The 72,089-nt window shown below is 41.0% G+C and overlaps 1 protein-coding gene, 1 non-coding gene and 1 pseudogene across 3 annotated transcripts; 1 reads left to right on the forward strand and 2 right to left on the reverse strand.

The window, feature by feature from the left end:
• Positions 1-1,952: 1,952 nt before the first annotated feature.
• Positions 1,953-2,381, reverse strand: LOC114235986 (non-histone chromosomal protein HMG-14-like; annotated as a pseudogene).
• A 20,260-nt stretch (positions 2,382-22,641) lies between these two features.
• GINS3 (GINS complex subunit 3) lies at positions 22,642-32,321 on the reverse strand. Of its 2 annotated transcripts, XM_007167515.2 has the most exons (3): positions 31,980-32,321; positions 24,676-24,909; positions 22,642-24,307 (listed from the first exon to the last, which is right to left on the reverse strand). In XM_007167515.2, exons 1-3 carry the CDS (start codon positions 32,163-32,165, stop codon positions 24,077-24,079), a joined length of 651 nt encoding a protein of 216 aa, XP_007167577.1. In that variant the 5' UTR covers positions 32,166-32,321; the 3' UTR covers positions 22,642-24,076. The 2 variants fall into 2 exon arrangements, with proteins under 2 accessions (XP_007167577.1, XP_057390358.1); XM_057534375.1 differs by lacking the exon at positions 24,676-24,909.
• Positions 32,322-40,095: 7,774 nt separating this feature from the next.
• Positions 40,096-40,197, forward strand: LOC114236034 (U6 spliceosomal RNA). The gene has a single exon (XR_003622076.1). It is a non-coding gene; the product is annotated as a U6 spliceosomal RNA (small nuclear RNA).
• Positions 40,198-72,089: the final 31,892 nt, after the last annotated feature.

Below are 72,089 nucleotides of genomic sequence, written 5' to 3' on the forward strand. Positions count from 1 at the left end.
AACACGATGATCCAAAACCTATGGGATGCAGCAAAAGCAGTTCTAAGAGGGAAGTTTATAGCTATACAAGCCTACCTCAAGAAACAAGAAAAATCTCAAATAATCTAACGTTACACCTAAAGGAACCAGAGAAAGAAGAACAAACAAAACCCAAAGTTAGCAGAAGGAAAGAAATCATAAAGATCAGAGCAGAAATAAATGGAATAGAGACAAAGAAAACAATAGCAAAGATCAATAAAACTAAAAGCTGGTTCTTTGAGAAGATAAACAAAATTGATAAACCATTAGCCAGACTCATCAAGAAAAAGAGGGAGAGGACTCAAATCAATAAAATTAGAAATGAAAAAGGAGAAGTTACAACAGACACCGCAGAAATACAAAGCATCCTAAGAGACTACTACAAGCAACTCTATGCCAATAAAATGGACAACCTGGAAGAAATGGACAAATTCTTAGAAAGGTATAACCTTCCAAGACTGAACCAGGAAGAAACAGAAAATATGAACAGACCAATCACAAGTAATGAAATTGAAACTGTGATTTAAAATCTTCCAACAAACAAAAGTCCAGGACCAGATGGCTTCACAGGTGAATTCTATCAAACATTTAGAGAAGAGCTAACACCCATCCTTCTCAGACTCTTCCAAAAAATTGCAGAGGAAGGAAAATTCCCAAACTCGTTCTATGAGGCCACCATCACCCTGATACCAAAACCAGACAAAGATACTACAAAAAAAGAAAATTACGGACCAATATCACTGATGAATATAGATGCAAAAATCCTCAACAAAATACTAGCAAACAGAACAACACATTAAAAGGATCATACACCATGATCAAGTGGGATTTATCCCATTTATGCAAGGATTCTTCAATATACGTAAATCAATCAATGTGATACACCATATTAACAAATTGAAGAAGAAAAACCATATGATCATCTCAATAGGTGCAGAAAAAGCTTTTGACAAAATTCAACACCCATTTATGATAAAAACTCTCCAGAAAGTGGGCATAGAGGGAACCTACTTCAACATAATAAAGGCCATATACGACCAAAAAAAAAAAAAAAAAAAAATTCAGTCCCTGCTTTGAGCTGGGCTCTTTGGTGAAGTTTTCCCCTATAAATCACATCTTAGGGATTTTTTTTCCATAATTGAGATTTTACTGATTGTTTTGAGGATCAGTACACACACATTTAAATTTGTACACAATTCTCAACATACATACCAAAAATCTAAAAAGTCATGCAGTTGTGATTCTTTTCTGAACAGTTATTCCAGGGACTTTCCAGCTTAAAATTTGGAGGCAAATTTTCCTTCACAGGATATCAAGTACCAATATCTTCAAATATTGATATGCTGTTACATCGTAAGTCCCACTAATTCACAGTTTAATATCATATACGCTACATACTCAAATTGTCAGTCGTTCACAACACATTAACAGTTATGAGAAGAACTGGACTACCACGACCAAAGATGTTACAGAGTGCACAAAATTCTGCCCAGGAGAGCCAAGATCAAGGGGTGAGTGGTTTGCTTTAGGAAACAATTCTACCAAAAACAACATGGGAAGAGAAGTAATGTAAAGTGTTTAAGACATAAATGCACAACTGACTCCAAACTGCCATTTAGTACGCTTTGTACTATAGGATATAAAAGCTACCCTCCATCCGTTGAATGTTAAGCTGACACCCAAGACAAAGCCTCCCATGTTCAATATCCCATTATTTTCTGGTTGTACCAACAAATAAGCAACAAGCAAATGATTTCACCTCTTACAAAAAAGCATTTACACTTAAAAAATGGGATGAGGTGGGATTCCCTCCTTTTTATAAATGTTTCTAGAGCTACTAAAAAACTTGCATTTACGAAATAGTTGATAAAAATATTCCTCTGGATTGAACAAGAAGGGAGACAGGGACCACTGATAGGACTGGATGTGTGATATTAATCAGACTTGGCTTCTTTCTCTCCTGCTTCATCAGAAGCTGGGTTCTCCTCGTTTTTAGTTTCTCCATCTTCTGCAGCTAAGTCTTCTTTAGTCTCTTGGTTTGCCACTTCAGCCAGTTTTCCCTTTGCTCCCCTTTTCCCTTTTGTTTGCACTTTTTTGTCTGAAGATTTATCCTTTCCTGCCGCCTTTTTTTGGCTTCGTTTCCACTTTTGCAGGAGCGGGTTTAGCGGACACCCTCGCGCATCTCCTCTTGGGCTCCTCCTTCGCCGCCCCCTCGGCGGAGCTGACCTTCCTCTTGGGCATCGCGGCGGCGGGGCGGGCGCGTGCCGGGTGCCTGCGGGCCGCGGCGCGCCGAGAGCCTTCGCGAAGCCGGGCTGCCGGGCCGCTGCCGCTCCTCCCGCCGCCCGAGCTGGGGGGACCCGCGGCGGGGGGCAGGGGTGGGGAGAACCGGATGGAACCGGATTGGGAGTCCGCCGCCACATCTTAGGCATGTAAAGCCCTGAAGCTGAGCCAGTTTTGACATGGTGGCTTTTACCTACTCTATTTATAATGTCTGTTAGCTTCCTCCCAGGTTAAGGGGCCAAATCTACCTGCTCTTCCTATTCTCCGAAAGCACAAGGAATTGAAATGGCAACAAACAACTAGTCTAGCTTGATGATGGAGATGCTAATATTTCACTTTAGACAACATTAAGTTTAGAAAGGATTGACCCCAAGGTCAAAAACAAACCAATGACACAAGAACAGGACAGAAGAGATGGGACTGCGGTAGATTTAGGTGTTGAGTTCATTTCTAGCTTAATGAGCAGAGCTTAATGCGAAATTCCCAGACACGCTGATCAAATCGAACAAAATGCTTACTCTGTACCAGTGGGCAGGGTCTAGAGCAGTGGGTCATTCTGGGATTGACATTTTGAGAGGAACATGGGCACATTGGGAATTGTCAGGAGGGCAGTGACCAGGATGGATACCATGTCTATATGAGAGACAATAAATGAATTGAGAAAATGAGTTTATACTTTGAACTAGAAATTTCTAGGTCTCCTGCTGAATTAGTTTCCTACTGCTGCTGTAACAAATTACTATGAACTAGGTGGTTTCGAAGAACATAGACTGAAAGGATTCTGGAAAGACAGTGGTACGGGAAGCATCAGGAATCTGTCTCCCCCCCCGCCCCCCAGACAACAACTGTACTGCCAGAATCTGTCTCATGTAAGTATTTGGAACTCTGGAGTCTATTGAAGGATTGCCACTTCCAGGGAAAGGCTTGGACAGGTAAACTGTGCTTCATTTTGGTCAGTTTCAGCTCTGAGCATAGCAGTTACCCATCCCCCATTCCCATGGTGGGCAGCTGTTTGCATACAGCTTGTGGGAGCCAGGTTGGGCAAAAGAGGACCCTGTGCTCCAAATGCTGGAGACCTATGCTCTGATTGCCCATTGCTGCTTCTGATTAGATTGTTGCTGCCCCTCCACCTCTAGCTGAAGTGACTTCCAGGGGACTTAAAGGGTGGGTGCCCTTTACTGTCCTCTTCATTTTTCTCTTTTTCCTCCTTTTTAGAGCCAAACATTAAAGACAAGGATACTGTATTAGGGTTCTCCAGAGAAAGAGAACCAATATGATATATGTAGATTGATATCTCTATATAGATCTCTCTCTCTCTCTCTATGTATAACTATATGAAATTTATTATAGGAGTCAGCTCATGTTACAGAGGCTGAGAAGTCACATGATCTGCAGTCTGGAGAATCAGGAAGGCCATGGGCATAATTCAGTAAAATGCTGAAGGCCTGTGAACCAGGCGGGTGAGGGGCTGCTAGTGCAAGAAACAGGAGCTCTGGTATCTCTGAGGGCAGCAGAAGGTGGACCTCCCAGCTTAAAAAGAGGGAGATAATTTGCCCTTCCTCTGCCTTTTTGTTCTATTCAGACCCTTGATGCATGGGATGAGGCCTGCCCACATTGGTGAAGGCAGATCTTTTTCACTCAGTGTATTGATTTTCTTCTAATCTCTTTGCTAATCTCTTCTGAAAACACCCTCACAAACGTACCCAGAAATAATTTTTTTACCAGCTATCTAGGCATTCCTTAGCCCAGGCAAACTGACACAAAATTAACCATCAGACATGCAAAACAACTGCATATATGGGGGAAGTTAGCAAGTGATCGTGCATGTCCAAGGAAAGGCTCTGAAAAGACCCAAGACTTTAAACTATACCTCAGCTGATCCTTGGCACATAGATAGCCTACAGCAATGGGAAACAAACAAACAAACAAAAAAACGCTATTTAACAAAGCAGTAACAAAAAACAGCAAACTCTGGGTAACAGGGAGAATCTGGTCTCCATAATTACCACATTATTAAATACAAATATTCAAATTTTTTCCAAAAAAATCATAAGGCATACAAAGAAACAGAAAAGTATGGCCCATTCAAAGAAAAAAAAAAAAAAAAAACCAACAGGAACTATCCCTGAAAAAGACTTGATGGCAGATACAGAAGACAAAACAACTGTTTTAAAACAACTGTCTTAAAGATGCTCAAAGAACTAAAGGAAGATTTGGAAGAAGTCAGGAAAATGTATGAACAAAAATGGAAACATCAATCATGAGACAGAAAACCTAAAAAGAAGCCAAAAAGAAATTCTGGAGCTGAAAAGTATGGTAATTGAAATGAAAAATTAACTAGAGGGATTCAAAGGCAAATTTGAACAGGCATAAGAATCAGTGAACTCAAAGATAGGACAATGGAAATAATCAAGACTGAGAAACTGAAAGAAGAAAGATTCAACTAGAAGCCATATGAAGAAACAAAGATCCCAATAAAGGTACATAAGCAATTATAAAAGCTAACATTAGTGTAACAATGGCTTATAATTCCACTTTGTTTTCTAAATGACTTGAGACTAATGCATTAAAAATCATTATTAGTTTACATTATTCTGGGGCACACAATGTATAAAGGTGTAATTCTGTGATAACAACAGCGAGGGGTGGGGATGGAGCTGTAAAGGAGCAGAGTTCTTGTATATTATTGAAGTTAAGCTGGTATAAATTCAAATGAGAGTGTTATAACTTTAGTATGTTAAATGTAATCCCCATGGTACCCACAAAGAAAATAGCTACAGAATATAAACAAAAAGGAATGAGAAAGGAATTTAAACATTTCACCACCAAAAAAAAAAGTCAACTAAACACTAAGGAAGACAGTACTGTAATGCAGGGAGTGAAAAACAAAGCTGTAAAATGTATAGAAAACAAATAAGGTGACAGAAGTCTCTCCTTCCCAGTAATTACTCTTTTAAATGTAAATGGATTAAACTCCCCAAAAGACAGACTGGCAAAATGGTTAAAAATCACAGTCCAACTATATGCTATCCACAGGAGACTCACTTTAGATCAAAAGGCACAAATAGATCAAAAGTGAAAGAATTGAAAAATATTCCATGCAAACAGTAACCGAAAGAGAGCAGGGGTGGCTGTACTAACACTGGACAAAACAGATTTTAAATCAAAAAGTTTACAAGAGACAAAGTAGGACATTATATATTAATAGAAATTTGATATATCCTCTTGCTGTAACATTATAAACACTTACATTTCTAATGACATACAACTGAATAAATAAAGCAAAAATTGACAGAATTGAAGAGAGAAATAATGGATAGAGCAAGCAGACAGAAGCAAGGAAATAGATACAACAAACCAACTATATGAAACAGACACTGCACACTCTACCCACCACCAAAAGCATACACATTCTTCTTATGTGCACGGGGATATTTTCCAGGTTAGACCATATGTTAGGCCACAAAAATTAAGTGTCAATAGATTTGAAAAGATAACTATCATATTTTCTCTGACCACAATGAGATAAAGTGAGAAATCAGTGACAGTAGGCAAACTGGAAAATCCACAAATATACTGAAATTTAACAACACACTCTTAAACAACCAATGGATCAAAGAATAAATCACAAGGTGAATTAGAAACTCCTTAGTTTTAATGAAAACAAAAATGCAACATACCAAAACTATAATGCAGCAAAAGCAGTCCTAAGGGGGAAATGTACAGCTATAAACACATTAAAAAAACCAGATCTCAAATTAAGAACATAACTTTACAAGTTAAGGAACTTGAAAAAGAACAAACTAAACCCAAAGCTAGCAGAAGGAAGGAAATAAAGATTAGAGAATAGGGGACTTCCCTGGTGGCGCAGTGGTTAAGAATCTGACTGCCAACGCAGGAGACACTGGTTTGAGCCCTGGTCTGGGAAGATCCCACATGCCGTGGAGCAACTAAGCCCGTGCGCCACAACTACTGAGCCTGCGCTCTAGAGCCCGCGAGCCACAACTGCTGAACCAGCATGCCACAACTACTGAAGCCCGCATGCCTAGTGCCTGTGCTCCAGAACAACAGAAGCCACCGCGATGAGAAGCCCATGCGCTGCAACGAAGAGTAGCCCCCGCTCACCGCAACTAGAGAAAGCCTGAGCGCAGCAACGAAGACCCAACGCAGCCAAAAATAAAATAAATTAAAAAAAAAAACAACTGGTACAGCTGCTGTTGAAAACAGTATGAAGGTTCCTTAAAAATTTTAAGATAGAATTACCATATGATCCAGGAATTCCACTTCTGGATATATACCCAAAAGAGCTGAGAGCAGGATCTTAAAGAGGTATTAGTACTCCAATGCTTATAGCAGCATTATTGACAATGGCTAAAACGTACAAGTAACCCAAGTGGTCACTGATAGATGAATGGGTAAACAAAATTTTCTGGTTTAAAATAGTTAGCTTTTTTGTTTTTTGTTTTTTACAACACAGCAAAAAAGAATCTACAACTATCAAAATCTGCAAAACTTCTGTAGAAAGGAGCTACCTTTTTTGAACTGTTTAATTAAAGCTTCTCTAGGATTTTACACACCCATTTTTGGTCATCAAGAGCACGGAATTTCTCACACCTGTTTGTGTCTCTACTGGCTTTAGACCCTGACATATTTACACACTTCAGTATTCTACATCTAATCAAATCAGCTTTCCTTTAGCCCATTTATATTTTTAAATAGAAAAGTGAAACTAAAACAGATTTAATTTCCTTCTGAAATCTGTTATGTAAATGTTTTGTTGAATTTAAACATCACAAGTTTGATAAAATTGTCAACAAGGTCTCTCACCCACCCCACAGCCTGTGGAAAATCTTAATTACAGCAGATTCAAATACATCGCTACATTGTCAGCTGTTTTTTCTGCTTCGAATCAGCTACCTTGATGTTCTAATACTGTTTTAACCACCTCTTAGCGTCTCAGCTAAGAATGCCTGTCTCAGTTCTGCCTAGAAATCCACCACCATAAAATGGAGTATTATTCAGCCTTAAAAAAGAAGGAACTTCTGACATATGCTACAACATGGATGAATCTTAAGAACATTATATTAAGTGAAATATGCCAGCCACAAAAAGACGAATACCATGTGATTCCACTATATGAGACATTTAGAGTAGTCCAAATCATAGAGACAGAAAGTAGAAGGTTGGTTGCTGGGGCAGAGGGGAGGGGGAAATGGCGAGTTATTGTTTAATAGGTCCAGAATTTCTGTTTTACAAGATGAAAAGAGTTATGGAGATGGATGGTGTTGATGAAACATTATGCAGGTATTTAATGCCACTGAACGGTATACTTAAAAATGGTTAAGACAGTAAATTTTATCACTATAAAATTTTTATCACTATAAAAAAATTGGAAAAAAACCCCAAAATTGATTATCTTACAGTTCTGGAGGTCAGAAGTCCAAAATGGGCCGGCAGGGCTGCATTCCTTCTGGAGGCTCTAGAGGAGAGTCAATTTCTTTGCCTTTTCCAGCTTCTGGAGGCTGTCCGCGTTCTTTGGCTTATAGCACCTTCCAGCAATGGCGTCACCCCAACCTCTGCTCTGTCAGCACAGCTCCTGCTTCCCCCCGGCTTCCTCCGAACATCTCCCAACCCGACTGTGAGTCTCCTGCCTCCTTCTTATAAGGTGCCTTATATTGGACACACCTGATAATCCAGGAGACTCCATCTCAAGAGCCTCAGCTTAATCACACCTGCAAGTGCTTTTGCCATGGAAGGAAACAAATTCACAGGTTCTGAGAGCTAGGATGTGAGCATCTTTGGGAAGCCATTATTCTGTTTACCACAGTTGCCTAGAGAAATACTCATGTGAGCGTGGGAGGAGGTAGGCACAAGGGCTTCAATACTGAAAGCAGGGGGAAGCCCACGTCTGACAATAGGGTTGTGGTTGAACAACCGTGCAGACATTCTATAGAATACTGGGCAGCCATAGAAAGAATGAGCTGGAGACATGGAGGGCTGTCCATGGTGCACTTTTAAACGAGAAAGACAAATTTCAGGAATTCTTAATTCATTTGTTCAACAAATAGTTTCAGTGTCTATCATGTTCCTGAAGCTGGAAGTACAGAAGTGAATTAAACAAGAGTTTATACTCTCTTTCTGTATAAAAACTGTATGCAGAAATAGGTGTGTACAGGGAAAAAAGGGTCTAAGCTGGAAAATAAATACTGATATGTTAACACTGGGTATCTTGGGAGAGGAAGAGCAGGAAGTAAAAGCGGTGAAGATTTGCCCTTCTTCTTTGGATGTTTTTATATAGTTTTATCTTTTTCAACAAGCATTTAAACTTGCTTATTGAAGCTTGCTAAAAAATTAAAATAAACTGAGGTACAGTTATCAGGAGAAGTTATCTATTATGTCTAACCCCACCTCATGATGACAAAACTGTACCATCTGCAAAACAGAAAGAAGGGAGGGAAGGAAGGGAGAGAGTGGAGACAAAGAAACATCCAGCTGATTGGTGTTAACTTGGAGCAGGCAAGGCTTGCGGGGCACTTAGCCAGCAAGTGAAGCAAAGTGTCCCTCCCTCCCCGGCGGGAACTGGCAGCTCCTCCGGGTACGATTCTTTATAACCTCTCCTGTGGCACTGGCCATGTGCCTAGTGTACACAGTAGGCGATCAGTGACATATTGTCGGCCAGCTGAGTCACCGACGGGAGCGCCTGTAAGGGTGTAGATGACACCCACACAGGAGGAGCAAGCGTCCTGTCAGGGCTCAGCTTTGACCCCATATGGCAACACCCGCACCCACCAGCCTCACTTCCACACCCATTCGTCTCCCCTCATTTCTAACCATTTCAGCTCAAAGTCTGGTCCTTCCCAAGCCCCCACAACTCCCTGGTTTATTTGAAGCAGAGGTTCTGCAGTTGGAGGAAGTGGGTAGAAATTCCAGGTCACTTATCTCCGCCATGGTGTCCCCAAGATGAACTTGTGGTTTGCTACTTCTTTGCCCTGAACTGCAACCTCTGAGCTGGCCTTTCTACCCCCTGCATGCGTCTCTGGGGCTGATGCTTTGTGGCCGCGGGGTGCAGGGAAGACAGGAGGGGGTGAGGCGTGGGGCCCAGGGGCCCTCGACCCCAGGCAATGTCATCTCAGACTTGTAGACCTAAGTTCCCTTGATAAACATCATCTCAGAATCACACACCTGGCAAACAGGCTGTCCCGGGAACACGGCCCAGGAACAAACAAAACAAGCTTGTGTCTTTTCATTTTGTTCTTGGTTCTTACTGTTCTAGGAAGAAAAAAGAAAAAAAGACTGGACTTGAGTATGTGAGACATTCACATGTTTTACTCAGAAAACAAAGAACCTCTGATTTTCTTGGAGAAACGTTGAGAGCTGCCTTTTCCTTTTAGTGCCCTTAAGCACAGACTGAAACAAGGAAGACATAATTTCAGTTCATTCCAACTGTCCCCTTGAACACCTACTTCATCCTTCCTAGACTGATCGTTGGACAGAATTAAAACTGCTCCCAAAGTGTAGTTTGATTCAGCCTGCGGGCCCTCCGTGAAGTGTCCCTGCCCTCTTCCGGCTCTGTCCTCCTCTCCTCCTGGATCCCCCTCAGGCACTCCCTGCACGTTCCTGCCCCCAAGCCCTTCGTACCTGTCCCCTCGGCCTGGAACATGGTCCTCCCGTTTCCCTCCCTCCTTCAGGTCCCTTCAGAACTGCAACCGCCACCCCATCCCAGCCCTCCCACCCCCAGCCCTGCTTCATTTCTCTCCACAGCACTTGTCACCTTCTAATAGGTCACTTTGTTATTTTGTTTACACTCTACCCCTTTTCTGATGTAAACTCCACCAAGGCGTGGATTTTCATCCATCTGTTCACCACTGGAAACTCAGTCCTAGATAATGACTGAATCTGAATCTTTATAGAGGAGTTTTGCATTATGTATCCAAAATCTTATAAATACACAGCTATTCCACATCTAGGAATTTATCCCCGGGAAGTCATCACAGAAGTGTGCAAAAATAGACTTAGAAATGTTACAAAAGCCAAACACTGGAAATAATAAGAGCTGACATTTAATTAGCACTTACCGTGTGCCAGACCCTGTTTTAAACATTTTATGCACATGAACGCTTTAAACTCCCGACCACCCTATAACCCACCTATCATTGTCTGGATTTTACAAGTGAGGGAACAGGCAGAGGGACTGAAGAGCATGCAGTCGAGCCAGGATTTGATGGGGTGTGTCTGACTCGAGTCCATATTCTTAACACCCTATGGGTTACATGAGCTGTGCTCCAGCCACCCCGAGGCATTCAACGCAACCATTTAAAATGATGCTGTAGACAATGAATTTTTTCTGGTGGGGGAAGAAGGGACATGAACCCCTGAAATTATATGTAAATTGTGTGATCATACACATTGCTGGGAAGGAGACAGCTTTATCAGATTCTCTGAGACATTCAAGAACCAGCGTTGTAGAATAATTCTTCTACGTAAGTAGTTCAGGTGAACGTATCCTGCACATGGGTTATCAACTGTTTAGCACAGTCTTTAAAAAATTTCTTTTTAGTTTCCCTCCTTCTACACAAGCTTTCCTCATCTTGTGCCTAAACCACATTAACAACCTAGAATGTCACCACAGAAGACGCTTTAATGACTTGAAAAGATCTTTGTGAGATACAGTAAAAAGCTCAAATAACTAAATTATGTTAATAGCTGTTATTCCTGGGTGATGGAATTATGAGTGTGTTAAAATTTCTTCTCTGGTCTTATTTGTATTCTGTACATGTTTTGCAAGAACATGAATTACTTTTTGTAACCAAAGGAATTTTTTTTTTAAGAAAATGGCACACTTGGGGAAGATAATTTGGAAGATGCTATGAAAATTTTAAGTGTACCTGCCCTTTGATCCAGAAATTCCATTTCCAGGAATCTGCTGGACAGAAATTCTTGCCTGTGAGCCCGAATATAAGTCCAGCGACATTCATGGAAGCATTGTGAAAATTAGTAAACAGCCCAAACCCTCAGAGAAGGTGAGTAAATAAAATAAACAAAATAAAATATTCAATAAAATATAATACCACCATATTAGAAAAACTGTGCAGCTGTTAAAAAAAGAAAACACGGTAGCTAGATCTCTGACTCTCCTACAAGATGTATTATTTGGTAAAAACAGATGTATAATAAGGTCCAACATACATAAAGGACGAGCGTAACAGTATAAAGGCCTTGAAAGGGGTCTGGAAGGAAGCCGCCTGTTTGTTGATGATGGTTACTTGCAGGGAGGCGCTGGGAGCTGGGCAGGGGAGGTCATGGTGAAGGGGACTTCATGTTCTGTTCTGGATTGTCTGAATTTTTTTTTTTTTCTTTTTCTTTTATTTATTTATTTATTTATGGCTGTGTTGGGTCTTCGTTTCTGTGCGAGGGCTTTCTCTAGTTGCGGCAAGTGGGGGCCACTCTCCATCGCGGTGCGCGGGCCTCTCACTGTCGCGGCCTCTCTTGTTGCGGAGCACAGGCTCCAGACGCGCAGGCTCAGTAATTGTGGCTCACGGGCCCAGTTGCTCCGCGGCACGTGGGATCTTCCCAGACCAGGGCTCAAACCCATGTCCCCTGCATTGGCAGGCAGATTCTCAACCACTGCGCCACCAGGGAATCCCCTGAATCTTTTACATATTATTTATATAACCAAATACAACACACACAGTTAAACTATGAAAGAGTCCTAAGATTAAAAAAGCCTCCAAACTCCGAAGTGCTTTCCTCCCACCATGGGGCTGCTCAGGGGCTCCACGCCAAGCTGCCAGGAAGTCTCCAGAAGGACCACGATCCTGGTTACTGTCAGGATTAGAAACAGGCTCAGTCACCGGGCAGGGGCAGGTGGTTATGTAAACGGGAGCGCAGACCTACTGCACATTCTTATGCCCTAAGCACGAGCAGCAATCATGAGGATCTTGGAGCAGTGTGGAAATTAAGTGACAAAAGCCAACTGGGGAACTACACACAGCGCGCCCAGGGTAAAGGCGGAGGGGCCACATTGTTAGCCAGGTGGGATTATATCATCTTGGCCAAACCTGTTTCTCCCTGGGGCTTTCTCATTGCGGTTCCGAGGCTACAAACCTGCACGTCGTCTGGACCTGCACTTCTCTCCCTCCCCCACATTCAGTCGTCACCGCGTCCTCTGCTCCCTTCACTTCTTTCATCCCCTCCCTGGTCCAGGCAGCTCCGTCTGTCCCTGCATGATCGCAGCAGCCTCCCAAGAGGTCTCCCTGTTCCCAAAGGCCATCACTCCCGGACCTGTCTGTTCCTAGTCTGTTCCCGCACAGCAGCCAGAAAGGTCTCCGAGCTTTTAAAAAGATAACTGGGCTCGGTTGCTTCTCTGTTTCCTTGTCGCTTTTATAATAATACCTTTGCCCTGATCTCCAAGCGCCTGTAGGATCTGGCCCTCACCAGCAGCTACAAACACTTCTCGCTTCCTTCTCTTCCACTGTGTCCCAGCCGCCCTGGCGTTTCTGTGCTGTTTCCTGCCCAGGGCCTCTGCTCTCGCTGCCTCTGTGAGCCTGGCTACTCCTTACACCCCCAGCCCTCTCACAGTTTCTCCATCACATTAGTCTGCATACCTGCTTCCTGGGCCTATGCTTGATTCCCAATCTCCCCCACTAGCCAGCACTATTCTAGGGCTTACCGTGGGTGTGGCGCGGCTCTAAGCACTTTACAGACCACCCATTCAGTGCTTTCAAGACCCTACAACACTAGTACAATCATGACACCCATTTTATAGATGAGGAAAGTGAGGCGCAGAGGTACCCAACTTGCCCCCAAGCTGGGCAACTCTAAAGTGGCCAACGTGGGCTTCGAACCCAGGTGGCTTCAGCCCAGGGCCTGAGCCCTTCATTACTAAATGATCCTGCCTAAAACCACTAATGAGATAAAAACCGGCACCCTATTTACTTTTTGAAGATTGGAACTGGCTGGAGGAGCAGCCAATGAACTTCACTGGCCACACTGGTACCAGACACGCCACGCCCAAGCTTTTAATGCCTGTGGTGATTTGAGGACATGATTTGACCTGTCTTTTCCTGGATAGAACAGGCCATAGATGAAAGAGTTCTCCAACTGCTTTTTGTGGACTTTCAAATTATTGACTCCAGGAGCCCATTTCCCTTATGTAATTCTCAACAGGGTCTCACTGCATAAAGGGGGCCAGCCCTAACACCTGTGGAACTGCAACTCTGGCAGCGCCCCTGGCTGCAAAAAAAGAGTGGACTCAATGCCCATTTGGGTTCTATTTTCATTAAAACCCCATTAACTTGCTCTCTCAGAGCAATTAAAGTGTCCAGGCCTGAGGCTCTGCAGCGCTGTAGGAGGCGCTTTTTAAAAGTGAGCGTTCTGTTCTGTTCTGTTCTGATCACAGGTGGAGAACTTTCTTTTCAAAAGGACCCCCGGGGGTTGATGTCTCAGGCTCATTTCCAGCCCCAAGGTGGGTTTTCTTAACAGATAATTTGGCAACATCCTCTGCAGCTGGTTTTGAGTTAGCTGAGGTTGAAGATAATGTAATTTCCCTTCTACTTGGTGTTTTTTTCCTTTGTTTTTTGTTTGTTTGTTTGTTTTTGGCCTGATTTTTGTAACTCAAAACCAGTTTAAAGTCTTCCAATGAATGTTCATTCCTTCCACATCTTGTAAAAGTCTAAGCACTGCCCCAGGGCACACGGAGGCCAAGTGCGAAGTTTCACTTGGCAGAGCTGTAGAGATGCATTTGTCTCTTTTTTTTTTTAACATGTTTATTGGAGTATAATTGCTTTACAATGTTGTGTTAGTTTCTGCTGTATAACAAAATGAATCAGCTATACGTATACATATATCCCCATATCCCCTCCCTCTTGTCTCCCTCCCACCCTCCCTATCCCACCCCTCTGGGTGGTCACAAAGCACCGAGCTGATCTCCCTGTGCTATGCGGCTGCTTCCCACGAGCTATCTATTTTACATTTGGTCGTGTCTATATGTCCATGCCACTCTCTCACTTTCTGTCTCTACTCTTGCACCTTGAAATCAGCCAAACCCACGTGAGCCGGGCCCTGTCCTTCTTCCGTGCCCGGGTGGGGTGGGTGCGACCCGCTGGCCGCGGTGTGCCCCCATCACAGGACTCTGCATTTTAACACTGGGGCACATTATGGAGCTGGGCAGCTTGCAACTCAACCATTCAGTACATGAAGCATCTACTGGGTGCAGGCTTGGCTCTTTGTGCTCTGGGGGATGCAGTAGGTCTGGGGTGGGGCCTGAGAACCCGCATTTCTAACAAATTCACAAGTGGTGCTTATGCTGTTGGTCTGGGGACCACACTTTGAGAATCACTGCTATAAGATTTTGCTTAAATGTCACTCCCCTGGAGGCCCTCCCTTCCAGCCCCTCCGCCAACCTTGGGATGGCGCTTCGGCCATAGGCTCTCAGGCAATTTGTATGGCTTCTTGCTTGTGATGGTCTGGCCCCTGCTTCCTTCCCCCACTTCACTATCTGTCACTCTCATCCTTGCCCTCCATGCTCCTGTCACCCAGGCCTGCTTTCCCTTCCTCAGAATAGGCCAAGCCACAGACCCCACTTCTGCCTGCCCCAGGACCTTGGCACTTGCTACCCTCACTGTCTGGAATGTTCTTCTCTGGGCTCTTCACCTGGCCAACTCCATATCCTAACTTAAGAGTGGCCTTCTATGAACCCAGTTTAAAGAAGGTCCCCTGAGGTGTTCCCCTTCACACGCCCTTTAATTCATATCACAGATCTTGTGTTAATCAGATCTAACCCCCCTTGAGAATGTAAACTCCACAAGGGCAGGCAGGAGTGACCATTCCACTCCCCACTGTAGACCCCGTGCCCAGCGCTGGCACAGGGTAGAGCATCACTGGAGAAGTGAAGGAATGGGATAAGTTTCTGCTCTCAGTGAAATCCACTTTGGAAGAGGCCGGAAAACCTGCCAGCCTTGCCCTGTGGGCTCTTCTTTCTGCAGACCTCCCTGCCATTAGGCCAACCATCAGCCACTCGGCACTTTGTTTTGAGCGAGGGGGTGGGGTGGGGATGGAGGGAGGCAGGGGAGGTTTGGGAACAGCCAAAGTTGCAGCTTAGACACATAATCAAATCCAGAGGGCTGCACTGTGTTCTGCCAATTGAGATACCAGATTAAGCAGGCCAAGGGCCCCTGGGGCAAGATGCCATGCAAAATAACTTTTCAAAAATAGCAACTTGTATCTCAGGAATGAGCATGAATTGTCAATGACATGAGCAGTGTTTTGAAACAGAAAGAGGAGTCCTATTTATATTGCAGATAACAGTTACGCGATATAGGCATAACTTGGGCCAATTTTCCCAAAGGAGATGTTTAGGAGTGATGGTGTGGTGATGCCTGGAGAAGCTGTGTTGGAAGGACCAAAGCTGAAGAGAAAGACGCCTAGTGGTGTGGTGGGAAGAGGATGCCCATGGCTCCTGGCTGGGCTCTGCAGCTTTCTGGACAGTACAGTGGAGCAGCTAAGATCCCTTCAGGATCAGCTGGATCAGGGTTCCAACCCTGGGCTCAACGCTTGTTGCTGTGTGACCTTGGGCAGTTGCTTAACCTCACTGAGCCCGTCTCTGTCTCTGGAAAATGAGGGGAAACAGTAATTTCTCTCTCAGGGTTGTAAAGAATAAACCAAAAAAAAAAAAAAGAATAAATGAAATAACAAGATAATGTGTATAAAGTGGGTATCGCAGTGCCTGGCACAGAGTAAGCACTCAATAAATAATAGATATCATTAGCTACAACACTTAAACAATTTTAATTGTGATAAAAAAATAACCTAAAACTTACCATCTTAACCACTTTTAATGTACAGTTCAACAATGTTATATATAGTCACATTGTTGTGCAACAGATCTCTAGAACTTTCTCATCTTACAAAACTGAAACTCTTACATTTAGGTTTTTAACCCATTTTGAGTTAATTTTTGTATATGGTGTTAGGTAAGGGTCCAACTTCATTCTTCTATAGTAATACTTTTATATTGAAAAATTCCTCTTACCTATTTGTGCCTATTTTCTCTTTTACTGAAAAAAAGGTAGGGACGTCCTTGGTGGTCCAGTAGCTAAGGCTCCTCACTCCCAATGAAGGGGGCCAGGGTTCTATCCCTGGTCAGGGAACTAGATCCCACGTGCCACAACTCAGTGCAGCCAAATAAATAAATAAATAAATATTTAAAGAAAAAAAAGGTAGGTTAAGAACTTTTCTAGGCTTCCCTGGTGGCGCAGTGGTTGAGAATCTGCCTGCTAATGCAGGGGACACAGCTTCGAGCCCTGGTCTAGGAAGATCCCACGTGCCGCGGAGCAACTAGGCCCGTGTGCCACAACTACTGAGCCTGCGCGTCTGGAGCCTGTGCTCCGCAACAAGAGAGGCCGCGACAGTGAGAGGCCAGCGCACCGCAATGAAGAGTGGCCCCCGCTTGCCGCAACTAGAGGAAGCCCTCGCACAGAAACGAAGACCCAACACAGCCAAATAAATAAATAAATAAATAAATAATAATTAAAGTTGCTAATAATTTTTTTTAAAAAAAAAGAACTTTTCTATTCATCAAAAGATACTACAAAGAAAATTAAAAGACAAGCCACAAACTGGGAGATTTTTTACAACACAGATAACTGATAAAGGATTAGTATCCAGAATATTCCTATAGGTCAGTAAGAAAAAGACAAATGTCCTCATAGAAAAATGAGCAAGACACAAAAAGGAATTTCACAGAAGAGGAAGCATGAATGGCCAATGAACATATAATAAAATATTCAGCCTCATTAGTGCTCAGGAAAATGCAAATCTACATCACTATGAGGTGCTATTTTATACCCATTAACTGGGCAAAAATTAAGAAATCTAATAATGAGGACTCATACCGAGCAGATGGGAGAGTAAATCGGCACATTTTGGCAGCATCTTGTGCAGTTGAGCACTCACAGACCCTACAAGCCAGCAATTTAACTTTTACGTGAAACTTACCCAAGAGCAACTCTTAAATAAATGATTCAGATGTGAGGACGAATGTGCATAGTGACAATGTCTGTAACAGAAAAAAGGACTGGAAACGAACCAAATGTCCAGTAATAAGAGGATGCTTATAGAAATCGTGGCATGTTCCCAGAATCGAGTAACATTCAGCAGTAAAAATGAACTGCAAAAACATGGTTGAAAGTTAAAACGTAAAATTGAGTGCAAGAAGCATGTGGGTGGCAGGGTATTATTTTGACAGAGTTCAAAACCAAATCAAAATAATATTCATTAGATATATAAAACAAGGGATAATAAACATAAAACCCAGGACTGTGGTAACTCTGGGGGCGGGTGCAGCAGGAAACCATGCAAAAGGAACCAGAAGCATTGATTATATTCTAGAACTGAAGTGAGTGGAAGCTCCTGGGTATTCTTGTTATTACAGCACTTCATAATCTAAAGTTATGTTACTGGCATTCTTTTACATGTACTAAATATAACATGATAAAGAGTTATTTTACCAGCCTGTAAAACAGTTAATTCTTACGGGCCCCTTCAGCTCTAAGCTATTGGGTAGCAGCTACCAATTTAGGGAGATTTGATAAGAAACTCTCCATTCTTCTACCATCTGTTTATTTTGGGAAGAATTTGGAAGGGGCAGGCGTGGCACTTCCTTTGAGGCCTCCAAAACAAATTCTGGGCACAAAACCCAGAGTAGAGGCTGGAGGTTTGTGAGAAGAGGCACAAAGAATGATCCTGTGGATGGGAGGGAGCGAGCTGGGTGAACTGTGGCTGACCCGGCTCCCAGGCCATCCTCAAACTGGGAAAACTGTTTGGCTTGCACCTTCCTACACTGTGGCCCAAATCTGACAGGGAATGAGTGGGCCATCAGGCAGACACCTACCATCCATTACACTTCTAGAAGGCAACAGGTGTGGAATCACTGAACAAAGGGGTCCCACAGAGAATATTACTAAGAAGTCACCCCTACACTATTTCTCTGTCTTCAGCTTCCCTTGGTTAAAGGCCATCTTGGTGGCCTGAAGACATAAGCTCTTTCCTGAGAGATTTATTTCACAATGTGGGTCCCCAAGGGAACTTGCCACATGGTGTGGATGACATCGAAGGAGGTGGGTATGCTTGAGCCTTAATTAAGCAAGGCAATTCGTCCACCTCCGTGTAACTCAGCTAAACGCTATTCTCTCGACAGATGCGTCTACAATAAGCCAAGACATTTTTTTCCTATGGTTTCTTTATTTTACTTGCAGCAGCAGAAAAGCCTTTTTAAAACACAATGGTCTATGGATATAACAGTCTTTCCAAATGGAGTGAGGTTTTTCAATTTTTATTGATTTCTTTTAAAAATGCCTTAAAAAGTAGAGAGCTTGATTATCCCTGCTGACTACACATGAACATGATGTATCGTGTTATATGGTGAGCTCTCCCTAAAAATCTTTAAAACGATCTAGAAATTCAGCCAGTAGAATCCTCTGAAATGTTGTTGATCGAGGGCTGAGCTGGCTCAAAACCTGAGAAAACACTGCCTGCACTGCTCAGTGACAGGACGAGAAGCACTTTACTTAGTTGTTATCTGGTCTCTTGGATGAAGAAATGCGTGAACATAAAATGCTAAATTAGAAAATGACAGTGTCTTTTGAAAAGTTTTTTAAATGTTTTGCTCTTGAACCTAAGAGATAGCCAAGCGCCAAGGCCTCTTGTTCCCATTAAGATAAAGCCACTCTCCCGGAACGACCGTTTGTCATCTCTCCCTCCAGTGACCCCGCCAACGGCGGCTTTTAACACTGGTTTCTGTCTTTCTTCAAGCACCAAAATGCCTCCTCACCACACCTGAATCTATTCATTGCCCCTGAATCTATACTTTTTAGCTCCTCATCTGCTTTCTGCATCCAAAGAAACCGTCTTCAGGGAAGAATTTTAGTTGCCAAAAGGGAGCCATGCAAATCATGTGAGAAGGCATGCAAATCATGTGAGAATCCAAGAAACTTCTCTCTCAAGGGTGATACAGGAGCAGAGACTGTCATAAAGATACAAACCTCTGGGCTTTTTTCTTTTTTTTTAATTGGCCATAGGTGGGAGATGTTTGCAAGGATTAGCTGGTTCCCTGTGCTCCCTTTACGCATTCTGAAACAGTAGCAGTTCCCAGGCACTATTTTCAGAGCTCCGCTGACATTTGGTAATAATGTTAGGGTAGAAAGCCGTGCTCATTTTAAACTCATTTAGATACAAAGAAAATTAGCTAGTATGCGCCAGAAGTGAAAGGGGAGAATATCAAGTTACTGCCGTCAGACAGACAAAGGAGAAGTTTTAAGTAAAATGAAAGAGGCCTTTTCCCATCAGATGCAAGTACTGGGGAAAAAGTGAAAATTTCAGGTGAAAAGCAAATACTCTGTCCCTTCTTAACTAGCTCACCAGCAGCTTGCTCCTGTGCAAGCCCTACTAGGCCCCTAGTTGGCCCCAGTTATGCAGCCCAATGCAACGACGCCTTTCTAATAAGCCTACCTTCTGAAATGAATATAGGGAAGAATCTAATGCTGTTTTGCTTCCCAAAATTGCTCTAAAAAATTATTGCTCCCTAAATGCAACATAGAACTTTGGATTGGATTCTAGAACAGTAAAAGGACATTGGTGAAATCTGACTAAAGCCTGTGGCTTAGTCAGTAATACTTGATAAACGTACCATGATTACATAAGACGTTAGGGAAAGCTGGGTGAAGGATATAGGGGAACTCTCTGTACTATCTTTACAACTATTCTACAAATCTGAAATTATTTCCAAATAAAAAAGTGTAACGAAATGATGCCCCTTGAGTTGACTTCACTCTGATCTCTGACAGATAGGAGGCCTCTGGCTTCTGGGCGTGGCCTTCTCCCTTTAGACCAGGGGTCCCCAACCCCTGGGCAGACTGGTACCGGTCCTGTTAGGAACCGGGCTGCACAGCAGGAGGTGAGCGGCGGGCAAGTGAGCGAAGCTTCACCTGTATTTACAGCTGCTCCCCATCACTCGCATTACCGCCTGAGACCCTACCCCGACCCTGTCCGTCGAAAAACTGTCTGCCACGAAACCGCTCCTTGGTGCCAAAAAGGTTGGGGACCGCTGCTTTAGACCACAACGCAGGCAAGAGGAGAGCACATCCAGGAAGGAGAATGCTTCTCTCGTGTCCTAGAGGAAGGCTGCTTGGAAAGCAAGCCGCGTCTGACTATGTCTGATTGTACCGTGTCTCCTTTGATTAGCGAGGCAGAAAGGCACAAGCCTGGAGAAATCAACAAAACGATCTCAAACAAAAGCATGCTAGGCCTGTCACATGTGTTAATCATTTGCTCTCGGAAGAGGGTAACTTTGTATTTTCTCAGACTTGCCCTTGATTCACTATACATTTTATTCACTACTCATTAATGACGGGAGATTTATTGTTCATTCAAAATGCCACTATCAAGAGTTAGCAAGAGAATTCCAAATTTTAGGCACTTTTCTTTAGGTTCAGGGCATTTAGTTGTCTTTTAAAAATTGTTTCTATGTGTAATCAATATTAAGATTTTCAGCTTACCTATATTAGATAAGGACTGTTGAAATTAAGGTTCTTGGAGTAATTCTTATAGTTTAAGCAACTATCCTGTATTTTGTGCCACAAGTTACTTCAAGTATACATTTTTCTCTTGAACACAAAGATACCTACTTTCAGAAATGTACGTACGGCCTCTGCAATTATTTTCTTTTGCCAAGATCAGTGTAAAATATTATATTTTCACTTAAACACCATTGTTCCAGATGGCGTAAAGATGAAGAGCTCTCCAGGAATTTCTTGAAGGATGGTGGAACAGAAAGACTAAGAGCAGGACTTGACTTCTGTAGGAACTTGAGTGAGCTGCTCAATATTTCTGCATTCCAATTTCACTACATCAGACACAGTAGTCCAGAAACTTCTCAGGTCCAGTGGTGCTCAGAGATTAACAAGAAGCTCTATAAAATGTTCAGAAATCTCTTAGGCAGAGGTGAAATTTTTGTTTAAAATAAGGAACAAATTACTTCTGCTATGGAAGCTGTAAGAAAATTCAATACCAAACCACTGGGGTAAAGATGGACTTTTTAACAAATGGTGCTGGTATGGCAGAGTGGCCTTTTTCTGACAAGGGAGGGTTTTAAGCAGAGAAGTAATAAGATCTGATTTATTTTTGAACAAGACCACTGTGGCTGCTCTGGTGAGAAGAGTCTGAAGGCGGGGAAGGGTGAACGAATGCAGGGAAGGAGTTGGGAGGTGACCTCAACCATCCCGGACAGGAGTGGAGGTGGGGAAGAGGCGGGCAGGTTCTGCCAATGACTTGAAGGTTGACCCAAAAGATGTAAGAGAAAGACGGCCAAGGAGGACTCCTACGTTTCTGTCCTGAGCAGTAGGGAAGGATGTAGTTGTCAAAAAACAGAGATGAGAAAGATGATAGGAGAAGACTGTGAGAATAAGATTAGGGCCTCAGTTTCAGCCATGTGGGGTCAGATGTTGAAGTGGAATGTCAAGCAGGTGGTTGGCCGCAAGTCTGGAGTTGAAGGGAGGTCTGGCTGGAGATGGAATTTGGGAGTCATCAACGTATAGATGGTGGTATTTAAAACTTGACACTGGAGGGAGTCAGAATGGCTAGAAGAGATCCGAGGACTGACCACGGAGCCATCCAAAACGCAGAGGTCAGGAGAGCGGGAAGAAATGACCTGGGAAACCAAAGCCTTGGCCCTTCCTCTCGGCAGCCCCACTTGTACCCCAGGGAAAAAGCCTGAAGACAGTGAGGTCTTTTGTATGTACTTAAGACCAGAGTTACCTGGGAACAGAGCCTTTAAGGGGAAAGAGCACACATTCCCCCTTGTTTTTAAGAGTGATTTGGTATCTGAGCCAATTTGTTGACTTATTTTGAAAAATTCACCTCTTTGAAGGGACCAAGAGACTGATTTGGGGGAAGGTTGCTGGGGAGAGGGTTAGTAACTGACAGCCTAGAAGGCAAATCTGTAATTGGAGATGGGCTTCGGAAGCTCCCTGTAATATAATTTATTCAAAATTTAAAATGGAATAAATTCTACACGTGCGTACCCACATATTCTTGGTATGTGCCTCTGAGCCAAATTTTTTTTTAATAAGAAAAAAAAAACGGCAGCAGCCTTAGGATTGACTTTAAAAACAAAGCTGTCTGTGAATCCAAAAGTTAAAAAATATGCTTTTCTCACTGACTATGAATCATCTCTGGGCCCCGGGCTATATGTAAGTGCTGTGACAGCAATGGAAGTCCCTCTTTCCGAGGACACGGCTCATCCCTATGGAGAATGTCCCCCATATTTATGAGTATTGTGCAAACAAAAGAGCAGTTGCTAAAACATGGATTTATTGGGGCATTATTGTCAAATACGATCAAAGACAAAATTCTGATAGCTTTGCCTGATCATCTGTAGTACTCGAGTTACAGAAATAGTACTTGTACAGAATGTATTCATGTGCAAAGTGGATCATTTATTTAGCACCAAAATAAAATTATAAAAACATCAGCTCCATCTTAAAACAGGCATTTAAAAAATATTTCTGACACTCTAAGTTTGCATCAAGACATCTGCACAATCCGGAGACCCAAATCCCACTGTAATTTCCAGCGACAAAGGCAATTTTCACTAGTTGTGGGAAGTTGGAAGGGGAGCCATGGTGTGAAGATAACTGCCCTTCGAAAAGTCCAGTGGGTCCCAGGGATGCTGTTTCCTACTCTGCCTGAGGTTTCCTCCTTGATCTCCAGGGAAAGAGTTTTGTGGTTGCTTAAACAGAGTCTCAGTAACTGGTCAGGAATCTGTTATATAATAATATTGCAAAACTTATTGAAGAGAAAAAAACCACGACCGAGGTCTCTTGCCCACTCACATCTGCCATGCTAAGCTTCTCAAACAGGGCTCTTCATAACCAGCAACCTGAAGCCCTGATTTCAATGTAATAAGGGCTGGTTAACACCCTTTAACAACTATTTTGCGATTCCAAACGACTCCCTGACAGCTTTCCTAGGGAGAGCATGGAATAACTGTGCGGGGGCTCTAAAGATCCAGAGGCAAAAACAAGCTCAGTTTAACCATTTCCCGCCTAGGCTGACTGTAGAGTTATGTGAAGTCCAGTTCATGAAGCCCTCCTCACAGAAGAGGAAAGCAATGTCTTCTCTTTAGTAAAAGCCTTGCCACTCACTGGGCTTTCCCTTTTCTTTCCTTATTCTTGGCGACTGTTTTTTGAAACTGGGTAACTCCCCACAGGCAGGTGGCAGGAGATATTTACAAGTAGAGCCAGCATCCTGGGGGTACTGTCCTTTGCGCAACCATGAGGAAGATGAAGCAATTAAGCTCAAGAGGACATTTTGTGAACAGGCTAGGAAGGCCCATTTGTACCCGTCCTTTGGAGCTAGTGAAACTGGATATCTAAGGCTGTCCAAACTCCCAGGCACGAGGAGTCCCAGTTCCAACTCTATTGCGATATAGGTATTCATGATCCTTATTTATGAAGGACTTTGGTTTCTCCTTGGCTGTGGGTTCCTGGGCTAAGTAGGTCTGGTCTGTGGGTCAGCAGGTGGGATAGTCCTGGAAGGCTTACAGGGCCAGGGACATCCTCCAGCATGTTGTTTCTCCACCAGATGGCAGCACTCCCGACACTGCTGCAGGGAATAAGTCACAAGATGGGACATGATTCTGGCCCTATACAAGGTCAACTAGGCTCCTATCAAGGACACACAGAGGGATAAGTCTACAGAAAGCAATTCTGTGTTCTTCTGGCCTTCAGTCTTCCATGTCAGTGAATTTTCTCTTCGTGTAGTTCTGAACCAGGTTGGAAGCTGTGATCTGAGACGCCTGCCCCTTCTCCCAACACTGAAAGTCATTCAGTCCTTTCTGCCCTGTTTGAAACAAGCCTCTCTCCATCTCATCTAGCCTGGCTACCAGCGCCGAAGTGTCTTCGTTGTAAGCATTCTGGGAGGAGTCCATGATGCGGCGGAAACGTCCAACAAACGTCTGAAGAAGCGAGAGAGAGAAATCAGATACATTTTAATCCCTGAACATTTAAATGGCATGAAAGGCAAGAATCTGGTTGAGGACTTAGAGGAGGTCTGCGTCTCCTCTGCCACCTGTAATCAAGTATCTTATTTCCAGGACTTCCTGTTGGTCCCAACTCTTAGCAAGCAAATATGAAGAGCGACAGACAAGCCATATTTACGTGTATATATAATCAGCAAACACAGTCTAATTGTAGGCCGACCCGGAATAACAAGAAACTGATTGTATAAATCATACACTCCCCGGGTAAGAGTAACATCTGGTGGCTGCCACGGCTGGCTCCTGAGACATGTGCAATGCCATAGGTTTTCACATCAATAACTTGCCTGCAGGAGAGACCGGGAGATGTCTGTGTTCTCTGGACTGTCAAAATGCAGGAGTTGGGAGCCAAACCCGTAGAAATGTGGCCCCATTTTGTGGAGGTCCACCACGTTGGCATCTGCACTGAACACGGTCCTCCAACCCTCCTGGTAGATCTTGGGAAGTTCCACAGAAAGGATCCGGCGCTTGTTGTCAAAAAGTCCTTTTGCCAGCCACAAGGGGAGTTCAAGCTTTGAGCCCTGTATCGCACAGGATTGTAGGTTTTAAAAACAAGTAACATGGGGCTTCCCTGGTGGCGCAGTGGTTGAGAATCTGCCTGCCAATGCAGGGGACATGGGTTCGAGCCCTGGTCTGGGAAGATCCCACATGCCACGGAGCAACTAGGCCCGTGAGCCACAAATGCTGAGCCTGCGCGTCTGGAGCGTGTGCTCCGCAACAAGAGAGGCCGCGATAGCGAGAGGCCCGCGCACCGCGATGAAGAGTGGCCCCCACTTGCTGCAACTAGAGAAAGCCCTCACACAGAAACGAAGACTCAACGCAACCAAAAATAAAAATAAATAAATTTTAAAAAACCCAAAAAACCAAAAACAAAAAAACAAGTAACATAGTAGGAAATGTGTGTGACAAAAAGGAAATGCACATGGCCTGAGGGAATATCAATACCGCCTGTTCTCTTTAGGGGAATGACTGTCAAATACAGAAGATGTAGTTGTGACTTGAAGAAATGAACTGTGTGGGCTGAAGTTTTATGTCATGATGGAATGGAGAGAGAAAAAGGATTTATATACCAAAAACAAAGTCGAGAACAAAAATGTGGCACAAAGGGAAAGTTTTCTAACTAACATAAATAAAAACTGTCCAATTGCAGACACTTCAGAGGTATAGTAAACATTTCTACTTTCTTTGAAGATTCAACATCTATTCCACATATGCACTGACTGAGTACCTACTATGTGCCAAGCACCTCTTTGGGTGCTGGGGAATATAAAGAAAAATAGGGTCAGCCTGAGCTCAGGCTACAGCCCCTCCCCAGCCCACTAGGCAGCTTTAAAGATGACAGAAAAGGTAAATGTCTCTATTTTTTAAAGCCTTAACAGAATTAGTAAATAGCTGAGGTGGCCACGATGCAAGCAGTTTCTGCAGCCCAAGCTGCAGAAACACTAAAATGAACATAGACAAGAATAGCACATGCAAGGGCCTGTTTTTACCTCAGAGGTCTGCAAAAAAGTAACATTTATTCTCCTAAAAACAAGCAGTTAAAAATTTGCAGAAGCTACAAATTGAAGCAATCAGCTCTACATAAAACAGCTAGAAATTTAGCTAGCATTTTAATATCCCAATGAGAATCTGAAAAACGTTCTCCATTAAGATCATATGGACTCCACTTTTTTTAAAAAAACACTTTATCCCTGTGCCTCATTTATTTTGTAATTAAGTTTGTACCTTTCAATCTCCCTCACCTATTTCACTCCTCCTGCTCCTCCCACCCCTCTAACAACCATCTACTGGTTTGTTCTCTGTATCTGTGAGGCTGTTTCCATTTTGTTATGTTCGTTCACTTGTTTTGTTTTTTAGACTCCACATATAAGTAAAATCATACAGTATTTGTCTTTCTCTGAGTTTTTCTTAGAGGTTTTCTTTTTATATATACAAGACACATTAATCTGTTAAACTTGAAGACACAGTACAAAAAAAAAACTTCAACTAACTCATCTGACAGTGCTGTTCTTACTCATGATGCCATTTTTTGTTGGTGTTGTTTTGTTTCCTAATAATAAAGCAGGAGACTTAGGGCTGTTGGGCTGATATATATTTGGGGGTCCCCCCTCCCCACCTCACCCACACACCACCAGGGTGAACAGGAGGAGGAGAAGGGAGGGCAGGGCCCACAGCAAAGTTTCATAATCTTGAATGCAAGAAGTTGAGAGAAACATCCAAAAAAAAAAAGGCAAGCGTAACTGGGTTAAGGAGGCAACAAAGGCACAAACTCTCACAGAGGAGAATTGCTGTTAAAGGTGGGGGTGGCTTTGAAGGGTGGGTGAGCAGAGCTTTTGGTAAACCTCACAGGACTGGGGAGAAAAATATTTGGTTCAAAGCTGCCCAAGCAGCCAGGACATGAGGGGTCAAGATCCAAGAAAGAAGAGAGAAAAGTAAAGTCCAATATTTGGCACTAAATATCAACAGTAATTAGGCACTGACTTTAAAATAAATAAAAAATCAAATGGAAATTCCAGAGCTGAAAAATGCAATAACTGACCTTAAGAACTCACTAGATTAAGTCAAATTTAACAGGTTTACCAGATATAACATAGACGAAGTGAGGATCATGAATTGGAAAAAATATCAGTAGAAAATAACCAGACTAAATCATGGAGAGAAAATACAGAAAAGAGCCTAAGAGGCATATGGAATATGGTTAAAAAAAAAAAAAAAAAGTCTAACATACATGTAATTTGAATCCCAGAAGGGGAGAAGGGATAGATTGAGGCAAAAGAAATATCTGGAGATAATGGCCACGAATTTTCCAAAATTAAAAGTAATATAAAATCACAGATTAAAGGAACATTATGAATACCAAGAAGAATAAATATTAATAAGACCTCAACGAGGCACATCTTACTCAAATTGCTGAAAAACAAAGACACAGACAAAAGCAGCTGTTAGTGGAGGTGAGGAATATATTGCCTTTAAAGAAGAAACAATAAGAGTTAAAGCTGACTACAAAGTGCTGACAGAAAATAACTGCTTACTGAAATTCTATATCGAGTGAAAATATCCTTTAAAAGCAAAGGTGAGGGGCTTCCCTGGTGGCGCAGTGGTTGAGAATCTGCCTGCCAATGCAGGGGACACGGGTTCGAGCCCTGGTCTGGGAAGATCCCACATGCCGCGGAGCAACTGGGCCCGTGAGCCACAACTACTGAGCCTGCGCATCTGGAGCCTGTGCTCCGCAACAAGAGAGGCCGCGATAGTGAAGAGGCCCGCGCACCGCGATGAAGAGTGGCCCCCGCTTGCCGCAGCTGGAGAAAGCCCTCGCACAGAGGCGAAGACCCAACACAGCCAAAAAGAAATATAAAAATAAAATAAATAAATAAAAGATTACTATATTAAAAAAAAAAAAAAGCAAAGGTGAAATAAAGGCATTTCCAGACAGAAAGTGTGCACTAAAAAGTTAACACAGCAGCCTGAGACTGCTCTCCTTAGAAAGGCCTGCTTGTAAAGATGACCCTTGGTTGGTATCTGGAAATTTGCGTTTCAGGAGAGTTCCCACCATTCCTGGAACTGAGAAGAGTGCCTCAATGCGCCTACACAGTTTGTGCAAACAATGTGGCTTATGCTGAACCCCTGCTTTCCTTCTTGGAGTCTGGAATCTTGGTATGCGAGTAGGTAGAGAGTGCCTATGTAAACTGCCCCCAGTAAAAACTTGGGTACTGAGTCTCTAATGAGCTTCCCTGGTAGCCAATATTTCACACATGTTGTCACAGTTCATTATTGGAATTAAGTGTGTCCTGCATGACTCCACTGGGACCGGACTCTTGGAAACCTGTGTCTAGTTTCCTGCAAACTTCATCTCATGCACCCTTTCCCTTTGCTGATTTTGCTCTTATCCTTTTACTGTATTAAAATTTAAACATAAGCATGACTATCTGATGAGTCCTGTGGGTCCTCTTAGTGAATCATCGAACCCAGCGTTGGTCTTTAGGACCCCTTGTACAGACAGAAATGGAGAATCTATCACTAGAAGACCCAGAGTAAAGAAATCAAGAAGGGAGAATGAAAATGACCCCAGCAAGAAATATGGAAATGTAGGAAGGAAAAAAAAGAGTAATAGAAAGAGTAAATAAGTGTGTAAATATAAAAATAACAATAAATGACAATAATGTTTTATAGCATTTAAAACGAGTCAAATTAAAATACATGACAACAATAACATAAAAGAAAGGAGGGAGAAAATGGAGTTAAAATGTTCTTAGATTCTAGCATGATTGTGAAGTGGTGAAAGTAGTAATTCATATAACATTCTTGGTAGTCAAAAATGATTGTGTAATATTTAAGGTAGCCACTAAAATAACAGAAAAATAAATAATAAAAAGGAAAATGGATAACAAAAATTTGATTAATACCCAAGAAGTCAAAAAAGAAAAAGGAAACAAAAACAGATGGAACACAAAGAAAATAGTAGGAAGGTAAAAATAAACACAAATAAATCAATAATTAAATAAATGTAAATACATTAAATATACCAATTAAAAAATTGTCAAACCAAACAAAAAAACCCCAACTATATGCCACTTAAAAGAGTCATACCGTAAATATAAATATAAAGACATATAAAGGTTGAAAATAGAAGGATGGAAAAAAGTTATGCAAACAGTAATCAAAAGAAAGACACATTATTAGAGATAAAGAGGGACATGTGACAATAATAAAAAGGTCATTAAACCCACAAGAAGAATATAAATACTATCTAAATTAACAGGGATAAAAAGAGCAACTGACAAACCTATAATCATTGTGGGAGATACTAACATATCTATTTAGATAAATGAGAAGTAGCAAACACAAAAAAATCTGTAAGAATATAGACGATCTCAACAAAACAAATAACAAACTTGACCTAATTTACAGATATAAATTATGTATTGCAGACCATGACTTCACAATATAGAGCTTTTCAAGCATATATAGAAGGGTTAAATTGATTTTATGCTGGGGTTTAAAGCAAGCGTTAACTTTCAAAAAACTGAAATCATTCAGATTGTGTTCTCTGCCACTGTGGAACTAAGCCAGAAATCAAAACCCAAAAGTGTACATAGTAAAATCCCCAAATGTTTGGACCTAAGCACCAGTCTTATAAATAATCCATGAGTCAAAGAAGAATTCACAATGGAAATCAGAAAATCAAATTAAAACTTGTGAGATCTAGTTAAAGCTAGAGGAAATGCACAGCTAAAAATGTAAAAAGGAAAGTTGAAAAATCAATGACCTAGGTACCCATCTCAAAATGTGACTGGGTGGAAGAGAGCAAAGAAAATCAAGTCTGAAGAAAGTAGAAGGAAAGAACCAGTTAAGATAAGAATTTAACGACCTAAAAATAAAAGTACAAATGAGAAAGGTGACAGAGCCATTACTTAGTTCTTTGAAAAGACTAACACAAGTGATAAACTCCTAGTAAGACTAATTAAGAAAGAGATCATAATTTCTCGATATCAAGAATAAAAATCAGGGGACTTCCCTGGTGGCACAGTGGTTAAGAATCCGCCTGCCAATGCAGGGGACACGGGGTCGAGTCCTGGTCCGGTAAGATCCCACATGCCATGAAGCAACTAAGCCCGTGCACCACAACTACTGAGCCTGCACACCACAACTACTGAACCCTGCGCACCTAGAGCCTGCGCTCCTCAACAAGAGAAGCCACCGCAATAAGAAGCTCACGCACTGCAATGAAGAGTAGCCTCCACTCACCACAACTAGAGAAAGCTGGCGCGCAGCAACAAAGACCCAACACAGCCAAAATAAATAAATAAATTTATTTAAAAAAAAAAAAGAATAAAAATCAGGACACAGCTATAATTGTAAAGATGTTTAAAAGATAGTAAAAGGATATTTGAACAACATTATAACACTGTATTTGAAAATTTAGATGAAATAGTCAAATTCCTAGGGGAAAAAACAAGGTACCAAGAGTAAAACAAGAAAAGAAAATCTGATAGTCCTGTGTCTATGAATGAAATTAAATGTCATTAAAGACCTTCCTACACAAATCTCCCATGCAGAAGAATCCCAAATAATTTATGCAGACACTGTGCCCCCAAAGAAGTGCAGCACAACTCACCGCTCCGTAAGTATGGCTGCACATAGTGACTTCCTTCCAGAGAGAACAGTTTGGAAAGGTGGAAAAAAAGAGTAACTTTACAGAGAAGAATCCTGACAAACCCCACCTCGATCAAGTGATCAAGGTATCTATCAACATGATAAGTCATGCTGATGGCATGTACCCTTGATACAATGTGGTAAAAACGGCACTTTTACCTCTGTGGTCTTCCTCCTCAAAACACAGTCTAATCATAAGAAAACCATCAGACAAATACCAAATGAGGAACATTCTCAACAAAGTACCTGGCCAGCACTCCACAAAATTCATGGTCATTAAAAACAAGGAAAGTCTGATAAACTGTCAAAGCCAAGAGGAGCCTAAGGACACATGATTACTCAATGCAATTTGGTGTCCTGGATGGGATCCTGGAACAGAAAAAGGACATTAAGTAAAAACGAAGGAAATATGAATAAAATATGGACGATACCTCTGTATATCACTGTGTAAGAGAACTAAATCCTTAACTACTATAATGGAAAGTCAATAAATAATGTCTAAATTTTTTTTAAAATCAAGATAAATTTAAGAACATTATTTAGAAATACGGAGGTGAATTTTGAAGAAACTATGAAAAAGTAGACAGACCATGTGGAAATGGAAAGGGGCATGAGGGAAGCAAGGCAGGGCCTGCTACTTTTTGTTATAAATCTTTCGGTACCATTTGACTTTTTAAACTCTGCATATGCCTTACTTTGATAAAAATTAACTCAAAACAGACCAAACAAAAGCACCCTTCTAAACAAAACTTAGGTTAAATAGGAAATCAAAAATAACCATTACAAGCCATGTTCCTGGGACAAACTCGAATTTGAAGTCCTGCAGTCCTAGATTCGAATCCCAGCTCACCACTTACAATGAGACCCTGGCCCAAACTTTCTGGGCTTCAATTTCCTTATATGTAACAACACCTAACTATAGGGTTGTTGAAGGACTAAAGGGGTAATAGATGGAAAAGTATACTCCCCCCACCCCATCCATGCCGGCACTAAAGCCCTCAGGAAATGGTTGCTGATACCGTCTTCATTACGCAGGAATGAATCTAGCAATTTGCGGTTCCCAGACATCATCTACTCTATACAACCCAAAACTGTTGTGTTCTAAGGCAAAAGTGATCAGAACCCTGGTCCTCAAGTATTCCGTAGGCGCCAATCCTTAAGCATCAACACACGTAGGGGTGAAAAGACACTGCTGAATATGGATAGTTTCAAAAATGAAATCCGTGTTGCAGGGAGCCTGACGACCCAGTATAAATTTAGTTTCCGTAGGGGTGGCGAAGGCTAGGTCGGCAGGGGACCAGCGGACAAGACTCCTTCACGCACGGCCCTGCCTCCCCATAAAACTACAGGTCCCAGAGGGCAGCGCGCCCGGCGACGCGACGCCCCAAGCCCGCAAGGCCTATCGGGAGTTATAGTCTTTCCGGGCCGGATCGCTTACCTGAGGGATCGCGTTGTCAGTCTCGGCCCCTCCGCTCCGGTCTAGGAAGAAAGTGCCGAGGCGCGGCATAGGGATCTCTGTGCGCACCGGGAGCTTCTCGTGGGACATCAGGATGTCGTCCAAGGAAAGAAAGTTCTCCTCAGGCCCCAGCGCACCCGACTCCACCCGGAAATAAGCCTCGGACATCGCGGCGGCTTGAGCTTCTCCGTTTCCACTCTTGTGATTCGGGAGAGTCAGGGATGTAAAAGAAAGAGGAGGCGGCTGAGGCTGGTCAGGATTGTGAGGGTTGAGGATGTCGCTGCGGCCACCAGCCTGGATTCAAACGCTTTTACCGCGCCCGGGGACGGGCCAGGCAGGAGCAGTCGATCCAGGCGGGTCTGCCCAGGCAGAAGCAATCGACAAAGTCTGCGGATTTGGTTCAGCGCTACCCAGGGGAGGGGGAGCAGTAGGTGGATCCGCCCGAAGATTTTGTGCAGCTCTGTAGCCCAGTGTGAGAGCTTTAAAAAGCAGCTGGAAATGCCTTTGAAACTGCAAGATGCATTTGCTCTGGATTGTCTTTATGTGGTCCTTTAAACGTTTATATGAAATTGAAAACACTTTGCAACACGTTTGGGGGCTTAAAAAAAGATATCATTGCGCCCTCTCTCCCAGGCTTGATCCGTTCTGACCTGTTTACTACAGTTTGTCAATCTCTGTGAATATCTGTTCATCTTGGTACTTGAAAGAAACATTCAAAACAAAACAAAACTCTCGCACTAGCTCCAGATACTTATTATGGACTATTTGTAGTATTCTGGAGGAGGTGTAGAGTGGCAGGAAGGGTGGAGCACGAGCACACATGGCTTGCAAAGGTCCTGAGTCTACTTCAGGGCCTCCCAGTTCACCTTAACATCAAGTGGCAATCTCCTTTTGTGGCTTTTATTTTAAATCCTTAAAAGAGGAAATCTGATCGGCCCCGTTCGTCTCTTTGAGGCAGGCACATTGGTCATAGGTGGCCAGCCACTCTGTAGATTGGGTGCCTGTGTCAGTGCCACAGGGACAGGGAAGGGGTCATGTTACAGGTACCAGACTTGGGGGCTCAGGGGCATGGGTGGTGGCAGAGTGTTGAGAGGCACTACAGAACTTATTTCATGAAGAAGGACATTTTCTGGGGCGACTAGAGCTGTGAGCAGAGGGTTCCTAGGAAAGGAATGTGTGTTAACCATGTTTTTTATTTTGTGTATTTTATGATGCTTTGACATCTTGGGGCCTTGCAGCTCCGGGGGAACTGTTCCTCCCAGGGTGAGCTAATTCCTAAAGTAACAAACAACTTGCTTATGAACCTGCCTGCCATGTACAAAGCAACTGATCCAAAGCCCGTATCCCAACCACTTCCTTTATCTAACTCCCACATACCAAGCCAATATTTCCCCTGCCCTAAATCACCCCAGGGCCAAGAACTGGACAACTAAGAGACCAACCTTATTCAAACTATCCAATCCTAAGTTTGTTCAGACTTGCCTACTCTGCCTCACCCATTTCTTCCCACAGAAACCACAGTAAAGGTTCTGGGCCATATTCTCCCCTTGCTCCTTGTGCCTCCTGACTGACCCTGGTACTTCCCCGTGTGGCCCTGCATGGCATGATGTGCCCCCTTCCCTTGGGAACTGTGAGCAATAAAGCTTCCTTCAGTGGCACTGACCACTCTGTGTCATCACTCAGTGACCAATATAAGTTAAATCCTGGGCCTCGTCAAAACCAGAAGCAGTGGGGGAGTGGGCCACGTTATGGAAAGCCTTGGGTGCTATTCTAGGGAGTTAGACTATTCCATAGGAAATGGGAGAAAAACTGTAAGGTTCTTGAGCAAGTAGTAACATATATCTGAGCTTTAAGAAGAGAATTCTGGCAGTGGGGTGAAGAAGGGAGAGATTAGATGCAGGGAAGTCGGTCTGGAAGCTGTTCCGTGGGCAGTACCTGGCAAGCAGTCGGATATAGGAAGGAAAGGACAGAGCGGGTCAGAGATGACTCAGGTTTTTAACTTGGTTGGCTAGGGGGATGGAGGTGTCACTAATTGCTGTACAGAGCACAGGAATATGGGCGGTTTGAGGCAAAATACATATTCGATTTGACACTCATGGAGTCCAGGAGCCGCTGAATAGGCAGGTGTGCATCCCAGTGGAGAAACCAGCCTTGAACTTTCAGTTATCTATTTTGTGGTAGTTACAAGAGAGTCTTTATCTTTTTTTTTCCCCCTGCAATGCTCACCTTGCGGGATCTTAGTTCCCCGATCAGGAATTGAACCCTCACCCTCGTAGTGAAAGCACAGAGTCCTAAGCACTGGACCGCCAGGGTTATCTATTTGTGGTAGTTACATAAGAGTCCTTTTCTTTATCATATTTTAAATGTTCAGTTTGCTACACAATCCAATACAAAAACATAATTCATATCCAAAACTTACGATTTCTAGGATGAATGGATGTAGGGTACTGGATATAGTTTGGGATAGAAATATAAGTTAATTTGTCTAATTGAAGGCAATGCAGGTTATTTGCTGACAAAGAGAGTAAGCTATTTTTTATGTTGAAACTGTTGAGACGGATGCTTAATGATCTGTCAGTGCCAAAGAAAGGCATTATTTTTGTACAGAGACTAGAATATTGGCTCTAAACTCAAATACCACAGTTATTTTGATACTAAGGTAACAGGCCAGTGTTTAAGATGAAATCAGAGTACCTTGGTTTTCTTATTTAACATCCTGGCTCATCCATGAAACTATTATTCATTTTTTGTATGCTTTTTCTCTATTTAGTCTGTTTTCTCCTTGAACTAACAAGTGAATAAGCCAGAAAAAGTGAAATGAGTGAAAGTTTGAGCTTATGATGCTAAACAATTACATTAATTCATCGACAAAAGGGGCACATAGTTTATCAAGTATAGATCTGTTTATAGCCTAAAGAGCTAGCAATGCTTCTTTTTTTTTTAAGAAAGCTTGTGTCCCTTAGTCCCCAGCCAACCAATCTACATACCAGAATTACACTGAACAGAATTTCAGTATATTTATAATATTCAGAGTATATTCAATATATTTACAATATATGGAATTTCTGTCTTCTGAAAGGTATCTGCTGGATCCCTGAAAAATAGAGTAATTTTCCCACTGTAATCATTTCAAGATAGCAGAATTGTAGAACTGTGTAGCATATACAGACTTTAGATAAAGCAAACCTACAAGCAGCATTAAATCTGTGTTTTTTTGAATACCAATGCTTTCTAAATTTCTTCCATTGAGTGGGGAGGCTGTGATGCAAGTGACAGAAATCCAAATCCAGGGGTGGGGGCAGGGGAAGACCTACTGGGGGGCGGGGTAAGGAAAGAAACAAAGACATATATTGGACACCATCCTTCAAGTTGCTTGCTTAGCCAGAAGTTTTAGGATGTTCCTTGATCCCTCTTCCCTTACACCCTTAACTGGTCCATCAGCAAATGTTGGCTCTGCCTTCATAATATTTCCCGAATCTGACCATTGCTCATCACTCTGGTCCAGGCCACCATCATCCCTTGCCTGGATTTTTCAGTAGCTTCCTATTTAGTCTTGCTTCTGCCTATGATGTCCTTATTGTTCCTTGAAAACCCCGGGCACACTCATTCCTCAGGGCTTGGCACTGTCTGTTCCTGCTCCCTAGAATGCCTTTCTCTTGGATTTCCACATGGCTGGTCCTGTTTAGTGTTTCCTCCAAAGTCACCTTGAGTAAATGAAGCTTTCTCACTGAGACCTTCCCTAGCCCCTATATCTACAGTTTTAACCCTCCCCCACTGGCACCAAGTATGCCCTCCCCTTTTTCCCTCAGCCCTGACCATTCTCTAATGTCCTATGTATTTTACTTATTTATCTTGCTTATTGTCACCCCTACTGGAACATTAGCTCCGTGAGGGCAGGGATTATTTTTGGTGTATCTTTCACTGCTGTATCCCCACTGCTTAGTGCATGGTAGGCACTTCATAAATATTTATTGAATGAATTTGTGGTTCTTTATTTATAGTAATTATATTATTTTCCTTTAAAATGTGAAGTAAAAACAATGAATCAGTTTTAAGTAAATAATAGTACAAGTGATGTACAGATATTACAACAGGCACAAAGGGTAGCAGTGAAACACTGAAAACACTGGATTTAAGTAATTAAAAATACTTTGCCAAGGTACAGGTTCAGTCACATCTAACTTTCTACATCCATAAGCTCCAGTCAATAATAATGCCGTGATGAAAGCTCATTGACTGGACCCTGCTCAGTTAAATTTGTTAAAGTTTGGTGCAACAGTATTGAATTTGACTTTTATACCAACTGTGAAAATGGAATGCTTAAGAGTCGACAAGATTTAAAATGGCTTAGTCTCCTACCTATGAAACATTTCCAGCAGCCATTTATACTCAATTGCTGTGTTACTTCTGGGATCTGACAGGCCTGGGTAGAGTCCAACTTCCAACACTTCAAGTGGCTCTGAGACCTCGGGTGAGTTATTGATTGGAAGCTTCTTCTCCTTTCTTTTTTTAAATTTGTTTTTGGCTACGTTGGGTCTTCGTTGCTGCATGTGGGCTTTCTCTAGTTGCAGCGAGCGGGGGCTACTCTTCGTTGTGGTGCGTGGGCTTCTCATTGCGGTGGCTTCTCTTATTGCAGAGCACCGGCTCTAGGCGCGCAGGCTTCAGTAGTTGTGGCACACAGGCTCAGCAGTTGTGGCTCATGGGCTTTAGAGCACAGGCTCAGTAGCTGTGGCACACGGGCTTAGTTGCTCCGCGGCATGCGGGATCTTCCCAGACCACGGCTTGAACCCGTGTCCCCTGCATTGGCAGGCGGATTCTTAACCAGTGCGCCACCAGGGAAGTCCCAGGAAGCTTATTTTCTGCAACTGTAAAATGGGGATTATATGATAGTAGCTCAAGAGTTTTGGTGGAAGTGGAATGAATGAACCAGTCTACGCAGAGCACTTAGCTCAGGGCCTGGCCTATAGTAAGGGCTCAATAAACATCCTCAGTATCATCATTATTCATACGCATTTGTTCACTGCTGTATCCTCAGCGTTCCAAATGATACTTGGCACGTAGCAAGCACTCATAAACATTTGTTAAATAACTATCGTCATTCATTACTGTCATCATTGATAAAGGCTTGACTACACATGCCCGCCCCCCGCATTCAAGTTTCTAAATGTACTCGAAGATGATAAATGATTATTCTTCAACTTTTCCCTGCAAACATTGTTAGAATTTATCTCTTATGAGTTCAAACTCTTAAAATTTTTTAATTTTGAAATTACAGTACTATGTTTTAAACCTTATTATGTAAGGTTAATGGATTTAAATCACTGGAGTTCATTTTTACATAATTTAAATGTTCTTTTGGTTGAGCTATTTCTTGAGCACTGCTTCAAAACGCCTTCAATGAGATCAAAATAAACTGATGGGCATAATGCAACCTCATGTGTGGGTAGTGCCAATTTTAGATTCTTCCCACAGTCTTCAGCAGAAATTGTAAATCCATCTTATATATTCAGAGACTTTGTGTGTCACCCTCATAACTTGGCAAAGGAGCAGATATCGCATCAGCATAACAGAGGTAACTCATTTAATCTAACTTTTCTTTTTCTGTGTTCCCAGCCCATAAAAATACCCTTTCCTCCCATTCTTATATTTTTATCTTTTTCTGGTAATTTATTATATAATTGAATCCATGGTCTGAGAGCCAGAGTTTTTCTCAGTCCAAAGGAAGTGGAGTGGCAAGTAAATCCATTAGTTTGAGGAGAATATGGGGGAAGAACAAGCTGTCGCTTATTTATCAAGTTATTCAGATGCCTTAGACTTCCCTGGCCGTCCAGGGGTTAAGACTCCGTGCTTCCACTGCAGGAGGCACGGGTTCGATCCCTGGTCAGGGAACTAAGATCCCACATGCTACATGGTGTGGCCAAAAAAAAAAAAAGATGTTCAGACACCTATTAGACACCCTGGGGCTGCTGATGTGAATGCGTAGAACAATATAACATGTTCTGGGCTGTTGAGGAGATTGGTGCCCAGTGAAGGAAATAGTAATATGAGGTGATAAAAGCTATGACAGAGCCATGTCCAAAATGTTGTGGAAGTTCAGAAGGAGTGGGGAATTCTGACCTGGACAGCAGAGGGGTTTACAAAGTCTTTACAGAGGAAGGGGCATCAGAAGGGTGCCTTTGAGAGTGAGTAGGACTTTTCCAGCAGGCCCACGAATGCGAGGAGGGGTCATCCCAGACCCAAGGATCAACTTCAAGCAAAGATGTGGGATCATGGAAGTTCAGAACCAAACTTCTTGCCTTTCACACCAGTCCCTCCTTTTGCCTTGCATCTGCTGGTTAATGGCTTCTCCATCTGCCTGATTACCTGTATCTTCATATGGCAAGTAACAGGAGAATCCAACTCAAACCAGCTTAAGTGACAAGGGATTCTAGACTCCAAAACTTGAGTCCAAGGCTTCATGGTTGGTTAGTGCAACAGCCACCCAAGGCTGTCACTAGGAATCTAATCTTTGCTTTGCTCTGCACATAGTCATGTCCAGTTATGGCTCATTCCCCTGGGGGTCACAAGATGTTTGCCAATTAAGTCAGGTCTACAAGCATCTTTATTCTTGTCCAAACAAGGAGATCATTCGGTCCCAATAGAGAGTTCTAACATTCATGCTCACTGACAGGTTTAGATCACATGCTCACTTCTGAACCCAAAGCTAGAGCCAGAGCAATGGAATGAGCTAATTAGTGTAAGTCACTCAAGGCCCACCTTGAAAGCTGGGATGGGGTCAGTTTCCCTAAAGCACATGGGCTGCACAACAGGGGAGATTGGAAGCCAATTCCTGCGTGACAACCTAGGTGCTTTTAGGAAAGCAGAAGCTGGGTAGAAAACAAATAAATGTCTACTGCAATCACTATCCAATTCAGGACCCTGGGAAGAATTCAATATTACTTCCTCTCTCACCTCCCCATATCCAACCTTTCAATAGGTTCTGCTAATTCTACCTTTTTTTTCATTCTTTTGTCCATAAAATTGCCTTTGTTCAAGCCCTCATCACTTCTCACCTGTACTCTCAAAATGCCTCCTGATCAGTTTTTCTCTGCCTCTGCTCTCTCCTTCTTCCAAAGTTCCCTTGCACTATTCCCATAGTGACCTTTCTGCCCCAAAGATCTGATCTTATTACTACCCGGCTTACAACCCAAATGGCTCCCCATGGGTTACAGAATAAATTCTAAACTCCTAGGTAAGTCATACATGTCTTCCATGATCTGTGTATTAGTTTGCTAAGGCCACCATAACAAAATACTGCAGACTGGGTGACTTAAACAACAGAAAAGTTCTCACAGTTCTGGAGGCTGAAAGTCCAAGATCAAGGTGTCGGCAGGGTTTGTTTCTCCTGAGGCCTCTCTCCTTGGTTGCAGATGGCGCCTTCTTGCTGTGTTGTCACATGGCCTTTCCTCTGTGCGTGCACATCTCTGGTATTTCTTTCTTATAAGGACACCAGTCATATTGGAGTAGGGTCTCACCCTTAGGAACTCATTTTACCTTAATTACCTTTTTAAAGGCGCTCATTCCAAATATAGTCCTGTTGGAGGTTAGGGTTTCAATATATGAATTAGGGGGAGGGGCACAATCCAGTCTGTAATAATCTGGTTTCTGTCTTCAGCCTCTGATAATTACTCATTGTTACCCAACAATACGGTTTCCCAAGAGCAGAGATTAGCTAGCGATGTCTGATTGAACACAACCACACACACCGCCCTTCCTACTTCCTGCCTCACATGTCCTGAAACGACACCTTCTGTCTCTTTGTAGGTATTTTTGTCTATACATGAAACTCATAAAAACACAGGAAAGCAATAAAGAGTGCCACCAGAAGAGCAGATTATTCATGAATTCCTGTAAGATAGAAAGCAGATGGGATCAGATTGACAGAAAAACTGGAGCAAAGAAAAACACAGCTTAAACATGGATAGAAAAAAAAAAAACCTACTACCTAGGAAACTAGAACAGTTTGGGGATATTCTAAGCTCAGTCAACAGACACCTAGAGCAGGAGGAGGTGCTGGGGCAAGAGATGGGATATCTGTATACATGAGAGCCAGGTCAGGGCTTGCTTCCATAGCACAGAGTAAAACAGGAAGAATGTCAGAAAAATTAGCATGGCCCCTGGCTCAAGGATGATGTGAACTTGTGAAGCATTCCATATTTTTGATAGTATCACCCCACAGATTACATGCTAACCACAAAGAAGAAAATGTACTTTTACAATGCAAGTATCTGATGGTCACCACCCAAAAGAAGTGATCCAACGTAACATATCAATGATGGGAAAACTTGATATTATGTGTCTATAGATGTCAGGCAGTATAATGTATGTTGAATCACCTATGAAGAATTCTTGCCAAAATAGTTAACCTGATTCCAATCAAGCCTCTTGACTCAACTCTACAAGAAATGTGGGAGTGAGTGAGGGGGGTTTAAGAAAACGTTAAATGACACCAAGAAGAAACAAGTAGAAGAAATCAGAACGTGGAGCCTCCTAAGAGGGCCCCTAGTAAAATACTGTCTCAGGGAATCTGGTGTGTTGATTGTAAGACAGAAGTTTCTGACCTCAGAATGGCTTAAGATGATGCTTCATAACCCTCTCGGGTATGCAAAAATCTCTCTAAGAATCAAGGGCCTGCCTCATTGCTCCTCTCAGCTAGACAGTAATGCTTCTAAGACTTCTAAGGGAGTGGTCTGATAGCAGCTTCACAGGGAACTCAAGATAAAAAAAAAAGACATCAGCCTGATCCTGATGTCATAATGGGATGAGACTTTGGAGGACTCTTGGAAATGGTGTGTGTATTTTGCATGTGAGAGAAAGGCGAATGCAGACGGTCTTCAACTTGTGATGGTTCTACTTACAACTCTTCAACTTTACAATGGTGCAAAAGTGATAAGCATTCAATAGAAACCACACTTCAAATTTCGAATTTTGATCTTCTCCTGGGCTGGTGGTATGTGGTACAATACTCTCTCGTGATGCTGGCCAGTGGCAGCAAGCCCGCAGCTCTTGGTCAGCCAGGTGATCATGAGGGTAAACAATCAATACACTTACAAACACCCTGTACCCAGACAACCACTCTGTTTTTCACTTTCAGTACAGTATTCAGTAAATTACATGAGACATTCAACACTTTGTTATAAAATAGGCTTTGTGTTAGATCATTTTGTCCAACTGTAGGCTAATGTAAGTGTCCTGAGCATGTTTAAGGCAGGCAAGGGTAAGCTATGATGTTGGGTAGGTTAGGTGTATTTAATGCATTTTAAACTTGTGATATTTTCACTTTATGATGGTTTATCAGGATGTACCCTCATCATCAATTGAGGAAGATCTGTAATTTGTGGCCAGAAGGCAGACCATGGCAGTTTTTAAAACATAGCTTCAAATTCTCTGAAACTGGGTGGGCTTTGTGACTACTTCAAACAATAGGGTATGATGGAAGGGATGCAGTGTGACTTCTGAGGCTAGGTCAGAAAAGGAATGCAAGTCCTATTCACCGAAACATTCCTTCTCAGAGCCATGAGCCATTATATAAGAAAACGGACTACTCTGAGGCCACCATGCTAGAGAAGCTCCACGCATATGCTCTGGTGGGCATTCCTAGCTGAGCCAGCCTTTCAGCCATCACAGCCAAGGTGTCAGACATGAGAGCAAAGGCATCTTGGATGCCCCGGCCAGTCCGTCTGCCAACTGAATAGCACCACTGACTTTTTTCAATGTCGTGTGAAACAAAGAATCACTTGAATTTGTGGTCCACAAAATTGTGAGATATAAGATAGTTGTTTTAAGCCACTGAAGTTAAAATGTTCTTTATATAGACAACCAGGGCATAATTTGGCTCTTCAAAAAGTCAGTGTCACGGGTGTGGGGGAAGATGGTGTGTCAGTTTAAAGGGCTATGGCACCCGAATACAGTAAGTCAGCCTTGATTGGCTCCTGGTTCAAAAAACTAGATGACAAATACTTTGGGGACAAGTAGAGAGACTTGAACACAGACTAGTAGATAATATTTTTTTTTTCTTTTTTTTTTTTTCTTTTTTTTTATTTTTTCCACACACACACACACTGTATTTTATTTTTACAAGAGATAAATAGACTGACACCAAGCATTGTACATGGATGACCACAACAAAAGCAACAATGATTGCAATTACCAAACATGAAACACACTCATACTATGTCATAATATTGACATTCAGTCCAGTAATCCTCCACTGTAACAGCTCCTTTACTTTGCAGTGAAAATTGATTTGTATATTCTTTGCCTCTGAGTCCTTGTGGGATTTTTTTTTTTTAATTCAGACAGAAAGTCACAAAAATTATACTCATCCTCATCAGTTCACTCAGTCCCATGTAATTAATTTTTTTTTCATCTTGATCTTTTGTTAGCACTTTTATGAGTTCATCAGTTTTTCATTAGAGTTCTGAAAATGCTTATTCATTCAGTTCAGCAGTACAGTCAGTTACCAGAAACCTGTACTTGTCAGAGTCTTTTCCATGAATTTCTTGAAGATGAAACCCTTTTATAGGAACATACTTGCAAAATCATCAGAGTACACCCAGAACTGTCTGTAAATGACAGAAGACTTAAAAATGACCATGGTTAAAGATTTGATGAAAGTTCATAATAATGCAGTTGACAAGAAAATTAGTTATTTCTGAGATATACATTTTAAAGTAATAACTAGGATCATTACTTATAACCTTATACCAGAACATATAAGATTTTTAGAAGTTTCCTGTAATGTCTGAAACATTTATATTAACATATTTCCATACATATTTCCATACAAATACAAATATAAGATTTTTAGAAATTTCATGTAATGTCTGAAACATTTATATTAACATATTTCCATACATATTTCCATACAAATACAAATATAACATTTTTAGAAATTTCATGTAATGTCTGAAACATTTATATTAACATATTTCCATACAAATAACCCAATGAAAGTTTAGTATTAGTTGTTTTGTTTGTTTTTTTATACTGCAGGTTCTTATTAGGCATCAGTTTTATACACATCAGTGTATACATGTCAATCCCAATCGCCCAATTCAGCACACCACCATCCCCACCTCACCGCAGTTTTCCCCCCTTGGTGTCCATATGTCCATTCTCTACATCTGTGTCTCAACTTCTGCCCTGCAAACTGGCTCATCTGTACCATTTTTCTAGGTTCCACATACATGCATTAATATACGATATTTGTTTTTCTCTTTCTGACTTACTTCACTCTGTATGACAGTCTCTAGATCCATCCACGTCTCAACAAATGACTCAATTTCGTTCCTTTTTATGGCTGAGTAATATTCCATTGTATATATGTACCACAACTTCTTTATCCATTCGTCTGTTGATGGGCATTTAGGTTGCTTCCATGACCTGGCTATTGTAAATAGTGCTGCAATGAACATTCGGGTGCATGTGTCCTTTTGAATTATGGTTTTCTCTGGGTATATGCCCAGTAGTGGGATTGCTGGGTCATATGGTAATTCTATTTTTAGTTTTTTAAGGAACCTCCATATTGTTCTCCATAGTGGCTGTATCAATTTACATTCCCACCAACAGTGCAAGAGGGTTCCCTTTTCTCCACACCCTCTCCAGCATTTGTTGTTTGTAGATTTTCTGATGATGCCCATTCTAACAGGAGTGAGGTGATACCTCATTGTAGTTTTGATTTGCATTTCTCTAATAATTAGTGATGTTGAGCATCTTTTCATGTGCTTCGTGGCCGTCTGTATGTCTTCTTTGGAGAAATGTCTATTTAGGTCTTCTGCCCATTTTTGGATTGGGGTGTTTGTTTCTTTGATATTGAGCTGAATGAGCTGTTTATATATTTTGGAGATTAATCCTTTGTCAGTTGATTCATTTGCAAATATTTTCTCCCATTCTGAGGGTTGTCTTTTTGTCTTGTTTATGGTTTCCTTTGCTGTGCAAAAGCTTTGTAGTTTCATTAGGTCCCACTTGTTTATTTTTGTTTTTATTTCCATTACTCTAGGAGGTGGATCAAAAAAGATCTTGCTGTGATTTATGTCAAAGAGTGTTCTTCCTATGTTTTCCTCTAAGAGTTTTATAGTGTCCAGTCTTATATTTAGGTCTCTAATCCATTTTGAGTTTATTTTTGTGTATGGTGTTAGGGAGTATTCTAATTTCATTCTTTTACATGTAGCTGTCCAGTTTTCCCAGCACCACTTATTGAAGAGACTGTCTTTTCTCCATTGTATATCTTTGCCTCCTTTGTCATAGATTAGTTGACCATAGGTGCATGGGTTAATCTCTGGGCTTTCTATCTTGTTCCATTGATCTATGTTTCTGTTTTTGTGCCAGTACCATATTGTCTTGATTACTGTAGCTTTGTAGTATAGTCTGAAGTCAGGGAGTCTGATTCCTCCAGCTCCATTTTTTTGCCTCAAGACTGCTTTGGCTATTCGGGGTCTTTTGTGTCTCCATACAAATTTTAAGATGATTTGTTCTAGCTCCGTAAAAAATGCCATTGGTAATTTGATAGGGATTGCATTGAATCTGTAGATTGCTTTGGGTAGTATACTCATTTTCACAATGTTGATTCTTCCAATCCAAGAACATGGTATATCTCTCCATCTATTTGTATCATCTTTAATTTCTTTCATCAGTGTCTTATAGTTTTCTGCATACAGGTCTTTTGTCTCCCTAGGTAGGTTTATTCCTAGGTATTTTATTTTTTTTGTTGCAATGGTAAATGGGAGTGTTTCCATAATTTCTCTTTCAGATTTTTCATCATTAGTGTATAGGAATGCAAGAGATTTCTGTGCATTAATTTTGTAACCTGCAACTTTACCATATTCATTAATTAGCTCTAGCAGTTTTCTGGTGGCAGTTTTAGGATTCTCTATGTATAGTATCATGTCATCCGCAAACAGTGACAGTTTTACTTCTTCTTTTCCAATTTGTATTCCTTTTATTTCTTTTTCTTCTCTGATTGCCGTGGCTAGGACTTCCAGAACTATGTTGAATAATAGTGGTGAGAGTGGACATCCTTGTCTCGTTCCTGATCTTAGAGGAAATGCTTTCAGTTTTTCACCATTGAGAATGATGTTTGCTGTGGGTTTGTCATATATGGCCTTTATTATGTTGAGGTAGTTTCCCTCTATGCCCACTTTCTGGAGAGTTTTTATCATAAATGGGTGTTGAATTTTGTCAAAAGCTTTTTCTGCATCTATTGAGATGATCATATGGTTTTTATTCTTCAATTTGTTAATATGGTGTATCACATTGATTGATTTGCGTATATTGAAGAATCCTTGCATCCCTGGGATAAATCCCACTTGATCGTGGTGTATGATCCTTTTAATGTGTTGTTGGATTCTGTTTGCTAGTATTTTGTTGAGGATTTTTGCATCTATATTCATCAGTGATATTGGTCTGTAATTTTCTTTTTTTGTAGTGTCTTTGTCTGGTTTTGGTATCAGGGTGATGGTGGCCTCATAGAATGAGTTTGGGAGTGTTCCTTCTTCTGCAATTTTTTGGAAGAGTTTGAGAAGGATGGGTGTTAGCTCTTCTCTAAATGTTTGATAGAATTCACCTGTGAAGCCATCTGGTCCTGGACTTTTGTTTGTTGGAAGATTTTTAATCACAGTTTCAATTTCATTACTTGTGATTGGTCTGTTGATATTTTCTGTTTCTTCCTTATTCAGTCTTGGAAGTTTATACCTTTCTAAGAATTTGTCCATTTCTTCCAGGTTGTCCATTTTATTGGCATAAAGTTGCTTGTAGTAGTCTCTTAGGATGTTTTGTATTTCTGCGGTGTCTGTTGTAACTTCTCCTTTTTCGTTTCTGATTTTATTGATTTGAGTCCTCTCCCTCTTTTTCTTGATGAGTCTGGCTAATGGCTTATCAATTTTGTTTATCTTCTCAAAGAACCAACTTTTAGTTTTATTGATCTTTGCTATTGTTTTCTTTGTTTCTATTTCATTTATTTCTGCTCTGATCTTTATGATTTCTTTCCTTCTGCTAACTTTGGGTTTTGTTTGTTCTTCTTTCTCTAGTTTCTTTAGGTGTAAGGTTAGATTGTTTACTTGAGATTTTTCTTGTTTCTTTAGGTAGGCTTGTATAGCTATAAACTTCCCTCTTAGAACCGCTTTTGCTGCATCCCATAGGTTTTGGGTCGTCGTGTTTTCATTGTCATTTGTCTCTAGGTATTTTTTTATTTCCTGTTTGATTTCTTCAGTGATCTCTTGGTTATTTAGTAACGTATTGTTTAGCCTCCATGTGTTTGTCTTTTTTACGTTTTTTCCCCTGTAATTCATTTCTAATCTCATAGCGTTGTGGTCAGAAAAGATGCTTGATATGATTTCAATTTTCTTAAATTTACTGAGGCTTGATTTGTGACCCAAGATGTGATCTATCCTGGAGAATGTTCCGTGCGCACTTGAGAAGAACGTGTAATCTGCCGTTTTTGGATGGAATGTCCTATATATATCAATTAAATCTATCTGGTCTATTGTGTCATTTAAAGCTTCTGTTTCCTTATTTATTTTCATTTTGGATGATCTGTCCATTGGTGTAAGTGAGGTGTTAAAGTCCCCCACTATTATTGTGTTACTGTCGATTTCCTCTTTTAGAGCTGTTAGCAGTTGCCTTATGTATTGAGGTGCTCCTATGTTGGGTGCATATATATTTATAATTGTTATATCTTCTTCTTGGATTGATCCCTGGATCATTATGTAGTGTCCTTCCTTGTCTCTTGTAACATTCTTTATTTTAAAGTCTATTTTATCTGATATGAGTATAGCTACTCCAGCTTTCTTTTGATTTCCATTTGCATGGAATATCTTTTTCCATCCCCTCACTTTCAGTCTGTATGTGTCCCTAGGTCTGAAGTGGGTCTCTTGTAGACAGCATATATATGGGTCTTGTTTTTGTATCCATTCAGCCAGTCTATGTCTTTTGGTTGGGGCATTTAATCCATTCACATTTAAGGTAATTATCGATATGTATGTTCCTATGACCATTTTCTTAATTGTTTTGGGTTTGTTTTTGTAGGTCCTTTTCTTCTCTTGTGTTTCCCACTTAGAGAAGTTCCTTTAGCATTTGTTGTAGAGCTGGTTTGGTGGTGCTGAATTCTCTTAGCTTTTGCTTGTCTGTAAAGCTTTTGATTTCTCCATCGAATCTGAATGAGATCCTTGCCGGGTAGAGTAATCTTGGTTGTAGGTTCTTCCCTTTCATCACTTTAAGTATATCATGCCACTCCCTTCTGGCTTGCAGAGTTTCTGCTGAGAAATCAGCTGTTAACCTTATGGGAGTTCCCTTGTATGTTATTTGTCGTTTTTCCCTTGCTGCTTTCAGTAATTTTTCTTTGTCTTTAATTTTTGCCACTTTGATTACTATGTGTCTCGGCGTGTTTCTCCTTGGGTTTATTCTGTATGGGACTCTCTGCGCTTCCTGGACTTGGGTGGCTATTTCCTTTCCCATGTTAGGGAAGTTTTCGACTATAATCTCTTCAAATATTTTCTCTGGTCCTTTCTCTCTCTCTTCTCCTTCTGGGACCCCTATAATGCGAATGTTGTTGCGTTTCATGTTGTCCCAGAGGTCTCTTAGGCTGTCTTCATTTCTTTTCATTCTTTTTTCTTTAGTCTGTTCTGCAGCAGTGAATTCCACCATTCTGTCTTCCAGGTCACTTATCCGTTCTTCTGCCTCAGTTATTCTGCTATTGATTCCTTCTAGTGTAGTTTTCATTTCAGTTATTGTATTGGTCATCTCTGTTTGTTTGTTCTTTAATTCTTCTAGGTCTTTGTTAATCATTTCTTGCATCTTCTCAATCTTTGCCTCCATTCTTATTCCGAGGTCCTGGATCATCTTCACTATCATTATTCTGAATTCTTTTTCTGGAAGGTTGCCTATCTCCACTTCATTTAGTTGTTTTTCTGGGGTTTTTTCTTGTTCCTTCATCTGGTACATAGCCCTCTGCCTTTTCATCTTCTCTGTCTTTCTGTAACTGTGGTTTTTGGACCACAGGCTGCAGGATTGTAGTTTTTCTTACTTCTGTTGTCTGCCCTCTGGTGGTTGAGGCTATCTAAGAGGCTTGATGGGAGGCTCTGGTGGTGGGTAGAGCTCAGACTAGTAGATAATATTTTTCAGGAAATTCTTGTAAATTTTGTTAGATATGAACATAGTATTATGGTTGTACAGAAAAAATGTCTATTTCTAGGAGATACTTCCTGAAGTAATTATAGAGCAAGTGTCATTGTGATCACAACTTACTTTACAATGGATCAGCAAAACGATCTCACACACACATGCGCACATAAAGTAAATAGAGTAAAAGGTTACAGTTGTTTGAATCTAGGTACTAGGTATGTGAGAGTCCATTATACAATTCTTTTAACTTTTCTGAATGTGAAAATTTTTGTAATAAAAAGTTGAGGGGAAAAAAAGATCAGGGAAAATTATGAAAACATTCCCAACTTCATTAGTCATCAAGGAAATGCAAATCAGAACCAAAATGCAATACCACCCACTGGAATGGCTAAAATGAAAAGGACAGAAAGTGTTGGCAAGACTGTGAAGCAAGTGGAATTCCTTCATAGACCACTGGTGGAAGCATAAATGGTACAACCATTTTGGAACACTGTTGGCAGTATCTACTAAAGCCCACGTATATCTACCCTATGATTCAGCAACGCCTCTCCCAAAAGAAATCCATATTCATGTTCATCAAAAGATATGTACAAACTCTATTGATAGAGGTCTCAAACTGAAAACTACCCAAATATACATCAACAGCAGAATGAGTAGATAAATATACATTCATAAACTGGAATGCTATACACCCACAAGAATGAACAAACCACAACCACACGTGATACTGTGGACAAATCACACAAACGTGCTAAGTAAAAGAAGACAGACACCAAAGAGTGCACAATATATGATTCCATTGCTTTCATAAAGATTGATTCTAACATTTTAATAAAGATAACACAAATCTACAGCAATAGAAGTCAGGATAGTTACCCTTGGAGGTGTAGTGACTGGAAGGGGACACAAGGGCCCAGGATGTTGGTAACATTCTCTTTCTTGATCTGGGTGCTGATTACAAGGGTGTGTTCACTTTGAGCAATTTCCTGTGTCCTCTGCCTGTCTCTCTAGAAATGCTGGGTTTCTGGTATGCTCCTCACTCTTCAAGTTCACTCATGCCTCAATGTCTCTGCCGTGCTGTTCCCTCTGCTTGCACCGCCTTTTCCACCTGTCTTCGCCTGGCTAGTCTCTACTCCTCCTTTACTTCTCAGCTCAGAAGTTCTCTCCTCCACAAAGCCTTCTCTAACCTCCAGATTCAGCTAAATTCCTTTTTTCCATCTGTCCTATACAGTAGTATCCACTCTAGACAGTTATACTAATACTGTATTACAGTGAAATTCTTTGGACTCCTCTGCTAGACCACAAGCTCCTTGAAGGCAGTAGTTTTATTCACTGACATAAACCAGTATTTGGTGACTGTTTGCTAAAGTGCCTCAACTAAATCTCCCTCAATATACGTGAAAGAAATGTGTCATGAGCCCTATACTGTTCTTATTTATTTATTTATTTTTAATAAATTTATTTATTTATTTATTTTTGACTGCATTGGGTCTTCGTTGCTGCACGTGGGCTTTCTCCAGTTGCTGTGAGCGGCGGCTACTCTTCGTTGCGGTGCGTGGGTTTCTCACTGTGGTGGCTTCTCTTGTTGCGGAGCACAGGCTCTAGGTGCATGGGCTTCAGTAGTTGTGGCACGTGGGCTCAGTAGTTGTGGCTCACGGGTTCTGGAGCGCAGGCTCAGTAGTTGTGGCGCATGGGCTTAGTTGTTCCATGGCATGTGAGATCTTCCCGGATCATGGCTTGAACCCGTGTCCCCTGCACTGGCAGGCGGATTCTTAACCACTGCGCCACCAGGGAAGTCCCCCTATATTGTTTTCAAAATACAGCCTGGAGACCCGGATTGAATAAAAAATAGTGATATTATCTAACTTTGATATATGAAAAGATAATGTAATACTGTTCTAATTTTTAGAGAGTCACTTTTTAGTTTTATAAATTTGATTTCATTTTAAGCAAAGGTTAAACTCCTCATCTTAAAATTCAGCAGCTGTAACAAAAGATACCCTTTTTTTCACCTATCAGATTGGCAAAGATTTTAAAAAATTGAGAAGACACTGTGTTAGACAGGACTATATATTGGTTTGACCTCTTTGGAGGGCAATTCAGCTACTATCAAAATATAAAGTGAACATATTTTTTATGTAGTAATTCTACTTCTAGAATTTTTCTATAATATCCTACACATGTGTGAAAAGATACATACAAGGACATTCACTGAAGCATTGTTCCTCATAGCAAAAGATTAGAATCAACTAAAGGCCTATCAATCGGATGCTGGTAAAACAAGGCCATTTTACGATGGAACACTACAAAGCCATTAAAAAGAAGGAGGCTGGACTTCCCTGGGGGCGCAGTGGTTGAGAATCTGCCTGCCAATGCAGGGGACACAGGTTCCAGCCCTGGTCCAGGAAGATCCCACATGCTGCAGAGCAACTAAGCCAGTGTGCCACAACTACTGAGCCTGAGCTCTAGAGCCCATGAGCCACAACTACTGAGCCCACGTGCTGCAACTACTGAAGCCCGTGCACGTAGAGCCCATGCTCCGCAACAAGAGAAGCCACCGCAATGAGAAGCCCTCGCACCGCATCGAAGAGTAGCCCCCGCTCGCTGCAACTAGAGAAAGCCTGTGCACAGCAATGGAGACCCAACACAGCCAAAAATAAATAGATAAATATATTTTTTTAAAAAAAGAAAAGAGGCTGATTCATATTACTGATCTGATCTGACATCCGAGTTATATTCTTTTTTAAAAAAACTGTTGATTTTATTGATGAAGATAATTGATAAAGAATGCAAGTCAAAGGTACACATCTGAAAATATCAACTTTAAATCTGATTTACTCAGTATTAATTTTAGGTGATAGATTAAGTAAAATTAATGATACAAGCCAAATGATGCCTGCATCAAATTCAATGTGCATAATGCTCTTGACAGCATCAAAGGAATTAAATTGTTTGAGGAAAACCTGCGATTATGTTTATCAAACATCTGTCACTGATGCTAAACAAATTGCAGAATCTCGTGATTTTGACACCAATTTGTTCACCCTTTAAAATAAACATGAAAAAGAGGGAAAAGATCTTCACTTGAAAATCTTATGATCAGAAAGTTACATTCTTTTTTTTTTAACATCTTTTTTTTTCCAACATCTTAATTGGAGTATAATTGCTCTACAATGGTGTGTTAGCTTCTGCTGTATAACAAAGTGAATCAGCCATACGTATACACGTATTCCCATATCCCCTCCCTCTTGTGTCTCCCTCCCACCCTCCCCACCCCACCCCTCTAGGTGGTCACAAAGCACCAAGCTGATCTCCCTGTGCTATGCGGCTGCTTCCCACTAGCTATCTATCTTACATTTGGTAGTGTATATATGTCCATGCCACTCTCTCACCTCATCCCAGCCCACTCCTCCCCCTTCCCGTGTCCTCAAGTCCACTCTCCATGTCTGCATCTTTATTCCTGTCCTGCCCCTAGGTTTTTTTTTTTTTTTTAGATTCCATATATATGCATTAGCATATGGTATTTGTTTTTCTCTTTCTGACTTACTTCACTCTGTATGACAGACTCTAACTCCATCCACCTCACTACAAATAACTCAATTTCGTTTCCTTTTATGGCTGAGTAATATTCCATCGTATATATGTGCCACATCTTCTTTATCCATTCATCTGTCGATGGACACTTAGGTTGTTTCCATGTCCTGGCTATTGTAAATAGAGCTGCAATGAACATTGTGGTACATGACTCTTTTTGAATTATGGTTTTCTCAGGGTATATGCCCAGTAGTGGGATTGCTGGGTCGTATGGTAGTTCTATTTTTAGCTTTTTAAGGAACCTCCATACTGTTTTCCATAGTGGTTGTATCAATTTACTTTCCCACCAACAGTGCAAGAGGGTTCCCTTTTCTCCACACCCTCTCCAGCATTTATTGTTTGTAGATTTTTTGATGATGGCCATTCTGACTAGTGTGAGGTGATACCCCACTGTAGTTTTGATTTGCATTTCTCTAATGATTAGTGATGTTGAGCATCCTTTCATGTGTTTGTTGGCAATCTGTATATCTTCTTTGGAGAAATGTCTATTTAGATCTTCTGCCCATTTTTGGACTGGGTTGTTTGATTTTTTGATATGGAGCTGCATGAGCTGCTTGTAAATTTTGGAGATTAATCCTTTGTCAGTTGCTTCATTTGCAAATATTTTCTCCCATTCTGAGGATTGTCTTTTCGTCTTGTTTATGGTTTCCTTTGCTGTTCAAAAGCTTTTAAGTTTCATTAGGTCCCATTTGTTTATTTTTGTTTTTATTTCCATTTCTCTAGGAGGTGGGTCAAAAAAGATCTTGCTGTGATTTATGTCATAGAGTGTTCTGCCTATGTTTTCCTCTAAGTTTTATAGTGTCTGGGCTTACATTTAGGTCTTTAATCCATTTTGTGTTTATTTTTGTGTATGGTGTTAGGAAGTGTTCTAATTTCATTCTTTTACATGTAGCTGTCCAGTTTTCCCAGAACCACTTATTGAAGAGGCTGTCTTTTCTCCATTGTATTTTCTTGCCTCCTTTGTCATAAATTAGATGCCCTTATGTGCATGGGTTTATCTCTGGGCATTCTATCCTGTACCATTGATCTATATTTCTGTTTTTGTGCCAGTACCGTACTGTCTTGATTACTGTAGCTTTGTGGTATAGTTTGAAGTCAGGGAGCCTGATTCCTCCAACTCTGTTTTTCTTTCTCAAAATTGCTTTGGCTATTCGGGGTCTTTTGTGTTTCCATATGAATTGTAAAATTTTTTGTTCTAATTCTGTGAAGAATGCCATTGGTAGTTTGATAAGGATTGCATTGAATCTGTAGATTGCTTTGGGTAGTATAGTCATTTTCAAAATATTGATTCTTCCAATCCAAGAACATGGTATATTTCTCCACCTGTTTATGTCATCTTCGATTTCTTTCATTAGTGTTTTATAGTTTTCTGAGTACAAGTCTTTCACCTCCTTAGGCAGGTTTATTCCTAGGTATTTTATTCTTTGTGCTGCAGTGGTAAGTGGGTGTGTTTCCTTAATTTCTCTTTCTGATTTTTCAATGTTGGTGTATAGGAATGCCAGAGATTTCTGTGCATGAATTTTGTATCCTGCAACCTTACCAAATTCATTGATTAGTTCTAGCAGTTTTCTGGTGGCCTCTTTAGGATTTTCTATGTATAGTATCATGTCGTCGGCAAACAGTGACAGTTTTACTTCTTCTTTTCCAGTTTGTATTCCTTTTATTTCTTTTTCTTCTCTGATTGCTGTGGCTAGGACTTCCAAAACTATGTTGAATAAGAGTGGTGAGAGTGGACATCCTTGTCTTGTTCCTGATCTTAGTGGAAATGCTTTCAGTTTTTCACCATTGAGTATGATGCTTGCTGTGGGTTTGTCATATATGGCCTTTATTATGTTGAGGTAGGTTCCCTCTATGCCCATTTTCTGGAGAGTTTTTATCGTAAATCAGTGTTGAAGTTTGTCAAAAGCTTTTTGTGCATCTATTGAGATGATCATATGGTTTTTATTCCTTAATTTGTTAATGTGGTGTATCACATTGATTGATTTGCGTATATTGAAGAATCCTTGCATCCCTGGGATAAATCCCACTTGATCATGGTGTATGATCCTTTTAATGTGCTGTTGGATTCTGTTTGCTAGTATTTTGTTCAGCATTTTTGCATCTCTGTTCATCAGTGATATTGGTCCATAATTTTCTTTTTTTGTGATATCTTTTTCTGGTTTTGGTATCAGGGTGATGGTGGCTTCGTAGAATGAATTTGGGAGTGTTTCTCCCTCTGCAATTTTTTGGAAGAGTTTGAGAAAGATCGGTGTTAGCTCTTCTCTAAATGTTTGATAGAATTTGCCTGTGAAGCCATCTGGTCCTGGACTTTTGTTTGTTGGAAGATTTTTAATTACGGTTTCAATTTCATTACTTGTGATAGGTCTGTTTATATTTTCTAATTCCTCCTGGTTCAGTCTTGGAAAATAGTACATTTCCAAGAATTTGTCCATTTCTTCGTGGTTGTCCATTTTATTGGCATATAGTTGTTTGTAGTAGTCTCTTATAATTCTTTGTATTTCTGCAGTGTCAGTTGTGATTTCTCCATTTTCATTTCTAATTTTATTGATTGCGTCCTCTCCTTTTTTTTCTTGATGAGTCTGGTTAAGGGTTTATCAATTTTGTTTATCTTCTCAAAGAACAAGCTTTTAGTTTTATTGATCTTTGCTATTGTTTTCTTTGTTTCTATTTCATTTATTTCTGCTCTGATCTTTATGATTTCTTTCCTTCTACTGACTTAGGGTTTTCTTTGTTCTTCATTCTCTAGTTGTTTTAAGTGTAGGGTTAGATTGTTTATTTGAGACTTTTCTTGTTTCTTGAGGTGAGATTGTATTGCTATAAACTTCCCACTTAGAACTGCTTTTGCTGCGTCCCATAGGTTTTGGGTCATCATGTTTTCATTGTCATTTGTTTCTATGTATTTTTTTATTTCTTCTTTGATTTCTTCAGTGATCTCTTGGTTATTTAGGAGTGCACTGTTTAGCCTCCATATATTTGTGTTTTTTACAGGTTTTTTTCCTGTAATTGATTTCCAGTCTCATAGCGTTGTGGTCAGAAAAGATGCTTGATATGATTTCAATTTTCTTAAATTTTCCGAGGCTTGATTTTTGACCCAAGATGTGATCTATCCTGGAGAATGTTCCATGTGCACTTGAGAAGAAAGTGTATTCTGCCACTTTTCTCTGTATTATTTCTTGTAATTGCATGTGAACCTACAATTATCTTAAAAAGTTTAATTAAAAAAGCAAGATGCAGAACAATGTATGTAGCATGATACTATTTTTATAAAAAGTAGGACTATATTTATAGATATGTTTGTCTTTGCATATTAATAAAATATGCATATTAATGAAAATGATAACTGGTTTCCTCTCGGAAGGAGAACTAGGAGACTGAAGGAAGGAGGAGGGAGACTTACTTTCCATCGTATAACCTTTTGCATGGTTTGATATTTTAAACCTGTGAATGTATACTTTCACATTAAAAACCCCAAGAAATTTAAAAACAAAGCAAATGTGAAATTTGAATAAATATTTTTTTAAGGAAAGTAAAGATGAGCACTTATAAACCATCACTTTATATACTATAAATATCCTATGCCCCTTTTAGTGAGGAAAATCAGGACTTTTACTGGGAGGAGGGGAAATGGATGCTTGGCAAGTGCCAGCAACCTGCACCCCCTTTGGAAGGCCACCTGTGCCTCCTAACTTATAAATCCAGGGTGGGGAAGGGTGTCACTGCACCCCATGTACCAACAGGGCACCATTTGCCAACATTCTGCTGCTGGCTGTGTAGACAGCCGTGACTCCACTCCAAGCCACCATAGCTCAGTCCCAGGGGAGGCTTTTATCTTCTGAAATATCATTACACATAATTTAAAATTTAAAATCAACGCTCAGACCCAGCCACATAGATGTTCTTATGTATTAACATGTTGCGTGCTGAAGATAAAGAAGGCCCACACTCCTGCTGGATCGGGAAATGCCCCCCCAATTCTGATCCCTTGTGGTAAAGCTATTTACTTGGGGCTGTTGGACCTTTAGAAACAGACCCAGTTTATTTAGTTGAACACGATCAATATCATGTCATCATTACTGAGTTCTTTTAACTCGCTGACAGATGATCATGTTTCCCTAATATCTGTTGATGAAACCTCTTCTTAGGGATAAAGAATTTTATTTAACAAAAAATAGAAAAATTAACTGAAGCGCCTATAAAAATACACTTTAAAAGTCCTGCATCCCACTCTAGCAGTAGACAAAAGACAGTATCACACAGTTGAAATTTAAAATGTGAGATTTAAAGTACAAAAAGTATAACTTGATTCCATGTTGAACAGATCAAGAACTTATTTTTTTAAAAATCTCTTTCCCTCCCCCATCTCCAATCAAAGATCTAAAATATTTCAGACCTGAAAGATGCTCAAATCTGTCAGTGCTTAGCAGTTGGGAAACCAATGCAAATAGAACATTACACCTCCCCAAAACTACTGTTCCTGTTCTTTCCACACAACAAGCCACATTACAGACCGTGAAAAACATAAGCCTTGCTGGTTATACTAACAGTGATACCAAAAAACACGCTTAATGCCAGAAACTGAGCATTCAGTTTTCTTGCAAGCAATGCAGTGTGAAAAAATATATATAGAAAAGTGATAACTTTGGCAGCTAGCATGTTTAAGAAATAATGCACAAAAACACAAGGGAAGAAATGGATCTCAGATTTACGAAAATTCATGATCTTTAATGCTTGTAGGGGTTAGATCTTTGATACACTTTGGAAGGCCAGGCTTAGGCAAAGCCCAAGTATGTGAGAGATATCTTCAGTGTCCCCTTTGGGCACGGATTCTGTCACTGGGACTGGGCACTCCACTGGGGACCTCTGAGAGCCACCTCTCTTTAACCTGCTCAGTCCTCAGAGCCTGTGCAGGAAGGGCCACCTTTCCTGGAACACCAAAATCATGCATCACTGGTGGTAATGGCTTTGCCTGCTTGTGCTGGTGTTCTGGCTTCTAGTGCACTAGCTGACATGTCTAGGGTGATCAACTATCCTGGTTTGTCCGGGACAGAGGCGTTTCTTGGGACACAGGACTTTTAGTGTTAAAACTGACTTGATCCCAGATTAAAGACTTAAAACTATAAAACTCTTTGAAGAAAACATAAGGGAAAAGCTTCATGACATTGGGCTTGGCAATAATTTCATGGATATGACACCCAAAACTCGGGCAACAAAAGCAAAAAAAAAAAAAAAAAAAAAGGTGCTCAACATTGCTAAACATCAGGGAAATGCAAATGAAAACCACAAATGAGATATCACATCACACCTATTAGAATGGCTATTATCAGAAAAACAAAGATAACAAGTGTTGGCAAGGATGTGGAGAAACTGGAAACCATGTACACTGTTGGTGGGAATACAAAACGGTGCAGCCATTGCATGTATGTAGGTTCTTCAAAAAATTAAAAATAGAACTACATATGATCTAGAAATCCCACTCCTGGGTACATATCCAAAAGTACTGAAATCAGGATGTTGAAGAGATAATCTGCATCCCCATGTTCACTGAAGCATTATTTACAATTGCCAAGATATGGAAACAACCCAACCGTCCATCAACAGATGAATGGACAAAGAAAATATGGTGTATACATACAATGGAATATCATTCAGCCTTAAGAAAAGAAGGAAATCCTACCATTTGCAACAACATTCGTGGACCTGGAAGACATTATGCTAATGAAATAAGTCAGTCACAGAAGGACAACTACTGCATGATTCCACTTATATGAAGTATCTAAAATAGTCAAACTTATAGAAGTAGAAAATAGAATGGTGGTTGCCAGGGGATGGGGGAGGGGAGCATAGGGAATTGTTCAATGGGTATAAAGTTACAGCTATACAAGATGAATATGTTCTAGAGATCTACTGTATGACATAGTGCCTATAATTAACAATATGGTGTTTTGCACTTAAACCTCAAGAGGATAAATATGTTAAATGCTCTTAACACACACGCACGTACGCACACACACACACACACAAAGCAAAGGGGTACAAGGGAACTTCTGGAGGTGGTAGATATGTTTATTTCTTTATAGTGGTGATGAATCATGGATGTATGCATATATCCACACTCATCAAAATGTATACATCAGATATGTACAGTTTTTGTCTATCATTTATACTTCAATAAAGCTGTAAAAAAAAAAGAGGTAAGATACATAATTTAATGAATGTTTGGTCAGTGCCCTGCAGCAGATCTGAATAATCTTGATGATTTTGTCATGGCAATCTCAATTTAATGCTAAAATATAAATTCAAATTTGAAATGTTTAGTCCCCCATTTTAAGATTAAAATATTAGACTTTCTTAAAAATAAAAACAGGGACTTCCCTGGCGGTCCAGTGGTTAAGACTTCACCCTTCAATGCAGGGGGGGTGAGGGTTCGATCCTTGGTCGGGAGCTAAGATCCCATATGCCTAGTGGACAAAAAAATCAAAAAATAAAAATTTATTGTAACAAATTCAATAAAGACTTTAAAAATGGTCCACATCAAAAAAAAATCTTAAAAAAAATAAAAACAAACCCAACTGAGCCAGTCCCATCCTCAATAGCCAAAAGGTGGAAGCAACACAAGTGTCCACTGACGAATAAATGGATAAACAAAATGGGGTCAACCCACACAATGGAATATTATTCAGCCTTCAAAAGGAAGGGAATTCTGACACATGCTGCCACATGGATGAAACTAGAGGACATTATGGGGAGTGAAATAAGCCAGTCACAAAAGGACAAATACCGTATGATCCACTTATATGTGGTCCCTAGAGTAGTCAGATTTAGGGACAGAAAGGAGAATGGTGACTGCCAGGAAATGGGGGGCAGGGGTGTTGTTTAATGGGTGCAGAGTTCCAGTGGGGAAGATGAAAGTGTTCTTGAGATGGATGGTGGTGATGGTTGCACAACAATGTGAATGTACTTAATGCCATAGTATGTACTTAAGGTACACACTGTATACAGAATGTATGTAATGCCCCTGTGCACCTAAACTGGTTAAAATGGCAAATTTTGTTATATATTTTTTTACCACGATACCATTTTCGTAAATTTAAAAATTAAAAAATAAAACTGAGTCAGTGCTAGGCAAACCATGTCTTATACCTTGGTACTTTTTCCTCTCCTCCCTTTCATCACCTGCTCATTCAAACCGAGGTCCCATAGGTGGAGAATTCCCTGTCACAGCCCCTGTTGTTGGAAATGCAGGTTCTGAAGCACAGGATCTTACTTTCCCTCCAGCCCGGGATACAGCTGATTGGATGGGTAGACCCCTGATCCAAACAGAGCATGACTCATGGGCTGGACCAATCAGATTCTTCCCTTGACTATTGCACTAATTGACACAAAGCGCAGCTGCTGTCTGCACTGGACACCAGAGTGGAGAAACAGAGAAACCAAGCAAGAGGGAGAGGGGCTGAGAGGGACCCCTTCTTGGAGGCTTGCGGATTCAGCCTTCTTTGGATTACGTGAGGACTCTATTCTTACGATACCCTCCTTTCACTCAAGCTACTTGGACGGGATTTTTCCCCCAGCTCCCCAAAGGCCAGTTGTACTCACTGAGAAACCTTCTGTAGTTAGAACCACTTGATAAAATTGGATTATATCTGCATGAATGTAATAAAAATAAACCCGGGGAAATCACATAGGCTATAGCAATGATTCTCAACAGGGGGCGACTTTGCTTCCCAAGGGATATTTGCTAACTTTTAGCGACATCTCTGGTTGTCAGAATAGGAAGGAGAAAGTAGGTAGGTCCACTGGCTTCTAGTGGGTAGAGGCCAGGATGTCAGCCACAACAAGGAATTGTCTGTCTCAAAATGTGAGTAGTGACAAGCTTGAAAAACTCTGCTGCAGAGGATTGGAGCCTTGAAAAAAATATGCACAAGAATTTATTCAGACCCTTAATTTTCTATAAATTGAAAACATTTAAAAGTATTTTCAACCTCTGAGACAGAGGCGATGGAGGACGTGAGTTGTTTTTGCTGGCTCAGAATCTGTTCACTGTTGATTTGCCCTTAGGAAACTGCCCTTCCCCACTCTCAGTCCATGTGGTTTCTGCCAAGTTGACCTGGGTGGTCATGGAACTCAGGCTGGCCAGTCAGAATATCAACACCTCCCTCCCTCCTATTCTCAATAGTGATGCGGTAAAGAGATGGGTATGTGACCAAACCAGACCCATCCTGGGATCAGGAGCATGCTCTTTGGGTAGGGGATGCTGTGAAGGTAACTCTGGCCACCTGGCGGGGAGCACCTAGCTAACCTGGCAGCCCGCAGAGACAGGTGAGCAGAGAGATGGGGCGAGTGAGACTGGGTCCTCTTTCAGGCATTGGATCTAGCTATGCCAGAGGCACCCCCTTCAGCTCTCATTGACATGAGCAGGTACCTTCCAATTTTGACTTAAGCCACCTGAAGTTGGGTTTCTGTCACTTAATACTGAGAAGTGGAGTAGCTCAGATAATACCTCTGTCATAGGTTTAGCAAAGCACGGAAAGACACCTATGGTAACATGTGGTGTGTGTGTGTGTGCGTGTGTGTGTAAAATATCAATACTATGGAGTCTTGCTTTATTGTCTTTCCCAACATAAGATCCATATACCTTGCTCCCACCCTACCTACCTCATTCCCTGTTGGTTTCCTCCCAATACTCTCTCCTCTGCCAGCCGAGTCACACAGTCCTTATTGCCTTCAGCCCTTTGTGCCTACACTTCTCTGTGTACCAGTGTCTACCTGCTGGTCCCAGAGAACTGAATGTCAGCTCATGCTTACTGAGCACCTACTAGGTGCCGTACACTGTGCAAATACTGCATGTGCATGGCCTTATTTGACCTGCAAAACCACTCTCTGTGTAGGAACTATAATTGTTCTCATTTTACAAATTAGGAATTTGCTCAAGATCTCTCAGCTCTCCAGAGGCTGACCTGGAATTCAAACTCAAGTTCATTGGGTTCCATTGCCTGCGATCTTAACCACTATACCACACTGCCATCTATTTTTTTTTAAAGACTAATTACTTGAGTCAGAAAAAAGTGTCTATGGAATTGAATCAATACATTTCTGAGTCATTTTTTTCCCTAAAGAGGCTTAAATATGAAGAAAGTTGCAACTTTTCAGTATTTATGGCTTAGCTTTCATAATCTCAAGGCATTTTTTAATAGAATACAGATTACCAAAGTTTCCACAAAAGGAAATGTAACTTCAATAGTTCTGGGCTGGTCTGCCAGCTGCACACCACTATGTAAACTTTTAAATCACTGTTTGACAATGCACAGGCAATGCTTAGTAATATATGATGCCACGTGGCTCTGTGTCAGCATTCCTGAGTCATGGCTGGGTACCTATAACAGCCAAGTGACATATGCTTTAACGGGGTCTGACTCACTTATGTAAGCCTCATTAACTTGACAGAGTTTGTTTTATAAAATTGAAGAGGATTCTCTGAACTTTGATTTTTTTCATCTCTCTATATAACAATGATATGAGTTCAAAATTATCCCCATAGCCTCGTGTGACTTCATCTTAGTCATTGCTCTCCTTTCATCTTGAGTGAAATTTCTTTAAAGCATAGTATTATCCTTGCTGTGCCCACCTTTTGCTCCATACTCACTTCTACACCTCTTACAGGCTGGCTCTCTGGCTTCTGCTCCCTCCATGTCACTGAACTTCTCCACAACCTCCTAGATCCAATGGACCCTTTGCTGATCTTACCTGGTTTGGCTTCTCTGCAGCATACTATCTGCCACTCCATTCTTCCTGGTATTTTTTTCTCCCTTGCATTTCAGGATAGAATTCTTCCTTGGTACTTCTCTTGTCTTTCAACACTAACTTTTAGCCTCTCTTGCTGGATGCATTTTTTCTTCTTCTCTTTCCATGGAGATATTCTGTGCTTACTCCCTTTTTCCTTTCTAGTCTAAACGTTATTTTCCATGAATCTATCCTCTACCCCACTGTCTTGAGGATCTTTCTCAGGTAACCTGAATAAATCTTTGGGTTCCCAGTGCCCATCTCAGCTTGATGTGACATTCAAAGAAACACACCCCAGTGACCAAAGTTAATTAAAAATACTTCCAACATTCACTTCTACATCTTAAAGAACATCAAAAGGAGTCCAATTCTTAACCCTAGACACTACCTACCCAAATCCTCTTTCCTTATTACATAGTCATTTAAAAGAATAAAGTAAATTTACATGCACTGGTCTGAAAGCTAAAATGATTAGCATACTCTTCAGTAAAAAAACACAAGTTGCAAACAAAGATGTATACCACAATTCCATTCATGTTTTTCAAAGAGTGTATGTGAAAGGTGGGGTGGAGGGGATGGACTGGGAGTTTAGGATTAACAGAGGCCAACGATTATATATAGAATGTAAACAACGAGGTCCTACTGTACAGCACAGGGAACTATATTCAGTATCCTGTAATGAACCATAATGGAAAAGAATATTAATATCTCTATCTGAATCACTTTGCTGTACACCAGAAACTAACACAACATTGTAAATTAACTAATTTTCAATAAAATAAATTTTTTAAAAGTATATGTGAGAATACAAAAATAAACTCAAAATGGATTAAAGACCTAAATGTAAGGCCAGACACTATAAAACTCTTAGAGGAAAACATAGGCAGAACACTCTATGACATAAATCACAGCAAGATCCTTTTTGACCCACCTCCTAGAGAAATGGATATCAAAACAAAAATAAACAAATGAGACCTAATGAAACTTAAAAGCTTTTGCACAGCAAAGGAAACCATAAACAAGACGAAAAGACAACCCTCAGAATGGGAGAAAATATTTGCAAATGAAGCAGCTGACAAAGGATTAATCTCCAAAATTTACAAGCAGCTCATGCAGCTCAATATCAAAAAAACAAACAACCCAATCCAAAAATGGCCAGAAGACCTAAACAGACATTTCTCCAAAGAAGATATACAGATTGCCAACAAACACATGAAAGGATGCTCAACATCACTAACCATTAGAGAAATGCAAATCAAAACTACAGTGAGGTATCACCTCACAGCAGCCAGAATGGCCATCATCAAAAAGTCTACAAACAATAAATGCTGGAGAAGGTGTGGAGAAAAGGGAACCCTCTTGCACTGTTGGTGGGAATGTAAACTGATACAGCTACTATGGAGAACAGTATGAAGGTTCCTTAAAAAACTAAAAATAGAACTACCATACAACCCAGCAATCCCACTACTGGGCATATACCCTGAGAAAACCATAATTCAAAAAGAGTCATGTACCAAAATGTTCATTGCAGCTCTATTTACAATAGCCAGGACATGGAAGCAACCTAAGTGTCCATCGACAGATGAATGGATAAAGAAGATGTGGCACATATATACAATGGAATATTACTCAGCCATAAAAGGAAACGAAATTGAGTTATTTGTAGTGAGGTGGATGGACTTAGAGTCTGTCATACAGAGTGAAGTAAGTCAGAAAGAGAAAAACAAACACTGTATGCTAACATATATATATGGAATCTAAAAAAAAAAAAAAAAAAGGTTCTGAAGAACCTAGGGGCAGAACAGGAATAAAGACGCAGACGTAGAGAATGGACTTGAGGACATGGGGAGGGGGAAGGGTAAGCTGGGACGAAGTGAGAGAGTGGCATGGACATATATACACTACCAAACATAAAATAGATAGCTAGTGGGAAGCAGCTGCGTAGCACAGGGAGATCAGCTCGGTGTTTTGTGACCACCTAGAGGGGTGGGATAGGGAGGGTGGGAGGGAGATGCAAGAGGGAGGAGATATGGGGATATATGTATATGTATAGCTGATTCACTTTGTCATAAAGCAGAAACTAACACACCATTGTAAAGCAATTATACTCCAATAAAGATGTTTAAAAAAAAGTATACGTGAGCATATATAGGCAAAATTTAAGCATGAAACACAAAATTATTAACAGGTGGTGATCTCAGGGCAAGATGATGGTGGAGGGAGAGAGAGATTAGAGGAATGGAGGGTTTTTATAGACAAACACACACATACACACACACAGGTATTTATGGGTCATTTTAACGTTTTGTGTTGTTTAATATTTTCAAAGAAAAAAAATTTTCTGAGAAACTAGAAGCTTTCCCACAAGGAACAGATGTCCCCTCTCACCACTCCTTTTCAGCATCATACTGGAAAGCCTAGCTAATGCAATAAGACAAAAGAAGTAAATAAAAGGTATACTAACTGGGAAGGAAGAAGTAAAACTGTCTCTGTTTGCAGATGACATGATTTTCTATGTAGAGAATCCAAAAGAATTCATAAAAGAATCCTGGAACTAATAAGCAATTATCACAAGGCTGTAGGATAAAGGCTAATATACAAAAGCCAATTGCTTTCTTATACACCAGCAATGAACAAGTAGAATTCAAAATTAAAAACACAATATCATTTACATTAGCATCTCTAAAAATTAAATACTTAGGTATAAATCTAACAAAATATGTATAAGATTTACATGAGAAAAACTACAAAACTCTGATGAAAGGAATCAGAGGAGACCTAAATAAATGGAGAGATATTTCATGTTCATGGTTAGGGAGCTCAATATTATCAAGATGTCAGTTATTCCCAACTTGATCTATAGATTCAATGCAATATCAAATCAAAATGCCAGCAAGTGATTTTGTAGATCTCAACTGATCCTAAAGTTTGTATGGAGAGACAAAAGACCCAGAATAGCAAACACAATATTGAAGGAGAGGAATAAATTCAGAAGACTGACAATACCTGATTTCAAGACTTACTATAAAGTTACAGTAATCAAGATGGTGTGGTGTTGGCAAAAGAATAGACAGATCAATGGAACAGAATAGAGAATCTAGAAATAAATCCATGTAAAGATAATCTACTGGTCTTTGACAAAGGAGCAAAGACAATACAATGGAGCAAAGATAGTCTTTTTAACAAATGGTACTGGACTAACTGGACATTCACATGCAAAAAAACATGATGCTAGACACAGACCTGACACCCTTCACAAAAACTAACTCAAAATGGATCACAGACCTAAATGCAAAATGTAAAACTACAAAACTCCTAGAAGATAATATAGGAGAAAAAATAAATGACCTTGGATATGGTGATAATTTTGGGAGATATAACAAGGGCATGATCCATGAAAGAAAGAATTGATAAGCTGGATTAATTAAAATAAAAACTTCTATTCTGTGAAAGACATGAGAATTAGAAGACAAACCACAGACTGGGAGAAGATATTTTCAAAAGACATATCTAATAAAGGTCTGTTATCCAAAATAAATAAAGAACTCTTAAAAATCAACAATAAAAAATAAACAACCCAATTAAAAATGGGCCAAAGACCTTATATCTCACCAAAGGAGATATGTGAATGGCAAACAAGTATATGAAAAGATGTTCAACATCATATATGATTAGGGAAATGCAAATTAAAACAAAAATGAGATACTACTACACTCCTGTTAGAATGGCCAAGATCCAGAACACTGACAACACCAAATGCTGGAGAGGATGTTGAGTGACAGGAACTCACATTCATTGCTCATGGGAATACAAAATGGTACAGTTGCTTTGGAAGACAGTTTGACAGTTTCTTCTAAAACTAAACATACTCTACCATATGACCCAGCAATTGCACTCTTTGGTATTTACCAGAAGGATTTGAAAACTTATGTCCACGTCAAAACCAGCACACAGGCGTTTATCACAACTTTTTTCATAATTGCCAAAACTTGGAAGCAACCAGATGCCCTTCAGTAGGTGAATGGATAAACCATGTTACATCCAGACAATGAAATACTACTGAGTGCTAAAAAGAAATTATCTATGAAGCCGTGAAAAGATATGGAGGGAATTTAAATGCATGTTACTACATGAAAGAAGCCAATCTGAAAAGGCCACACACTGTATAATTCCAACTCTACGACATTCTGGAAAAGGCAAAACTATGGAAACAGTAAAATGATCAATGGTTGGTAGGGGTTCAAGGGAGGGAAGGATGAATAGACAAAGCACGGAGGATTTTTAGGTCAGTGAAACTACTCTGTATGATACTATAATGATGGGTACATGTCATTATACATTTGTCCAGACCTACAAAATATACAACACCAAGAATAAGCCCTAATGTAAATTATGCACTTTGGGTGATAATAATGAGTCAACGTAGGTTCATCAATTATGACAAATGTACCATTATGGTGTAGGATTTTGATAGTTCGGGAGGTTATGCATGTGTGGGGCGAGTGGTATGGGGAATAACTGTACCTCCCGTTCAATTTTGCTATGAACCTAAAACTGCTCTAAAAGTCAATTTTAAAAAATTCCCTGTGTACCATTCGTATCGTTCTCCACCAAAAATTTCCCCCTGCATCCCACTTGTAGGAGCTCCTCTCCAGTCTTCTCTTTCCACTTCTATTCTTATGTTCTTTGTAAGTAAATTCCACATCTGTAAATCTCACCACTCTAATACTCTGATCTGGAGCATCAGCCCAGGAATGGGGTGAGGGAATGGGAAGGGAGCTGGGAACATTCCCACATCAACATTGCTGTCCTGGTTATACCAAAATATTGCTCCCTGATTTAAAGCCCTCCAGTGGCCACAGGAAAACACTCATGACATTCAAGGCCATCCTTGATCTCGCCCCTCACCATCTAACTTTTTCTTTGGACCATGCTGCCATTATGCCAGGGTCCCAGAGCGTCTCTTCCCACCTTCTATGTCCCATATGAAACTTTAACTTACGTGCCTCCTTCACTCAATGGTGAGCTCAGGGAGGGAGGGATTTCATCTTTCCACCTGTGTGCCATTGGTACCCAACACAGAGGCTGGAACACAGTACTTGGATGTTCTAAGGATAAGAGCTAACACATGTTGAGGGCCTTCTGTATATGTGGGCTTTGAACTAGGTCAAGATGATACCTGTCATAATTGCAGTCCTCCTCTCCTAAGACACAACTCTGCCCTAGTCCTGTGCAGAGGAAGCAGCCACAGGTGGCCACTTTCAACACCATGAAACTCCATTCCTGGACCACAGCAATGCCCAAACCAGGCATAAAGAGTTGGCTCAGACCAGCCCACCCAAAGAGGATGGCAGCCTGTGAAGGGCCCAGTTGAAAAGCTCTACCCCGTCACGATGATAGCAATTAGCTTTGCCCATCAGATTCTCTCCTGGGAATTTCAGCTGGGAACTACAAAGGGAGAATTGGTTAGCAGCAAGAGCAGAAGTTGAAAAGATGCATGGCAAGAGACCAACAGGCACTGATCCTGATGAATAAAGAGAAGCAACCGGTAGAGAAAAGGTGCAGAGTAAGGGCCTGGTGGTGGACTTGGGGCGGCAGAGTGACCTGATCAAGGGCACGGAGAGGGAGGAGCAGGTGATGCTGAGATGAAGGAACACCCACAGCAGAGGGGAGGCAAAATCATCTGGTGCCCAGAGCTGGGCTGTGTTCTTCCTACCATGAGCTACCTCGGTCTCCATCAGGCTGGCTGGTGGCTGTTTCTGTGAGGCACTGCAGCGGGGCAGTGCCTGGGTGAGAGTCTGATCTTCTCTGCTGCCAATGCCTTCATGATATGCCCCAATTACCTGCCTGCATCTGTGTTCTTCCAAAGCCTGCCTGATATGGATGCTCTACGTTGCTGCCTAGGGTAAATTTCACAAGGACACGGGGGCTCCTAGAGATGAACCAACTCCCCCCGCCCCCTTCAAGTGGTGGAGCTGAGTTATAAATTCAGGTCTGTGGACTTAAAGCTCATGCGGTGCAGCTCTGTCCCGGGCATTCTAATGCCTGATGCCTTAACTGATAAGGCAATGAAGAAAGCCAACCATGTCAACCCCAGCCTCTTCCCAGGCTACGCAATGCAGGCTCTTACTCAACATAGGCTTAGTTTTTATAAATCATGTTTCCCACTGCAGAAGCCCGCAACTCTTCATTAATCTTCATAATGACTGTACCAGATGGTATTCCAAGCCCTGTGTGTAAGTAACCAGCTCGGTTTCAACTTGGTGACAGGGATAACAGGAGGGAACTAGGACAGAAAACACTAGATCATAGCTATGGTGGTTGAATATTGGACTCTTATTGTTTTGCCTTGAACCTCCCTCCCCACCTTTTTCTGGAACTCGCTTCTCTGCCCACTCAGCCATATGGTTTGGATTAAAGGTGGCCACGAAAGATTCCACACCCTGGCTAGAGTTAATTGGGTCAGGGATGGATATCTGTTCTTTCCTGCTCTTCTGCAGCCTGGGAGAATCATGTGCCCCCATCCTGTCATCCTTTGATTGGTCCACACATGGGCATTTCCGAAGTCAGGCCGATCAAAACCCTTCTGTGGGTTTATTAACCTGGGAAAACTGTGAGGGAAGGTTAAAGTGTGGAGCATGTTCGCTCTCTCTCCACTACCAATGTGGTGAACTCTAATTTTTTTTATTATGGTAAAATACACATAACAAACTTTACCATCTTAACCATTTTAGGTGTACAGTTCCGTGATGTTAAGTACATTCACAATGCTGTGTAACTCACCTCCAGAACTCTTTTCATCTTGCAAAAGGGAAACTCCTGTACTCATTAAACAATAACTCCCCATTTCCCCCTTCCCTCCGCCCCTGGCAACCACCCTCTGCTTCCTGTCTCTAGGTATTTGACTATTCTAGGTACCTCATATAAGTGGAATCATACAAACCCTATAGTTTTGTAGTTGTTGTTTACACTAAAATAATGATTTAAAGGAACTTCACTGAACTGAAATTGCTTACAGTTTATAAACACTCTATTATAGTTTCATTATTTAACCACTGTAAGACGATCAGCCCACATTTTACTTTTTGGAATTTCCCAAGTGGGCCACAGTAGGCGGCATCTTCATTAATCTTCATAATGACCGTACCAGATGGTATCCCAAGCCTGCGTGTATGTAACCAGCTCAGTTTCAACCTGGTGACAGTTCTGCTTCAGTGGCTGAACCTGTATACCAGGGGTCCTACACCGGGGGTAGTTCATCCTCCCCCTAGACCATCTGGCAATGCCTGGAGACATTTTTGGTTGTCACACTGTGGGACAGGTACCCCTGCTATCTGGTGGGTAAAGGCCAGGGAGGCTGCTAAACATCCTCCAATGCACAGGACAGTCCTCCACGATACACCCACAATTATTGGCCCAAAATATCTGTAGTGTGGGAGTTGAGAAATCCGGATCTACACAGTGCTGGCATTTCCCTGCTCCACACAGATCACAATTTTCCAGTCAAGCAATCATAGTAGACGTAATGGAATTGAAAAATGCCTCCTTTCCCTGAAAGGAGTTCTAGGGAGGTCCTAACACTGTCAGTGTACTACCAGCAAAAATATTTCTGAAAAGTTATGTTAAATAAAGTTTCCCCTGTTTAGTGATTCCAAAACTTGACCTTATATGATGCTTTTCTTACCTCTTCCTATATCTTACTTTACATTTTTGGCTTTTTACAGTGAAAACCAAAAATTGTACCAATAGTCCAGCTTTTTGGAGAGGTGATGGTCAGGACCCCTTCTTTTAGATATTGTGCAAGAGCACGTTCAACTTTCAAGTGATCGAGAAAATGGATGTGATCCACAAATTTATTTCTTTGCAGAAATGATTTCCACACTAATTCCATCATGCAGCAATTATTCTGAAATACATAAGGACTTACATAATTCTCTCCACTTAGCAGCCAATATCCTATGATAGAAATTCTCCCAATCCCAAGTAATGGTATTTGCCTGATTGCTTGAGAGCATAAGAGGAAGTGAAATGAGGCACTTTAGACATTATTTATGAGTTCTAACTTGGAAGTAATCAAGACTAGCCCCAGAATCCATAGGCTAGTCGGTGAGTAAATGAATCTCTCAGTTTAAGTGTGTGATGTAGTTAACTTCCCCATGTGACGCTGTAAGGTACCAAGTTGTGTGAGAGTGTCTTACCGTGTGAGTGTCTCGTCAGTTAGAATTCTCATTATTGTTTCAGAAGACCCAGCCCCAAGTGGCTTCAACAAAATGAATGCACTGACATAACTGAGCAGCCCCTGGGGAGCTGGCTTTGGGACCTTCAAGTGAGGCACTCGGGCCTCCGTCTCTTGGTCAATTGGCTCTGTGCTCCTCTGGAATTGGCTTCCTTCTCAGGCTTCACGTTGAGGTGAGGTGGCCACAGCTCTCCCTCCCCCTATCCTTCCAGGTTCAAGTCCAGCAAGAAGAGAGAAGAAAGGACACTCATCTCTCCCCTAGAGCCCAGCCACAGCCACAGCGCCCCTCACTGGGGCTTATGCCATCCCTTGGTGGGGAGGGTGGATCCAGTGCACCCAAGCGCAGGACTGAGAGTAATGAGGGGGCGGCTGGAGGGGCAAATTTGCTGTTAGGAGCAGAAGAGGAAGTTGATACGGGGCCACCAAAATAGTAAATGACCATCGCTAGTGTAAAAAATACATAACCAATAATGAAAGAAAGAAAAAGAAACCCTTGGGCCAGCTAACTTTTTAGCATTTAAAATGTTTCAAAGTGTGTTTATGATTGTTTCCTTGGCTGTCCCTAGCAATAGTCCCGTGACTTAGTTAAGGCAAGTACAGCCATACTCCCTCTCCCTGGGGGAGGACACTAAAGCCCCACGTGGCTTGCGTGATGTCCTTGGTCGCCCTGGGACAGTAGCCTGACTAGAAGCCAGGTCTTGGGCTCCTAAAAAAACTTTCTATTTATCCTGAGGACAGAAGTGCTCAGTTTAAGATTAATTTGTGCGATTTTTTAAAATAAAAAAAGTGTTACAGTAGCATTGGCTAAGTTTCTACTTGAGGTAGGTGAAAGACTCTACCACCCAGGTACCTAGACGTGTTCATCGTCCTCATGATGCAACTAGAGTGCTCTAGGGAATCACTTTATTTCCAGAGTCTGGGCTGGAAGAGCTCAAAGAGTATGATGAAGATGTAAGTAACAGGGACTGGACTTTCAGGTTGCAAAGTCATAAAAGTCTCAGCAAATTGTAGAAAATATAAAAGTCTTTAAAAAGATGTGTACTCTCTCTGTCCTTGGTTTTAATCTGAGCTGTCGTCCAAGGGCAGCCCTCTGTAGAGAAACGGCTTTGGACTCAGAGCATGGAGGTTGGGGGAAGTGAACAGCCACCAAGTCATCACTCTGGAAGTAGCTGTTTTCCTTGTATTCTTTTAGGGGTTAAAACCTTTCTGAAAGGTGCTGGGTGGATTGAGCCTTTGTGATTTGTTTGGTGGTGCTCTGAAAATTTCTTGTCTCTGTTCCTAATTTTAGAGCTAGCAGCTGTCACTGCTTTGTTCTAACAAGTCGGTAATTTTCCATCCCCCTTGCTTACTTGTATTCCCTTTTTATATCTAATCATTCACCCTGCAAAAACTTCTAACTTGGTCTTGTCCCTTTTTTCACCCCCAGGGAGGATGAGCACGTCATATAGTCTATCAATTAGTGTTTTGTCATTTCTGTAACTTAGTAATCACTTTTTTAAAAAATTAAAAGCTTTCCTCCTTCAAAGTATCACCTTTTATTTCACCTGCATACACTCTATGCATAATATAATGGAAACATTCTTACGTTATTTGACAGAGTTTTAGCCTGCCATGTTTTATAGGATATGACATTCAATGCTTTTCATCTTCCTAACAAGAAGGTTGCTTTTTGTTTGTTTCTTATTTGCCCACTTATTTTTTAGGATTTCATGGGTGTTAGTACAATTTCTTGGAAGTGTTTGACAGGTGGTATTATAACTTTATTTTTCTATTTTAATTTCATATGATCCAGGATTTGCTTCAAAATAATCCAGATGGTGGGGTAAGGGAATAGGGGCTCATGAAACAAGACTGGCCATGGTAATGGTTGAAGGGGTTGGTGGGAACATGGTGGTTCATTACACTACTCTCTCTACTTTTATGTATGCTTGAAATTCTCCAAAATAAAAAGTTTTAAATTTTTTTGCAAAAATATTACTTCTAATAATTTTCCTTTAATAAAGATGATGCTGATAGTACAGATACTGCCACCTATAGGTGGAAAATATATTACACTTATTTTTCTCTGATGGCTAGGTAGCAACATCACAAAGAAACATTTATTATAATCTTCATCTCCAACCTAGTAAGCAATAACTCTAAAATGTTATTGCCATTATTATTTTCTCAGAACTCTCCATAAATGTGAATTGCTAGGTACAACACACATAAATTTTATTTTCTTACAATCTCTCTTCTCAGTTAAACTAGTGTTTGAAAACGGTCAACTCACATTTCAATATTAAGAATCATGATTTTTAAAAATTTGAAAATACCAAACCAGAATA

The sequence above is a fragment of the Balaenoptera acutorostrata genome, chromosome 19 (genome assembly GCF_949987535.1).
Source record: "Balaenoptera acutorostrata chromosome 19, mBalAcu1.1, whole genome shotgun sequence".
In the NCBI taxonomy this organism is placed as follows: Eukaryota; Metazoa; Chordata; class Mammalia; order Artiodactyla; family Balaenopteridae; genus Balaenoptera; species Balaenoptera acutorostrata.

What these genes read in the sequence shown, in the direction of transcription:
- GINS3 (XM_007167515.2), bottom strand. Translation starts at nt 32,165, where the DNA reads ATGTCCGAGGCTTATTTCCGGGTGGAGTCGGGTGCGCTGGGGCCTGAG. An exon ending in CTGACAACGCGATCCCTCAG is followed by an intron (nt 24,910 to 31,979) that starts GTAAGCGATCCG and finishes TGTGCGATACAG; the next exon opens with GGCTCAAAGCTTGAACTCCC. An exon ending in TCTCCCGGTCTCTCCTGCAG is followed by an intron (nt 24,308 to 24,675) that starts GCAAGTTATTGA and finishes TCGCTTCTTCAG; the next exon opens with ACGTTTGTTGGACGTTTCCG.